The sequence below is a fragment of the Apodemus sylvaticus genome, chromosome 2 (genome assembly GCF_947179515.1).
Source record: "Apodemus sylvaticus chromosome 2, mApoSyl1.1, whole genome shotgun sequence".
Taxonomy (NCBI): Eukaryota; Metazoa; Chordata; class Mammalia; order Rodentia; family Muridae; genus Apodemus; species Apodemus sylvaticus.
The window spans coordinates 6029371-6084681 of NC_067473.1; the positions used below are offsets into that span (position 1 = coordinate 6029371).

At 40.0% G+C, this 55311-nt stretch overlaps 1 non-coding gene and 1 pseudogene across 1 annotated transcript; one reads left to right on the forward strand and one right to left on the reverse strand.

Annotated features, from left to right (window-relative positions):
* Positions 1 to 8292: 8292 nt before the first annotated feature.
* On the reverse strand, positions 8293 to 10225 carry LOC127677238 (pre-mRNA-splicing factor CWC22 homolog; annotated as a pseudogene).
* A 27692-nt stretch (positions 10226 to 37917) lies between these two features.
* Positions 37918 to 38053, forward strand: LOC127679509 (U8 small nucleolar RNA). The gene has a single exon (XR_007976812.1). It is a non-coding gene; the product is annotated as a U8 small nucleolar RNA (small nucleolar RNA).
* Positions 38054 to 55311: the final 17258 nt, after the last annotated feature.

The window sequence follows — 55311 nt, forward strand, 5'->3', positions numbered from 1 at the left end:
AGTGGGTGGAGCTAGAAAACGTCATCCTGAGTGAGGCGACCCAATCACAAAAGAAGACACATGGTATGCACTCACTGATAAGTGGATATTAGCCCAGAAGCTTAGAATACCCAAGAAACAATTCACATATCCAGTGGTGCCCAAGAAGGAGGAAGGAGAGGCCCCTGGTCCTGGAAAGGCTCAGTGCAGCAGTGTATGGGAATACCAGGACAGGGAAATGGGAAGGGGGTGATTGTGGAGCAGGGGGAGGGAAGAGGGCTTATGGGACTTTCAGGGAGGTGGAACCCAGGAAAGGGGAAATCATTTGAAATGTAAATGAAGAATATATGGAGTAAAAAAATAAAGAAAAGATAAAATATTACCAAAAAATGGTTTTTTTATTATTAAACTTTGGTGTCAAGTATTAACTGGAGGGAATCATAACTCAACAGCCTATAGGAAATAATAGGAGATAACATAGAAAACACATGTTCTACAAAGCAGCACTGTCCTCTTGCAGAAAGGATAAGAACTTACTCTTACTCTAACTAATCTGAGAATAAAAGGTTTCAAAATTCAAGTCATACAGAAATTCAAATATTAAAGGAACCTTCTTTGTAAGTAAAGTGACATTAAGGAAAAGTAGTAGTCATTTTATAGTTACCTAGGACGCTTAAAACTTATCATGTGCGAAGTTATCCAATAGTTTTATAATTTGAAAATCTACTAATCTTCAAGAACCTAGACTGCAAAAGGAGAACATTTAAAAATAATAATTTTTACTGAATATTCACAGTTAGAAAAGATACTCTTCTGAGTAGTTACATGTTTTATCAATCCTAACTGTACAAATCAAGCAACTAAGTTAAGCAACTTACCAAAGATCACAGAGTAAATAAATGAAGGAAATGGAATCCATACTCAGATTTTCTAGCTTCAGAACCCTTACTATATTTTATGTTTCTGACTTTCTAGGGAATCTGAGAAGTCTAGGTAATACTTTTTTTTTCTTAAAAAATAACATGTACATGACCAAATTCTTTCTGAATAGTGTGTTCAGAGAAGAACAGGTAGTCTTTTTAACAAGAATACTGGATATCAATATAGGAAAAAAACTTAACTATAATCCACACCACTCATCATTTATAAAAATCAATCAAAAGTTAATCAAAAGTCCAAAAATGCGATATACTGAAATAAGTATGAAAATTTTGTGACATTGGACTGAGGTAACTTTTTTCTTATACAAAAGAAGAAGTTCAGAAACTAGACTTCATAAAAATTAAGACTTCTATGCTTGATTAAGAGAATAAAATAAAAATGCAGGCCACAGAAAGAAAGGCAAATATCATGTTGCAGTATCTGATAAAGGGCCTGCTTCCAGAAATCTCAAAACTCTTAAGAAAACTAAGAATCAATTTAAAAATTTAAAGAAATTAAAAAGACATTCACTAAAAAAATTAGCATGACAAGGATTTCAACAAAATCCTCAACAATGCAAGTAATAAAGCAAATGGAAGCCCAAAAATAATACCACTATGCATCTATTGGAATTAATAAATATTTTAATTTAACAGGCAATATCAAGTACTAAGAAAAATATAAAGAAACTGGAACTTTCACATGTCAACTTCATTCATAAGGATTTGCCTAAAGTAAATGAAGATCTGTTCCAATCAGTATCTCTTAAACTGAATTATGTCTGCAGTCATAATTGCTATAGACTAATGGCTTTAACTGAATAATGGATAAGCAAAACTTATTAAAATAATATATCAGAATGCCACACAATACTGAAAAAAGATCTGACAGATGCACAAAAACAAATGAAATAAAACTAATACTGTTTAAAGATCTGCTCTACTATATAGCTAGTCTTTTCTGAAAAGCCATATATGCCTCATCTAAAAGGCTCTCTGAGAATTTAGTTGTTCTTGCAGAGTCTTGATTTACCACATTCTCACAGCAAAGGACAGAGCTGCTCTAGCGTGTCCTCCCTACCATGGTGGACACAAATCCAGAGTCTGAGTTAAAACAATTGATTGCTCTACTAGTTGAGGGGCTAATTCAAATGAGTATTAGTTAATCAAAAGGCTGCTTTTCCCTTTCTTAACTAACACAGCTGTGTGTGGGATCTGAATATCCCCAAAATTCATGTGCTACAGACTTAGTTGCTGGGTAATAGTGTTCCCTGAAGGGTGGAAGGAGGTGAGACTTAGTAGGGGAAATAGGCAGCTGGCAGGATGTACCGCTAAACATAAGCCTTGTCTGTGTCCATTTCCCATTCTCTTTCCTTCCCTCCTTCCTCTTTCTTTCTATGCTTCCAGACAGGCACAGGAAAGTAGACTTGATCTACCATGGTCTCCTGACTGTGATGTTTGCCTGGACACAGGCCCACAATGATGCCACCAAATGACTATGAACCGAACTCATGGAAACTATGAAGCAAACTATCTTTCCTTTATTTAAGTTACTACCTCACATATCTTAATTAACAGAAGCATGGCTAAGTATATTAAGCCCAGTGCTGAATTTCTTTTAGATAACAGCTTTTGAAAATATCTTTCTTCCCACTTGCAGATGAAGAAGTTGAAATCCAACGAACTAAGATAACATGTACTATCACATATCTATTGGGGGTGATGGGTTACGGATTCATCTGCTTTCAATGCTCTTGGTCTTTGTTCAGAGTGTCATTAAAAATTAACTAGTTTTCTCAATTTATCCTGGTTAAAATTTTCATGACTATAGCTTTAAGTTAAAACTCTTTTCATCAATGAATTAAATTACTCCCTAAACTAAATTCCTTAAACAAAAACATAATAGATAATATAGAAGCACCAGAATTCTAATAAAATATTCATTATATGATATGCAAGTTCAAAACACTAAAATCAATTCTTCTAAAAAGAACCAAATATTTTCCTTCACACACAGAAAAAGAAACCTACTAGGCAAACTGTAATGCTCATGGAACTCATTCATGAAGAATTCATGGTATTCAAACAGGCTGCTTTTTTTTTTAGTTACTTTTTTTTTAATTATATATTTTTATTTTCTATATTCTTTGTTTACATTCCAAATGATTTCTCCTTTCCCAGTTCCCCCCTCCCCATATGTCCCATAAACCTTCTTCTCTCCACCCATTCTCCAATCACCTCTCTCCTTTTTCTCTGTCCTGATACTCCCCTCCAATGCTAGATCAATCCTTTCCAGGATCAGGACCCTCTCCATACTTCTTCATGGGAGTCATTTGTTATGTGATTTGTGCCTTGGGTATTCAGAGCTTCTGGGCTAATTAATATCCACTTATCAGAGATTGCATTCCATATGTATTCTTTTGTGATTGGGTTACCTCACTTAGGATGATATTTTCCAGTTCCAACCATTTGCCTACAAATTTCATGAATTCATTGTTTTTAATTGCTGAGTAGTATTCCATTGTGTAAATATACCACATTTTCTGTATCCATTCCTCCATTGAGGGACATCTGGGTTCTTTCCAGCTTCTGGCTATTATAAATAGGGCTGCTATGAACATAGTGGAGCATGTGTCTTTATTGCATGCCGGGGAAATTCTTTGGGTATATGCGCAGGAGAGGTATAGCAGGGTCCTCCAGAAGTGTCATGTCCAGTTTTCTGAGGAACCACCAGACTGATTTCCAAAGTGGTTGTAGCATCTTACAACCCCACCAGAGGTGGAGGAGTGTTCCTCTTTCTCCACATCCTCACCAACACCTGCTGTCTCCTGAGTTTTTAACCTTAGCCATTCTGACTGGTGTGAGGTGAAATCTCAGGGTAAACAGGCTGTTCTTTATGACCCTTGCCTAAGATCAATCAATACCATCTCAAGTAGCCCCTCTTTCCTCATCTTGACAGAATCCAAGCAAGAGCTTAAACTGCAGCCCCCTGTGGGGTGATGCCCTTTGAAGTTATTATTCTCAGCAGACCTAAGTGAGACAATCCCTGCAAGACTCTCACAACCAGAGCTTCCTGTTTACCTTACAGCCCTATTCCCCATGAGCCAATGGAGCCCATGTTTCCCTTCTGCAGGCCCATTTTCTACGATTCACTGGAACCATACTAGTTTTTGACTGAAACCTTGAGACACTTCCCCATAGGAAAAATTTTCAAACAGTAATTAGGCTCATTATCTCTATGGATTGCTATTTTTCATTGATCAAAAACAGTTGCTGCCTATGGTTTTCTTATGTGAAAACATGTTAAGCTTCTCAAACATACAATTTACATACTCCTCAAAGATAATTCTAAAGTTCTCTACTGTTCATATAAGCAAGAAAGGAAAAAATATACTAAAAAACACTCTAAACTACATGAGTGACTATGATTTAATAATCCATGTTTGGTCTTACCAGTATTGAATACACAGAAAGTATTTGTTTTGACATCAAAATAACAAATATATACCTACATTTTCTTTAAGTATTCCAGAATTTGTATATTCCATCACATATAATAATATGTGATATATTCAGATATATAATCTAATGAAAATACCTCTGTTCTTAAATCCACCACAATTAAGGGGTGTAAAGTTCCAGCTTAAAAGCCAGAATTTCTAAAGTCAATACCAAAGGGTGTGATGAAAATATAGATTCTATAAAGAAAAACTGGATTTTGTGAACAGAATATCATTCTAAGAAGAAAAACAAAATTAGTCTGCCAACGTGTAGTGCTAAAATTTCAACCAGAATATTTTAATAAAGTAACTTGCAGGGTTAAATCTAAGCAGTCATACCAGTTTTAAACAAGGACACAGACATACTATCCTCACCACATTACCTTTACCTTTTGTTTTACTTCATAGATTTTAAAAGTTTCCACTAGAGCATTTCTCCATATTTCTGAGGAAAAGAGACCTATTACTAAATCTCTGCAATATCTAAAAACATTTTAAATTAAAAAGAAATCATGTGTGCTAATTACAATTTTGAAGCTATTGCATTCAAAATTAACTTAAAATAAAAACAAAATAGTAGATATTTGTAAGGTTCCCTACTTCCTATATAAATTAAAAACTTGTGATTTATTAATAAAAGAAACCCCCACCTTGGATAGTATGGTTAGACATTTTATACACACTGTTGAAAATGTCAACATTTTAAGAAGAAATTAACATTTTCATCTGTCTCACTTTTAACCAATTCTTTTGTTTGCTTGTTAGGTTGGTTGGTTGGTTTTTGTTTTGTATTTTTTTGTTTGTTTTTTGTTTTTTGTTTTTTTGGTTTTTGGATTTTTTTTTTTCTGAGACAGAGTTTCTCTCTTTAGCCCTGGCTGTCCTGGAACTCACTTTGTAGACTAGGCTGGCCTCAGACTCAGAAATCTGCCTGCCTCTGCCTCCCAGAGTACTGGGATTACAGGCATGTACCATGACCGCCCAGCTAACCAATTCTTAAGAGATGGAAAATATTAAAATATTTTGTGATCACTCAGTTTAATAATAAAATATTTCTTATCTGTATAAAGGACTCCACAATATTTCTCAATTTATTTCTACAAAATCTCTTCTTTTGAATTATTCTAACAGGTAATTTAATCCTAGTTTAAGTTAAAATAGCATAAAGGATAAAGGACAAGTAATCATACAATTATACAAGGTATATATTTTTAAGATGGAACAATATTTGAAGACAAAAGCTCATCCTTAAGATTTTGAGAATTATGAGTCTTCAAAACATTCTGTTGTGAGTCAAACTGGCATTCAACTAATTTAAAAGGCATATGGTGGCCTCTACTGGAATGCTATGCTTATGAGTAAGTGGCTAGGGAAGGATCCAACTTTCTATCACAATGGGTAAGTTTACGTGTTCCAATAATGCCCACTTTTTGTAACCAAAAAATAAAATAACTGTGCATATCTAGGTTCTCGCGGCCCAACTGCAAAGCACAGTTTCTGTTGCAGATGTAATAATGAACAACTGCAGGAAAAGGGGAGGACAGAAGTATTCTGGTTCAACTTGGCTAAGGTTTACTAAAATCGGGTCTCCTGAGCTCTGGGCATCACTTGGTCTCTGGTACCCACCATTGCGTCAGGTGTGAAGACTGGGAAAAGGAAAAGAGTTGAAGTAAAACTGAAGGAGAGTACAGGGAACTGAGAACAGGCAGCAGCCGTTCACCCGCACATGGATCAGCGGCTGCCAGTTCTCCCCTTCAGGTGGGAAGAAAAAAGAAGAAAGATTGCAGGCTGCAAAAAAATGAGAAACGCTGATACCAAGGACTACTCGTCTTCTGGGGTGAAAGTCCCCAGAGTTAGTCACCTTGGTGTGCTTTTGTCTTCCTGAGTTCATAAAGCAATGGAGTTCAACAGCAGGCATGGGTCCTCTGCTCCTATTCTCAGAGAGCAGAGGCAGGCAAGGCACCCCACATGGAGCCCTGTCCTACTTAGGGCTGGAAGTGAAGAAACTTAGAACAAACCCTGGCGTAGCAGCACCTCCTGAGCTCTGGAGGCCAGGCCCTCATTCTGCCAGAGCTATGTCTGGGCCCCCAGGAAAGGGGCGTGGGGCTAGCAGACACCCTGCTCTACAGCCCACCAGTACAAGCTCTGCCTCGGACACTGGGCTGCAGACTTGCAGCTGATTCCGCCCACCACACTAACCTTGCTACTGCTTGCACTGCCTCTGTCGAACACCTCCATTTCTTGGTTCCAGGGATCCTCCACAAGAGCGAACAGTAGCATCTCTGCTTCAGTAGCACTGGAAAAGAAGCTGCTTGTCTCCCCAGTCCCAGCATGCGTCTCCTATGATGAGCTCGCTCTTCGTGGTCTTCCTTGTAGACACCAGGACGCGCTTTGGGTGACTGCTGACTTCACCAATGGCGGGTACCTCAAAAGAGGTACTGCTGCTGGGTTGCAGAAAGTGATGGCAAACTAAGTGCTGCCTCTCCTTGAGCAGCTGCAGGGCTCTGGCCATCTGCCCAGCCAGGCTCAGGGGTGACTGCCCCCCTGCCACCTGCCCTCCCCCAACCCTGCCCCCACCCCCTTATAACAAATGAGAGGTTGTTTTTTGGTTTTGGTTTGTTTTGGTTTTGGTTTTTCGAGACAGGGTTTCTCTGTATATCCCTGGCTGTCCTGGAACTAATGCAATAGACCAGGTTGGTCTCAAACTCAGAAATCCACCTGCCTCTGCCTCCCAAGTGCTGGGATTAAAGGCGTGTGCCACCACTGCCTGGTGAGAGGTTTTTGAGAATTGGTTATTTCCATCAAAAAGAAATATTCAATATTGAATTCTCAATACTTTGGTTACATCTTATATAGGGGAAAACTGGAGTTGTTAATAAGAGATCAGTAGATCTTGAAAGTGATTCCTAGTCACTGCAGCTGCTTACACAGGGTACAGATTGTCTGTAAGGAATAATAAAAATAGTGGATGTTGTTTTGGTAGAAACTCTCCTTCAGTTGAAATGAAACACTTAGGTGCCCAGCATTAAATGATTAAATGATCAGATTACAGATTCTTTGCAACTGAAAAATCTTGGACTTCCCATAAAAAAGAAATATTTTGTCTAATTATATGGGCATTTCAGTGAAACTAATTTGGATTATATTTTAAAATAATATATTTACCCTCTGGAAATTGCCAATCAATTAAAAGCAAATCATAAGTGTTCAAAATTTTAGGTAGCTATCAATATAAGCAAATGCATTTGTTTTCCTGACACATTCTAGACTACCTGTAAAGAGCTGGAAATCAATGTACATTACTTTAATAACAGAAAATACAATAACCTTACTGCCTTGCAGAACATATGGAAATGAGTTCACACTGGGTATCTCTTGTTTATTGACTGTATATACTTGCAGATAGATGGATGAGTTAATGAACGATTAAGGAAGGTACAGATCAAGCGCTCAATGCTGCAGGAGTATGAGTACAGGGAAGAGGACATTAAAGCAATATGTTTTGCCGTTTTCAGATACTGATTTTCAGTAGTAGTGAAGTAGAGCTACAATTCTATTCTGAAACAGTTTGCAGGCTGCTTATGCCAAAACAAACTGGGGATAGCATGAACAAACAAAAGGATCATTGCTCAAATTTTCCAACTAAGAGCATAGCTCTTGTGTTCATGTATAACCATCCCTGCAAGAATGAAGCATGTCCCTCCTATTGTTCAAATTGGGTAGCCAGGTGACAGTGACCTTGGTGATTGACTCTTAACATCTCCCTTCTGATCACTATTTTTTAGAAGGTATTTGCTCTAAAGATCATTTGCATTTCTATGCCATATTTTTGGTATTGTTTCATTTGTACTGATATATGGAGAGTTAAACAAAATAAAATACAATCAAATACCTTGTCAAAGCTCCATCAAACCTCCCAGGCCTATGGATGTGAAGAAGTTAATGGCAAACCGGCTATTGCGTGGGTCGTCTCGGGGTAACAGTCCTTCAAGGAATGGCTCAAGAGTTTCATCCTTTAACCTTGCATTCAGCTTAGGAAGGCCCATGTATTCACACAGTTCCTGGAAGAAGATCTTGACAAAAATCCTACTAGACAATGTCGTGGTCTCCTCACTCAGCTTTATACATTCCAGAACACTCCAGGGAAGTGAATCTGTGTATAAAAGGTGAGCAAACATCTTAGCAACATTCCTCAATCTGTTCATCTCTAAGCGATGGATGGTGTGGTACTGTTCCTTGAAAAGACTTTCAAATGATTCCATGTATTCTCTTTTCAGTACACAAAATCATCCAGCCAACAAGCCAAAATATTTTTCATACATCCTTTGTTGGGCACAGCAATCAAGTACCATGTTGCAGAGTTCTTTTGTTTGGCTCTCAGCAGACTCCATCTTCAGCAACTTGTGTGCACATTCTTCAAAATCTAAACTTGACTGAATGGCAAGATAGATTGTACAGCAAAATGAGACTAGGTTGATTTCAGTTTTGTCATGTATATTTTTTGCCCTCCTCCCTCTTCTTCTCCTTCCTCCACTTCCTCCTCCTTCTCCTCCTCAGCTTCACTCCTTCCAGCTTCTTGGTCTATGTTTGAATCACTGTCTCCTTCATCAAGGATTTATTTTTTAATAGCCTTGTACTTCTCTTCATTCTCTATAAAATGAGGATCCATCTTGAAAACATTAAGAACATCTTCTGGACTGTAGTCATCCTTTAGGGGAAGCATATGTGTCAACTGATCGTCCTCTGCCACTAAATCAAGTCCTTCCAGAATAACAGGGTGGCCCTTGAATCCATCCTTCCAAACAGCAAGCATCACTTCAATCATGTACTGAACTCTTTTGTCCATCTCAGACTCGTGTAGAATGGTTCGCAGGCATTCAAAGATTGCACTGATCCCCTTGGTGACACTTGGGTTAATTTGAGACCACACTACTTGAAGCAGCTGATAGCCACTTCAACACTGTCATCCATTGGTCTCTCGAGAAGCAAAGTGAGCATCTCCAGGCACAGAACCTCATGGGCCACATTTTGGATAATAAGATGTGCCACAAATTTTGAAGCAGTCAGGAAGAGTTGCTTATCATTCCTTCGATATCCTTTCCGGAAGTTAAGAATTAGTCTCTTGAGCATCAGTTCTCCAATCCATGGGAATTTTGAGTAGATTATTGCCACCAGCGCTGCATAGACGTGAGTGAAGATTGGAGAAGCCCTCTGTGTTTGTAGAACAGATCTGCACAGCAATCCTCTCCCTCTGACTATGTTCTCTTGAAGGAGCGCTTGGACAATGATACTTACATTGGAGATGTTGACCTTGTTGAGGAGACCATTGATTGATTTCTTCAGTGCCTCCCAACTCATCCTCTGATATGCTAAGCTGCTTTTATCTGTAATCCGTTCCTGCATCCTCCTGAGCTTTGTGGGAGGAATACATGCTCCCCCGGGGTGGGTGAGCAGTGGGTCCAGCTCATCCCTCTTTGTTTTCTTCCCTGTAGGTTCTTCCTGAGTAGAACTCTGGGTCACTCCTTGGCCTGGGCTTCTTCTTTCAGGAGATGGGGATTTCAGGGACCATTTCTGATGACATGCATCTCTAACTCTTTCTCTGGGTTTTTCTCGGCCCCTTCTTCATGATTCCGTGCTGTCATCACAAGAGCATTCAGTTTTAGAACGTTCATTGTCCGTCTGGCTGTAATCAGAGTAGTCTCTATCCTGACGAGAACATTCTTGTTCTGCACATCTGTCTTCTGGGGCCGAGATCCAGTGGTAGGAATTGTGGGTCTGCCCTTTGGCGTTACCAGAAAACCGTTTCACGTGTGCCACACTAGTTTGCATCTTCTGCTGTCAGCTGATCCAATAAACCAGATGGCTCAGGTTCATTCAAGTGACAACTACGCAATGGTCTGAATTCCCTGACAGTTTAATTTTCTGTCCCCACATGTCTCCTACAACTCCACTCTGCAGGGCCTTCACACTGGAAGTTCCAAATGGTGGCCTTCTATAAACAGCAGAAAGGAAACAGCTCAGTCAATGCAAAAACAATCATTCTTGGCAGATTGAAAATATAGCAATGACCTTGCAGACAAGATCAAGTATCATAAAACGATTATCAAACTGAGCTCAGCATGTACACAAGGTCCCAGGTTCAATCCCAATCACTTCAATAGGAAAACCTTGAAACTACTATAATGGAAACATTTTTCATATGTTTGTAATGGATTTGGTTTTGAGATTTCTTTTTTTTAAACAAACAAAAAAATGATAGCTACTGGTTGTTTTCATGAAAATGATAGTGAAAATCAATTAGCTACTATTTCCTTGGCAGTATTAAAACATATTACATTATCAGAAGTTTGACTCCAAGAAGCTGAAGTAAATGGAAAATATTTTTCCTACTTTACTTGCATTTAAATGCTTAACTTAGGATATCAAGGATTTTATAATTTATATCCTAGACTACTTATCTTTTAAAATTTGAGGTAAAAGCACAGTGCTGAAACTACAATAACAACAAAAACAAAGTACATTCCTCATTCAGTGAAGGTAAAATTAGTTGCAAGAAATGAAACTTGAGGTTGCTCTGGAGAATGGGAAAATTAATACATGCAAAGGAAATGTTAAGAGAAAACTGACCTGTTTAGGGAAACTGGGGAGGTTTTGTTGTAAGGTCAGTTATCAACAGGACTATAGAACCCAGTTGTCCTTCAACAGAAGAATAGATACAGGAAATATGGTGCATTTACACAATGGAATACTATTCAGATATTAAAAACAATGCCTTCAGGCAATTCTTAGGCAAATGGATGGCACTAGAAAATATCATCCTGAGTGAGGTAACCCAATCACAAAAGCAAACACATGGTATACACTCACAGATAAATGGATATTAGTCCAAATGCTCAGAATACCCAAAATATAATTCACAGACCACATGAAGCTCAAGAAGAAGGATGACCAAAGCATGGATGCTTCAGTCCTTCTTAGAAGGGGGAAAAATACTCATAGAAGGAAATACGGAGAAAAAATTCAGGGAACAGAGACTGAAGGAAACGCTAACCAAGACTGCCCTACCTGGGGATCCATCCCATATACAGTCACCAAACCCAGGCACTATTACAGATGCCAAGAAATATAGCTGTTTCCTGAGAGGCTCTTTGGAAGCCTGACAAATAATACAGAGGCAGATGCTCCCAGCCAACCATTGGACTGAGAACAGGGTCTTCAATAGAGGAGGTAGAGAAAGGACTGAAGGAGCTAAAGGGGTTTGAAACCCCATAGGAAAAACAAGAGTATTCACTAACCAGACCCCCTGCACCCAGAGTTCCCAGGGACTAAACCACCAACTAAAAGTACATGTGGAGCAACCCATGTCTCCAGCCACATATGTAGCAGAGGATGGCCTTGTAAGGCATCAATTAGAGGAAAGGCCCCTGGTGCTGTGAAGGTTTGATGCCCCAGAGTAGGGGAATGCGAGGGCAGGGAAACTGGAGGGAGTGGATGGATGGGTGGGGGAGCACCCTCATAGAAACAGGAGGAGGGGGGTGGGATAGGGGGTTTCTGCAGGGAAACCAAAAAGGGAATAACATTTGAAATGTAAATAAAGAAAATATCCAATTAAAAAACTGGACTTTTACACAGCAACAGTAATCATTGTTAGGAATGTTTGTTACTATTGGTGGAAAAAAATGCCGTCTCCCAGCCCCATCCTGTGTTCAGTATATTGTTAATATCAAGACCTCAAAAGATGTCCAAGAGCTCATTTCTGCAAAGACAGAAACAGCTACTTTTAGGGCTCTTATTTTAGGGAGTCTTACCAGTTTGTAAGAGTTTGTAAGAGAAATGTTAAGTGGCTGATATAAACAGACACTGACTGGTCAAAATGACTTTGTCTCCCCTTTTGTGGAGGAGTATTTAGGCACTTACCCAGATTCTTCATAATCACCTTTGAATGAAACCTTGAAAGTGTTAACTGCTGCCTTTTATCTATAAGGTAGTGATGAAATATCAGGAATGGTGTCCTTTTAAGAAAATTTATTTTTAATCAAATATCCCCAATTAAAAAGAAAGTTTTGTGCTTTAAAGTGTTACCTGTACCACTGTTTGTAAATGGTGGCTAGATTTCTTTTTAAAGTTGTGTTCACCTTGATAGACAGCACTGTGCCATGTCTTTGCCAAGCTATGCTTTGTAATGCTCTAATGAAATAGCCTACTAATTTGTGAACCTACAGTTGACATAAAAAAAGCCTTTATTAAGAACAGATTTTCAATCTGGAGGAAATGGACAATTTCTTAGACTGATACCAAATACAAAAATTAAACCAGGATCAAATAGATCATCTAAACAGACCCATAACCCCTAAAGAAATAGAAGGGGTCATAGATAGCCTTCCGACCAAAAAAAGCATAGGACCAGATGGTTTCAGTGCAGAATTCTATCAGACCTTCAAAGAAGACTTATCACCAATACTCTTCAAACTATTCCACCAAATAGAAACAGAAGGAACACTACGCAACTCCTACGAGGCCACAATTAAACTGATACCAAAACCACACAGAGATCCAACTAAGAAAGAGAATTTCAGGCCAATTTCCCTTATGAATATCTGTTGGATTCCATAGCTGTCTGCAGCTATTACGAAGTGGGTTTCTGGAACAGAAGCTGAGGGATGGATAGGGAAGGTTCGAAAAGAAATAAGGCCCAGGACAATGTTTCACTGATCGAGGCTGGAAACTTTAATGGCGCCAGACCTTTTAACAGTTAGGGCAAACCCTTCCCCCCAGACTCTGGGCTGAGTTCCCATGGAAGTTGTCTAGCTTCTCTTGGAGGTCCTCCTCTTGACTGCTCTGGCAGCTGGGTGGGTCACCTGCTTAATTTAGGAATTCCTAGACCTGGAGGAATAAGGAACTTAACCTTCACTGAGCTTCTCCACCTTAGGATAAAAATTCCTGCTTTAACCTACTTCCCTATTATGTCCTAATGGCAGATTCCTGCCTGAAGCCAGGGATTGTCCTTGACCAAAGTCAAACTCTGACCAAGTGCATGACTGCTCCAATATGACTCTGTACAAATATTGATGCAAAATTACTCAATAAAATTCTTGCCCACCGAATCCAAGAACACATCAAAAAGATCATCCACCAAGATCAAGTAGGCTTCATCCCAGGGATGCAGGGATGGTTCAATATAAGGAAATCCAACAATGCAATCCACTACATAAACAAACTCAAAGGAAAAAACCACAGGATCATTTCATTAGATGCTGAAAAGGCATTTGACAAAATTCAGCATCCTTTCGTGCTAAAAGACTTGGAAAGGACAGGAATTCAAGGCCCATATTTAAACATAGTAAAAGCAAATATACAGCAAACTGGTAGCCAACATCAAACTAAATGGAGAGAAACTTGAAGCAATCCCACTAAAATCAGGGACTAGACAAGGCTGCCCCCTCTCTCCATATCTTTTTAATATAGTTCTTGAAGTCCTAGCTAGAGCAATTAGACAACATAAGGAGGTCAAAGGGATACAAATTGGAAAGGAAGAAGTCAAACTTTCACTATTTGCAGATGATATGATAGTATACTTAAGTGACCCAAAAAACTCTACTAGAGAACTCCTACAACTGATAAACAACTTCAACAAAGTGGCTGACTACAAAATCAACTCAAGCAAATCAGTAGCCTTTATATACTCAAAGGATATGCAGACTGAGAAAGAAGTTAGGGAAATGACACCCTTCACAATAGCCACAAACAGCATAAAGTATCTTAGGGTGACTCTAACCAAACAAGTGAAAGACCTATATGACAAGAACTTGAGATCTCTGAAGAAGGAAATCAAAGAATATCTCAGAAAATGGAAAAATCTTCCATGCTCATGGATTGGCAGGATTAATATAATTAAAATGCCCATATTGCCAAAGGCAATCTACAGATTCAATGCAATCCCCATCAAAATCCCAACCCAGTTCTTCATCGAGCTAGAAAGAGCAATTCTCAAATTCATCTGGAATAACAAAAAACCCAGGATAGCTAAAACTATTCTCAACAGTAAAAGAACTTCAGGGATATTCAGTATCCCAGACCTCAAACTTTACTACAGAGCAATAGTGATAAAAACTGCATGGTATTGGTACAATGTCAGGTAAGCAGATCAATGGAATAGAATTGAAGACCCAGAAATGAACCCACACACCTATGGTCACTTGATCTTTGACAAAGGAGCTGAAAGCATCCAGTGGAAAAAAGATAAGTTTTTTCAACAAATGGTGCTGGTTCAATTGGAGGTCAGCATGCAGAAGAATGCGAATCAATCCATTCTTATCTCCTTGTACTAAGCTCAACTCCAAATGGATCAAGGACCTCCACATAAAACCTGACACACTGAAACTAATAGAAAAGAAACTGGGGAAGACCCTTGAGGACATGGGCACAGGGGGAAAGTTCCTGAACAGAACACCAATAGCTTATGCTCTAAGATCAAGAATTGACGAATGGGACCTCATAAAACTACAAAGTTTCCGTAAGGCAAAGGACACTGTCAAAAGGACAAAACGTCAACCAACAGATTGGGAAAGGATCTTCACCAACCCTAAATCTCACAGAGGGCTAATATCTACTATATACAGAGAACTCAAGAAGGTAGAACCTAGAGAACTAAATAACCCATTAAAAAGTGGGGTACCGAACTAAACAAAGATTTTTCACATGAAGAACTTTGGAGGGATGAGAAACACCTTAAGAAATGTCAACATCATTAATCATTAGGGAAATGCAAATCAAAACAACCCTGAGATTTCACCTCACACCAGTCAGAATGGCTAAGGTCAAAAACTCAGGAGACATCAGGTGCTGGCGAGGATGTGGAGAAAGAGGAACACTCCTCCACTGCTGGTGGGATTGTAAGATGGTGCAAGCACTTTGGAAATCAGTCTGGCAGTTCCTCAAAAAACTGGGCATGGCACTTCCTGAGGACCCTGCTATACCACTCCTGCACATATACCCAGAGGATTCCCCAGCATGTAATAAGGACACATGCTCCACTATGTTCATAGCAGCCCTATTTGTAGTAGCCAGAAGCTGGAAACAACCCAGGTGTCCCTCAATAGAGGAATGGATACAAAAAATGTGGTATATTTACACAATGGATTACTATTCAGCCATTAGAAACAATGAATTCATGAAATTCATAGACAAATAGATGGAGCTGGAGAACATCAAACTAAGTGAGGTAACCCAGTCTCAAAAGATCAGTCATGGTATGTACTCACTGATAAGTGGATAATAACCTAGAAACTTGGAATACCCAAGAAATAATCCACATATTAAATGATGTCCAAAAAGAACAGAGGAGTGGCCCCTGGTTCTGGAAAGACTCAATGCAACAGGATAGGGAAATACCAGAACAGGGAAGTGGGAAGGAGTTGATGGAGGAACAGAGGGAGGGAAGGGGGTTTATGGGACTTGCGGGGGACCCAGAAAATGGGAAATCATTTGAAATGTAAATAAAGAATACATCGAATTGAAAAAAAGAATATAATTGAAAATGGGAAAAAAAAAGAACAGATTTGCAAAGGGATTGGAAAAGAAAGGGACATTTTCATGCTAATATAATTATAATTGTTCCATTAAATTGTATACTGGGTATAGTTTTTTCTTCCTTGACATTTTATTTTGTATTAGCTTACTGAGTAATCCCTTGTAGCATTCCTGCATCCCATTTTACTGGTAGTACCTCTAAAACATATTATCTCCTTAAAATGTTATCAGATTATAATGTGAATTTTTATACAGTTTTTATTTAAACTTTTATAGAGGCAAGAAATGATTTCCAACAAACAGACCTCTCTTTTCAAGTTCATTTTGTGTGTGTGTTGGGATATTTCTTTTCAAGTAATTATTTCTTCCCTCAGATAAGGTTCTCATAAGGAGAGGAATAATAGGGTATTTGTGGTTCAAAGAGGGAGAACACATAATGTTGAAGTGAAAATTTGTTTGATGCCTTAAGTTCGCATGTATATTATTCTACTGAACTTTACATAGGTAAGTACAAAGCCAGAAAGTGCCAGAATCAATGGGATGAAGGGAATATTCTGTAACAGGCAACAGTTTGGCCCCAATAGCATACATCGATGGTAAGACAACCAAATGAACTGCTACTGTATATGCAGCAAACAAAAATGGCAGATTTATAAGATGTTTGTTAAGTACTGAAGAGGCACCTGACTTGACTTGCCTCCCTCTGACACTAATTTGGATTATTTTAATTTGGATAAAATATGCCTATGATTCCTTTGTCAAAGCCTGATACCAACTGCAACTCTTTGTGCTGCCTAACTAGTGGAGAAGGGAAACAGGAGGTCAAAGGGTGAGTGTGAAGTAGCACAGAAGCAGCATTCCTTCCCAGGGGATCGATTTTCAAAACGTTGCAAGAGAAATTCATGGCTAAATATGTTCCTAAGACTATGTGAGAGTTGTCACAGTTCTCAAAGCTAAAGAAGTTTTAAATAAATTATGACAATATTCTTGTTAGAAATAATCTATAATAAGACAGACTTTGTTTTGTTTTTATTTTTTATTTTATGTACATGAGTATTTTGCCTGCATGCTTTTCTGTGTAGAGGATGCATGCCTGGTACCCACAGAGGCCAGGAAACGGTGTCAGGTCCTCTGGACTTGGAGTTAAATACATGGCTGTGAGTTACTGTGTGGGTGCTGAGAATCCAACCCAAGTCCTCTGAAAGAGCAGCAAATGCTCTTAAGTGCTCAGCCATGTCTCCAGCTGCTGTTTTGCTTTTGAGACAGGATCTTGCTTTGCTGTCCTGACCATCTTCAAACTTGCAGCAATCCACATGTTTTGTTCTCTCAAATTCTGGGATCATAGACACTCAAGCATGCGTAGCAGAATGTAATAGATTGTAGGAAATACAATTGCAAAATGGTCTATCTTTAAAATTAATTACTACTTCAAGCTATTAAAAGGCCTTTTGGCCTGGGCCTCCAATGCTTGATGTTGTCTCAATAATCCTTGTTAGCTTAATTTGTATAGCTCAAAGTGCTAGTACCTAGGGCATAGCTTTGAAAGTCATTTAGATACAATTATTTATACAAGAAAAAAATCCCTCTATTGTAGGGTCATAATGTATTTGTATTCAGAAACTTGTCTTTTAGTCTATCACTAATCATATAGGGTCAGTAAACAATACAGTCAATCTTACATGCTACTTCAATCAATAAAACACTGGATATTGAGGAGGCTATCTTACATACTCTCTTGTACTACATACATCTGTGGGAAGTTTGCGAGTTGCTATTCATTGGGAATAGTTTGTGATAATGCAATCATCCCTAACAAAAGGTAAAAGTACCTTTCAGACATTCATACATTCCTATGATGGTATTTGCTTAATTGACTGCATTCTTTACAATATTTGAATGAATAGCCTGGATTCTGACAGTTTGGGGAGTTAGTGTTTAAATGGAAGACATATAAATAAAGAACCTCAAGGAAACTCCACAGCCTTCTGTGCATAGCCTGCCAGGAGTGAGAGATCTCCCAGCAGTGCTTTCACTTTTGAGCTCAGAAGAGTAAGGACACAGGCTAACAGGCCCACAGGAAGAATACAATACTGCCAGAGACAACAATACAGCCAGAGATAACCAGATGGCAAAAGGCAAGCACAAGAACCCTACCAACAGAAACCAAGGCCACATGGCAACATCAGAACCCAGTTCTCCCACCACAGCAAGTCCCGGATACCCCAACACACTGGAAAAGCAAGAGTTGGATTTAAGATCATACCTCATGATGCTGATAGAGGGCTTCAAGAAAGACTTAAATAACTCTCTTAAAGAAATACAGGAGAACATCAGTCAACAGGTAAAAGCCCATAAAGAGGAAACACAAAAATATATCCAATATATATAAAGAACTCAAGAAGTTAGACTCCAGAAAACCGAACAACCCTATTAAAAAATGGGGTACAGAGTTAAACAAAGAATTCTCACCTGAAGAACTTCGGATGGCAGAGAAGCATCTTAAAAAATGCTCAACTTCATTAGTCATTAGGGAAATGCAAATCAAAACAACCCTAAGATTTCATCTTATACCAGTCAGAATGGCTAAGATTAAAAATTCAGGAGACAGCAGGTGTTGGAGAGGGTGTGGAGAAAGAGGAACACTCCTCCACTGCTGGTGGGGTTGCAAATTGGTACAACCACTCTGGAAAGCAGTCTGGCGGTTCCTCCGAAAACTGGGCACCTCACTTCCAGAAGATCCTGCTATACCACTCCTGGGCATATACCCAGAGGATTCCCCATCATGTAATAAGGATACATGCTCTACTATGTTCATAGCAGCCCTATTTATAATTGCCAGATGCTGGAAAGAACCCAGGTATCCCTCAACAGAAGAGTGGATGCAAAAAATGTGGTATATCTACACAATGGAGTACTATTCAGCCATTAGAAACAATGAATTCATGAAATTCTTGGGCAAATGGATGGAGCTAGAGAACATCATACTAAGTGAGGTAACCGAGACTCAAAAGGTGAATCATGGTATGCACTCACTAATAAGTGGTTATTAACCTAGAAAACTGGAATACCCAAAACATAATCCACACATCAAATGAGGTACAAGAAGAAAGGAGGAGTGGCCCCTGGTTCTGGAAAGACTCAGTGAAACAGTATTCGGCAAAACCAGAACGGGGAAGTGGGAAGGGGTGGGTGGGAGGACAGGGGAAGAGAAGGGGGCTTACGGGACTTTCGGGGAGTGGGGGGGCTAGAAAAGGGGAAATCATTTGAAATGTAAATAAATTATATCGAATAAAAATAATTAAAAAAAAAAAGGAATACAGGAGAACATCGGTCAACAGGTAAAAGCCCATAAAGAGGAAACACAAAAATCCCTTAAAGAAATACAGAAGATCATGGGTCAACAGGCAGAAGTCATTAAAGAAGAAACACAAAAATCCCTTAAAGAATTACAGGAAAACACAAGCAATCAAATGAAGGAACTGAACAAAACCATCCAGGATCTAAAAGTAGGAAGTAGAAACAATAAAGAAACCACAAAGTGAGGCATCTCTGAAGGTAAAACACCTTGGAAAGAATTCAGGAGTCATAGATGCAAGCATCAACAACAGAATAAAAGAGATAGAAGAAAGAACCTCAGGTGCTGAAGATACCATAGAAAACATTGACTCAACAGTCAAAGAAAATGCAAAATGCATAAAGCTGGTAACCAAAAACATCCAGGAAATCCTGGACACAATGAGAAGACCAAACCTAAGGATTATAGGGATAAATGAGAGTGAGGATTTACATATTAAAGGCCCAGTAAATATCTTCAACAAAATTGTAGAAGAAAACTTCCCTAACCTAGAGAAAGAGATGCCCATGAACATTCAAGAAGCCTTCAGAACTCCAAACAGACTGGACCAGAACAGAAAGTCCTCCCAGCACATAATAATCAAAACACCAAATTCACTAAACAAAGAAAGAATGTTAAAAGCAGTAAGGGGAAAAGGGCAAGTAACTTATAAAGGCAGACCTATCAGAATCACACGAGACTTCTCACCAGAGACTATGAAAGCTAGAAGTTCCTGGGCAGACCTCATACACACCCTAAGAGAACACAAATTCCAGCCCAGACTACTATACCCAGCAAAACTCTCAATCATCATAGACAGAGAAAGCAAGATATTCCATGATAAAACCAAATTTACACATTATCTGTCCACAAATCCAGCCCTACAAAGGATAATTGATGGAAAATGTCAACACAAGGAGAGAAACTACACCCTAGAAAAAGCAAGAGAGTAATCTTCTTCCAACAAACCCAAAAGAAGATACCCACACATAAAAATAACATCAAAAATAACAGGAAGCAACAATCACTATTCCTTAATATCTCTTAACAATGGACTCAACCCTCAATAAAAAGACATAGACTAACAAAATATTTCTCATATAAATCTTCAATTTTATTAGAAAATATTTGTAATTCCCCTTTAAATTAATGTAGTAATATGTTTTATGTCTACCATTTTATCTGCATTCATTTTAATGTTAATCTTCAATTTTAATATGTCTTTCTATATACTTCCTCTATTTTATCAGAAATGGTTTCAATGTAAATCTTTGGTTTTTATCACAAATTTTTCTAAGTCTGCCTTCAATTAATTTAGAAAGAGTTTTTATATCTACCATTTTATATGTAAAATTTTCCAGGAAATAGTCAATTTTAACGTGTTTGTCTATATATTTCTTGAATTTTACCAGAAATATTTTCCATGTATATCTTCAATGTTACCTGAAAACTTTTATAAGTCCACCTTCAATCAACTTAGAATTATCTTTCTGCCTATCATTTTATCTATATAATTTCCATGATAATCTTTAATTTTAACATGTTTTTCTTTATATTTCTTCAATTTTATCAGAAATATTTTCCATGTAAATCTTCAAGTTTGTCAGAAAATGTTTATGATTCCACTTTCAATCAACTTAGGAATACTTTTATGCCTACCAATATTATATCTATATAAAATTTTCCATGATAATCTTCAATTCTAACATGTTTTTCTACAATTTTCTACAATTTTATCAGAAATATTTTCCACGTAAATCTTCAATTCTGTTATAAACTATTTCTATCTCATATTTCAATTAATTTAGCAATGTTTTACATGTCTACCACTTTACTCTTTAATTTCCATGAAAATTGTCAATTATAACATGCTTATCTGAAATATTTTCCATGTAAATCTTTAATTTTATCATAAAGTCTTTTTACTTCACTTTTCAATAAATAAAGAGAGAGAGAGAGAGAGAGAGAGAGAGAGAGAGAGAGAGAGAGAGAACCTCTAAAAAGTCTTGAGAGACTCAACAGATGGCAGTAAGTAACTAGTGGGAGGGACAAGAGGAAGTCAAGATGCTGGATCAACAAGGTGTACAATGCTTGATAGCCAAGTTGAGAAACTGTTTAGATTCATTATTATAGGAGATAATTAACATTAAGATGTGAGGGGGGAGGGCTTGAGAGAAGGCTTAGCAGTTAAAAGCATGTCTACTGCAAAAGACTGGAATTTGGTCTCAGGACCCATACTGGATTCATTATCATTTTCTGTGGCTCCAGCTGTAGGAAATCTGATAAACTCATTGGAGCTCTGATAAACTCATTGGAACACCTGTACACACATGTACACATTCCTACACATGTACACAGAATTTAAACAATGTAAGAGGCTGGAGAGATGACTCAGTGGTAAAGAGCACTTGCTGTTCCTGCAGAGAGCCTAGATTCAGTTCCTAGCATCCACATGGTGGCTCACAGTCATCTGTAACTCTAGTTCCAGGGTATCTAACACCTTCTGCCTAGCCTCCATGGGCCCCTGTGTGCATGTGGTATGCGTAAATTCACAAAGACTCATATACATAATATACATATACATACACATACACATATACACTTATGAAGTAAATCTTTAAAACTAAATATTTGTTTTATTGCAGGGATGTGATAAGCTGTTTGAGCTGTCTGTGTAGCAGGCAGAATAATGCTAGCATCTATGTGCTAATGAGAATGTGATAGCCTGCCATACAGTGCTTATCACAATGCATCCCAACACAATGTATTTAGGATACCAATACTATTATCATTGCTTTCCAAAAACAATAGATGGGGAGGAGAGATTGAAGAAACTCAAGGAGAACTTTGCCTTAAGAATGTGACTCAGCTGTCTCTCAAGTCTCTGTTCCCTGCCATTGGATCCCTTCCCTGCTACTAGGATGGCCTGCTTCAGCCTTAGTGGGATGAGGATGTGCCTAGACCTGCTGGAACTAGATGTCCCAGGGGAGGATGGCATTCAAGGGACTCCCCTTCTCAGAAGACAAAGGGAGGGGCAATTGGAGAGGAATTTGTAAGGGTGAGACTGGGAAGAGAGAAGAGAGGGTTCTGAGATTGGGGTGTAAAGTGAATAAAAAAAGAAAAATAATTAAAAAAATAAATCAGCCCTGGGTAGAGATGGATCAAATCAACTCAATAGTTTCATCTACATATAGAATATGACTAGCACCACTGTCACACTCAAAGGGTAATGTGCTTTTCTTAGGGGGACTTTGGTGTGCTCCTTACCAAAGAACTGCTCGACTCTAGCAGTTCTTATATCAGCTGGAGGAATGGTCTAATAGACTCCTTGATTTGCATTGAATGAAGTATTAATGCCATGTAACATATTTTATCCACGTTTACTGCCAATTATCTATAGGTATATTTACATATTTGATAAAATTGCATGAATTAGTCTCACAGTAGAAAAACTATTTCTTTAAAATTTCACTTTTTCAAATGCTGCTCTCTAATTTAATGCATGTGCAAATGATAGCAAATTTCTGAAACTTGTTTTTTAACTGACATACAGCAATTTGAGTGCAGTGGTTTTATTCTACTTCATTATGTTTCCTACTGGGTAAACTTTACCCAGTTATTACTGCTTCTAAGGCAGACTAGCATCCTTAGTTCAAGCATGTCTCATTTCTCATGGGGATCTGCATCATTGCGTTCGTAAGTACAGGTTTGGCACTTGCATGCTTTCCTCCAATTTTATTCATGAGCACACACATTGCATAACATTTCAAATACTTAGTTCACCCCACATGAAAAATTATCTAACCTCTATCTCCTCTGATGCAGCCAGAGGAAAAGGTCACTGGATATTTGGTAAAGCTCGTTTAGTGGACACAATGCTATTTTTCTAAACATAAAAGAGGCTCTGGGCCAATTAAATATTTTAAGGAATCCATGCTTATTTAACCTCATAACATTTGTTCGTTCTATTTTCAGATAATTATCAGATATCTTAATTGGAAAAAACAAAAAATTAAGAAACCCCAAGATCGTTTGAAATAATCATGGATCTAGCTGAATTCAAATGATCACTAAAAACCTGAAAAGAAAACAAGAGCTCTGGGTGGTGGTGGCACATGATTGTAATCCAGCATTCTGGGAGCTAGAGGCAGGTGGATTTCTGAGTTAGAGGCCAGCCTGGTCTACAAAGTGAGTTCCAGGACAGCCAGGGCTATACAGAGAAACCCTGTTTCAAAAACAAACAAACAAACAAACAAACAAAACAAAACAAAAACAAGAGTTCAGGAGAATAAATTTAGAATACTTTAGAACAAAGATGTTGTCATTTGAAATGCAATCAAACTAGCACTCACAAATTAATGCTTCAAATCGTCTTGGCCTAATTCTTATTTCTCCCTTTTCTTTTATGATGCAAACATTTTTTCCTAGAACTTGACAAAATTTTTGGCTGTAGAAAAAATTTTAATTGTAAATGCTATCCCACAAAGTATCATTTGCCCAAGAAGAAACCATAAATTCTATGATTACTAAAATCATTAGAACACTAAGCATGATGGTTCATACCTATAATATCAGCACTGTAGGCTGGAGCAGGAGGATTGTTCTAAGTTTGAGGTTGGCCTATTAGGCAAGCCTGGTTAAAGGGTTTATATTTGTCTTGGAAAAAAAGGAAAGAAAGAAAAGAAAGAATGAAGAAAGGAAAATCAAAGAAAACAGGCTGGGGCATGGGGATTGCTGTAATGTCTACTGTTGCATGAACTCTTTCTGGGGAGCTGTAATGAAATAGCTACTGAAAAAAAATAAAAACTTAAAAAAAAGAAATAGCTACTGAATTCAGATGAGGCATTAAAAACAACCCAAACTAATGGTCCCATCCATGCGTACTTTGATGAACCAGTGGATTTATTGGGCTTACTCACAGAAACTTGGATGACCTCATTTGCTTTCTGCTGGTATGATAAACACTATGGCAAAATCAGATTGGTGGGGCAGTACTTCATCTTACACCTTGGAATTTATCATGCAGAATAGGAACTCAAAAAACCTGGAAGTAGATCCCAAGAAGGAAAAGGATTACCAGTTTACTCTCCATTTCTTGCTGAGCCTGCTCTCTTATACAGCCAAGAACTGTATAAGTATAGGGCTGGATTGCCCTTATTGTGTTGGGCCCTTCAACACTATCAAGCAAGAAAATGTCCCACACTCATGTTTGCAGACACATCTGATAGAAGCAATGCCTCAACTGAGGCTCCCTCTTTTCAAATGACTGTAGTTTGTGTTAAGTTGTGTGTGTAAGTTGACAAAAAATAATAACCAGCATATGGGAAAGGGATTACTTACAGGAACATAAGTTATTGCAAAGCAACAGTATTACTGAGAATTTTTATCCCAATATAGGTGACTTCCCCATAGCTTCATAGATGGAGTCAAAATATCAGTTAATTTTGTATACTCTACACACTCTATCACCTCCCAATACTATGGACACCATGTGCATCTGGGACAGAATTGCACATAACTTGGGAACGTGTGTAGGAAGTAGTAAATAAAACCTCATGTGAGAATTCGCACACGCTATAAAATTCTTTAAGCTACAGTTTCTTAATCTATAACATGGTACACACCTTTAATTGGGGCCACACCTTCTGTTAGAAGACTACATAAGGACATTGTAAGAAGGAAGATTCAATCTTCTTCATATGCTAGGATTTACTTGCCAGCACATCTGTTGGAATCTACTCCTACAGAAGACCAGCTGAAACAACTACCCTTGTGGAACTGACCAAATACTAGATAATTTGACTTCCCATTCACAGATGACCATTGTTGTGGAGTTGGACTACAGACTGTAAGTCATCATAACAAATTCCCTACTATATAGAGACTATACATAAATTCTTTGACAGTTGTGCGGCGCCTTTCCTGCACGGAGGCCACTTCAGAACTCGGCCTCCCACCAGTCAGGAGAGGAGGATCCATCTTGGTTCCGTACTCCAGGAATCGGACAGACTGAGGTACACAAACATAATCTGAGGCCAACACCGCGGTGGTCTGAGCCCGACGGGCGTTGGCCTGCACCCAGGCCCTGGGCGGGTCGGGGGGCCATCGGGGTGCCAACCCAACCAGGAGGTTTTTTGCCCAGGCCTGCGAGCGCGCCGCCGCCATTTTGCCTGCAGGACGACAGAGAGCTCAGGCGGGCAGACCTGTAACAGGCATAGCCTAAGGCTAACAAAGCGGGGGTCCAGGCCCCAAAAGGCACAGGACTGACCCCAAGAACTGGGCGGCTTGGTGGGCCATCTGTGAGTCAACCCGCCCAGGTGATTGTTAGCAAAGCAGACTCTCCCGGCGCTTTCAGGGAGCGCGGGCGCACACGCCAGACATCCTAGTCACCTGGCAAACCCAATTAACAGTCAAAGCCGTAGGGGAACTTTGCTCGGACCTTGGCCTCCCAGGCTTTTGCCTGGACTCAGGGACTGGGCGGCCAGGCTAACCTTGTGTGCGATAGCCCGGTTGGCAGATCGGCTGCCCAGCGGAGTGAGCGGAACTCAGGGGAGGTCACAGTAGCATACACCGTCTGCACTCCCTGGGAGTGCACACGGGCTCCATCTGCTCCACAGACACAATCTGGGGCAAGGCCTCAGGCAGAAGCCCTTAGCTCTACTCTCTCTGCTTCCGGATCCAGATCAGTCTGGGCGGCAGCATTACATCTCCAAGTCCTGCAAGTGGCTAGCTGGGCTTCCGGGCGGCCAGCTGGGAGAAGTCAGTGTGCTCCAGTGAATCCAGCGGGCCCCAGCGGGAGCCTTCGGGTGCCTGCTTTGGGATCTGAACAGCCTGGGCAGAAGCACACTGTCTACAAGCAGTGCAGGAGGTAAGCTGTGCACCAGAGGCCAACTGGGAAGGGGCAGCTTGCACTGGTGAGTCCAGCACTGAGAAGATAAACTAACACCAGTGAGAACTAGATGGCAAAAGGCAAAGGCAGGAACGTCACTAACAGAAATCAAGGCAATATGGCAACATCTGAACCCAATTCTCCTCTACCAACATGTCCTGGATACCCCATCACACCAGTAAAACAAGATTTGGATTTAAAATCACTGGTCATGATGCTGGTACAGGAACACATGAAGGTCATACATAAAGAAATTCAGGAGACAATGGATCAAAAGGTAGAAGCCCTTGCAAGGGAAACACAAAAATCATTGAAAGAAATCCAGGAGAATACAAAAGCCAACAAGGAGGAAATGCAAAAAACACTTAAAGAAATACAGGAGAACTTTGCTCAACAGGCTGAGGTCATGAAAGACGAAACACAAAAATCTCTTAAAGAAATACAGGAGAACTTTGGTCAACAGGCTGAGCTCATGAAAGAGAAAACACAAAAATCTCTTAAAGAATTACAGGAAAGCACAAACATGCAAGTGAAGGAGCTAAGCAAAACCATCCAGGATCTAAAATCAGAAGTAGAAACAACTAAGAAAACTCAAAGGGAGACAACTTTGGAGATAGAAAGCCTTGGGAAGAAATCAGGGGACAGAGATACAAATATCAACAACAGAATACAAGAGATAGAAGAAAGAATCTCAGATGCTGAAGATTCCATAGAAACCATGGACTCAACAGTTAAAGAAAATGCAAAATGCAAAAAGCTTGTAACCCAAAATATCCAGGAAATCCAGGACACAATGAGAAGACCAAACCTAAGGATTATAGGCATAGAGGAGAGTGAAGATTTACAACTTAAAGGGCCAGCAAATATCTTCAATAAAATTATGGAAGAAAACTTCCCTAACCTAAAGAGAGAGATGCCCATGAATATACAAGAAGCCTACAGAACTCCAAACAGACTGGACCAGAACAGAAATACTTCCCGTCACATAATAATCAAAACACCAAATGTTCTAAACAAAGAAAGAATACTAAAGGCAGTAAGAGAAAAAGGCCAAGTAACATATAAAGGAAGACCTATCAGAATCACAGCAGACTTTTCACCTGAGACTATGAAGGCTAGAAGGTCCTGGGCAGATCTCATGCAGACTCTAAGAGAACACAAATGCCAACCAAAACTACTATATCCAGCAAAACTCTCAATCACCATAGATGGAGAAACTAAGATATTTCATGACAAAACCAAGTTTACCCAATATCTATCCACAAACCCGGCCCTAAAAAGGATAATAGGAGGACAACACCAATACAAGGAGGGAAACTTCACCCTGGAAAAAGCAAGATAGTAACCTTTCATCAAACCCAAAAGAAGTTAAGCATTCAAATTTAAAAAATAACGTCAAAAATGATAGGAAGTAACAATCACTATTCCTTAATATCTCTTAACATCAATGGACTTAATGCCCCAATAAAAAGACACAGACTAACTGAATGGATACGTAAACAGGACCCTACATTTTGCTGCTTACAGGAAACACACCTCAGGGTCAAAGACAAACACTACCTTAGAGTAAAAGGCTGGAAGACAATTTTACAAGCAAATGGTCTCAGGAAACAAGCTGGAGTAGCCATTTTAATATCAGATAAAATTGACTTTCAACCCAAAGTCATCAAAAGAGACCCTGAGGGACACTTCTTGCTGGTCAAAGGAAAAATACAAAAAGAAGAACTGACAATCCTGAACATCTATGCCCCAAATGTAAGGGCACCCTCTTTTGTAAAAGAAACTTTATTAAAACTAAAAGCACACATTGCACCTAACACAATAATTGTGGGTGACTTCAACACTGCACTTTCCTCAATGGACCGATCAGGAAAACAGAAACTAAACAGGGACACAATGAAACTAATTGAAGCTTTGGACCAATTAGATTTAACAGATATATATAGAACATTCTATCCTAAAACAAAAGAATATACCTTTTTCTCAGCACCTCATGGTACCTTCTCCAAAATCGACCATATAATTGGTCACAAGACAGACCTCAACAAATATAAGAAGATCGAACTAATCCCATGCCTCCTATCTGATCACTATGGAGTAAAAGTGGTCTTCAATAGCAACAGAAACAACAGAAAGCCCACATACACGTGGAAACTGAACAATACTCTACTCAATGATACCTTGGTCAAGGAAGAAATAAAGAAAGAAATTAAAGACTTTTTAGAACACAATGAAAATGAAAACACAACATACCCAAATCTATGGGACACAATGAAAGCAGTGCTAAGAGGAAAACTCATAGCCCTGAGTGCCTCCAAAAAGAAAATGGAGAGAGCATACATTACCAGCTTAATGACACACCTGAAAGCCCTGGAACAAAAAGAAGCTATTTCGCCCAGGAGGAGTAGAAGGCAGGAAATCATCAAACTCAGGGCCGAAATCAATCAAGTAGAAACAAAGAGAACCATACAAAAAATCAACAATACCAGGAGCTGGTTCTTTGAGAAAATCAACAAGATAGATAAACCCTTAGCCAGAATGACCAAAGGGCACAGAGAAAGTATCCAAATTAACAAACTTAGAAATGAAAAGGGAGATATAACAACGGAAACTGAGGAAATCCAAAAAATCATCAGATCCTACTACAAGAGCCTATACTCAACACAACTGGAGAATCTGGAGGAAATGGACAATTTCCTTGACAGATACCAAATACCAAAATTAAATCAGGACCAACTAGACCATCTAAACATTCCCATAATGCCTAAAGAAATAGAAGGAGTCATAGAAAGTCTTCCAACCAAAAAAAGCACAGGACCAGATGGCTTCAGTGCAGAATTCTACCAGACCTTCAAAGAAGAGTTAACACCAATACTCTTCAAACTATTCCACAAAATAGAAACAGAAGGAACACTACCCAATTCCTTCTATGAAGCCACAATTACGCTGATACCAAAGCCACACAAAGATCCAACAAAGAAAGAGAACTTCAGACCAATTTCCCTTATGAACATCGATGCAAAAATACTCAATAAAATTCTTGCCAACCGAATCCAAGAACACATCAAAACGATCATCCACCATGATCAAGTAGGCTTTATCCCAGGAATGCAGGGTTGGTTCAATATACGGAAATCCATCAATACAATCCACTACATAAACAAACTCAAAGAACAAAACCACATGGTCATTTCATTGGATGCTGAAAAAGCATTTGACAAAATTCAGCATCCCTTCATGCTTAAAGTCTTGGAGAGAACAGGAATTCAAGGCCCATACCTAAACATAGTAAAAGCAATATACAGCAAACCGGTAGCCAGCATCAAACTAAATGGAGAGAAACTTGAAGCAATCCCACTGAAATCAGGGACCAGACAAGGCTGCCCCCTTTCTCCTTATCTTTTCAATATTGTACTTGAGGTACTAGCTCGGGCAATTCGACAACATAAGGAGGTCAAAGGGATACAAATTGGAAAGGAAGAAGTCAAACTATCATTATTTGCAGACGACATGATCGTCTACCTAAGTGACCCAAAGAACTCCACTAGAGAGCTCCTACAGCTGATAAACAACTTCAGCAAAGTGGCAGGTTATAAAGTCAACTCAAGCAAATCAGTGGCCTTCCTATACTCAAAGGATAAGCAGGCTGAGAAAGAAATTAGGGAAATGACCCCCTTCACAATAGCCACAAACAGTATAAAGTATCTTGGGGTGACTCTTACCAAACATGTGAAAGATCTGTATGACAAGAACTTCAAGACTCTGAAGAAGGAAATGGAAGAAGACCTCAAAAAATGGGAAAACCTCCCATGCTCATGGATCGGCAGAATCAATATAGTTAAAATGGCCATTTTGCCTAAAGCACTATACAGATTCAATGCAATACCCATCAAAATCCCAACTCAATTCTTCACAGAGCTAGAAAGAGCAATTATCAAATTCATCTGGAACAACAAAAAACCCAGGATAGCTAAAACTATTCTCAGCAACAAAAGGAAATCTGGGGGAATCAGTATCCCTGACCTCAAGCAATACTACAGAGCAATAGTGTTAAAAACTGCATGGTATTGGTACAGTGACAGACAGGAGGATCAATGGAACAGGATTGAAGATCCAGAAATGAACCCACACACCTATGGCCACTTGATCCTCGACAAAGAGGCTGAAAACATCCAATGGAAAAAAGATAGCCTTTTCAACAAATGGTGCTGGTTCAACTGGAGGTCAGCATGCAGAAGAATGCGAATTGATCCATCCTTGTCTCCTTGTACTAAGCTCAAATCCAAATGGATCAAGGACCTCCACATAAAGCCAGACACTCTGAAGCTAATAGAAAAAAAACTGGGGAAGACCCTTGAGGACATCGGTACAGGGAGAAAGTTTCTGAACAGAACACCAATAGCGTATGCTCTAAGAGCAAGAATTGACAAATGGGACCTCATAAAATTACAAAGTTTCTGTAAGGCAAAGGACACCATCAAGAGGACAAATCGGCAACCAACAAATTGGGAAAAGATCTTCACCAATCCTACATCAGATAGAGGGCTAATATCCAATATATATAAAGAACTCAAGAAGTTAGACTCCAGAAAACCAAACAACCCTATTAAAAAATGGGGTACAGAGTTAAACAAAGAATTCTCACCTGAAGAACTTCGGATGGCGGAGAAGCATCTTAAAAAATGCTCAACTTCATTAGTCATTAGGGAAATGCAAATCAAAACAACCCTAAGATTTCATCTTACACCAGTCAGAATGGCTAAGATTAAAAATTCAGGAGACAGCAGGTGTTGGAGAGGGTGTGGAGAAAGAGGAACACTCCTCCACTGCTGGTGGGGTTGCAAATTGGTACAACCACTCTGGAAATCAGTCTGGCGGTTCCTCCGAAAACTGGGCACCTTACTTCCAGAAGATCCTGCTATACCACTCCTGGGCATATACCCAGAAGACTCCCCACCATGTAATAAGGATACATGTTCTACTATGTTCATAGCAGCCCTATTTGTAATTGCCAGATGCTGGAAAGCACCCAGGTATCCCTCAACAGAAGAGTGGATGCAAAAAATGTGGTATATCTACACAATGGAGTACTATTCAGCCATTAGAAACAATGAATTCATGAAATTCTTAGGCAAATGGATGGAGCTAGAGAATATCATACTAAGTGAGGTAACCCAGACTCAAAAGGTGAATCATGGTATGCACTCACTAATAAGTGGATATTAACCTAGAAAACTGGAATACCCAAAACATAATCCACACATCAAATGAGGTACAAGAAGAAAGGAGGAGTGGCCCCTGGTTCTGGAAAGACTCAGTGAAACAGTATTCAGCAAAACCAGAACGGGGAAGTGGGAAGGGGTGGGTGGGAGGACAGGGGAAGAGAAGGGGGCTTGCGGGACTTTCGGGGAGTGGGGGGGCTAGAAAAGGGGAAATCATTTGAAATGTAAATAAATTATATCGAATAATAAAAAAAAAATATGAAAAAAAAAAAAATAAATTCTTTGACTCTGTATAACCCTAAATAATACAGAAGTTGGCACTGTGATTGGTTCTAGAGGATCAGAATTATAAGGATGAATGTTTTAAGAATCTGTCTCCTGAAAGGCTCTGCCAGAAGCTGACAAATACAGAGGCAGATGCTCCCAGCCAACCATTGGACTGAGCAGGGGGTCTCCAATGGAGGAGTTAAGGGACTGAAGGAGCTAAAGGGGTTTGCAATTCCATAGGAAGAACAACAATACCAACCAGCCACCTCCCCACCCTCAGGGCTCCCAGAGACTAAACTACCAAACAAAGAGTTCTCATGGAGTAACCCATGGCTCCAGGCACATATGTAGCAAAGAAGACCTTGTTAATCAATGGGTAGAGAGGCCCTTGGTCCTGTGAAGGCTTGATGCCCCAGTGTAGGGGAATGCCAGGTTGGTGAGGTGGGAGTGGGTAGGTGGGTCAGGGTGCATCCTCACAGAAGCAGGTGGAAGGTATAGGGGGTTTATGGAGGGGAAACTGAGAAGGGGATAACATTTGAAATGTAAATAAATGAAATATCCAAAAAAAGAATCTGGACTCTGGACCCAGCCAGAGACCACTGCCTTTTGATACCAACTGTGCTGGTATCAGTGCCACGGCAGTGGACCCCATCCCACACAGCCCACACCCCAAATACAATTCAACTACCCAGGATCACAGGATCACAGAATCACAGGAAGGACAGGCTACAGTCAGAGACAGGGAGGCCAGATAACACCATGTATTCTCTATCTCACCCAGATAATACCAAAGTATTCCAAGACAAAACCAAATTTAAACAGTATTTTTCTACAAATCCAGCCCCACAGAGGATAACAGAAGGAAAAGTCCAAAACAAGGAGGGAAATTACACCCAAGAAAAAGCAAGAAATTAATCTTTCACAACAAACCCAAAGGAAGAGAAATACACAAATGTAATTCCACCACTAACAACAAAAATATCAGGAACCAACATTCATTGGTCCCTAATATCTCTCAGCATCAATGGACTCAATTCCCCAATAAAAAGGCATAAGCTGACAGAATGGATGGATATGTAACTAGGATCCAGCATTTTGCTGCATATAGGAAATATACCTCAGAGTCAAAGACATACATTACCTCAAATTAAAAGGATGGGGAAAAATTTCCAAGCTAATGGTCCCAAGAAACAAGTTAGAGTAGCTATTCTAATATCCAACATAATAGACTTTCAATCAAAAGGCATAAAAAAAGATGAGGAAGTACATTACATACTCACCAAAGGAAAAATCCACCAGATTGAACGCTCTATTCTAAACATCTATGCCTCAAATGCAAGGGCACCCACATTTGTAAAAGAAACATTACTAAAGCTCAAAGCACACATTGAAGGTCACACAATAATAGTAGAAGATTTCAACACCCTACTCTTACCAATGAACAGATCATGGAAACAGAAACTAAAGAGACACACAGTAGAACTAAAAGAAGTTAGGAACCAAATGGATTTAACAGATATCTACACAATAGTTCACCTAAAACAAAACACTATATCTTCTTCTCAGTATCTTCATGGTATCTTCTCAAACATAGTGTCTACTCAGACACAAACAAACTTCAACAAATACAAGAACATTGAATTAATCCCATGTATTCTATCAGACCACCACGGAGTAAGGTTGGTCTTCAATAGCAAGAAAATCAACAGAAAGCCCACATAGACATGGAAGGTCAACAACTTTCTACTCAATGATAATTTGGTCCAGGAAGAAATAAAGAAAAAATTTCAAGACTTTTTAGAATTCAATGAAAATGAAGGCACAATATATCCAAGTTTATGGGACATGATGAAAGCAGTGCTAAGAGGAAAACTAATAGTTCCGAGTGCCTCCATAAAGAAACTGGAGAGATCATACACTAGCAACTTAACAGCTCATCGGAAAGCTCTAGAACAAAAAGAAGCAAATACACCCAAGAGGAGTGGATACAGGAAATAATCAAACTAAGGGTTCAAATCAACCAAGTGGAAACAAAGATAACTATACAAAGAATCAACAAAACTAGGAGCTGGTTCTTTAAGAAAATCAACAAGATAGATAAACCCTTAGCCAGACTAACCAGAGGGCACAGAGGCACTATCCAAATTAACAAAATCAGGAATGACAAGGGAGATATAACAACAGAAACAGAGGAAATTCAAAAAATGGTCATATATTGGTACTAAAGTTTCTACTCAACAAAATTGGAAAACCTGGATGAAATGGATGATTTTCTAGACAGATATCAGGTACCAAAGATAAATTAGGATCAGATAAACCATATAGACAGTTCCCTAACCCCAAAGGAAATAGAAGCAGGCATTAGAAACCAAGGCCTAGATGGTTTTAGTGCAGAATTCTATCAGACCTTCAAAGACCATCTAATACCAATATTCCTCAAACTGTTCCATAAATAGAAACAGAAAGAATACTACCCAATTTTTCTATGAAGCCACAGTTATACTGATACTCAAACCACAGAAAGACCCAACAAATAAAGAGAACTACAGACCAATTTCCCTTATGACTATCAATGCAAAAATATTCAATAAAAAATCTCACAAACCAAATCCAAGAACACATCAAAACAATTATCCACCAGGATCAAGTAAGATTCATCTCAGAAATGTGAGAATGGTTCAAAATATGGAAATCTATCAAAGTAATCCACTATACAAATAAACTCAAAGAAAAAAAAAACACATGATCATCTATCTCATTAGATGCTGAAAAAGTCTGACAAAATACAACACCCATTCATGTGAAAAGTATTAGAAAGATCAGGAATTCTTGGCGCATGCCTAAGTATAATAGAAGCAAATCAATATAAGGCAATATAAGACAAATCAATAGTCAACATCAAACTAAATGGATAAAAACTCAAAGCAATCCCACTAAAATCAGGTATGAGACAAGGCTGCTGACTTGCTCCCTATCTATTCAACATAGTATTTAAAGTTCTAGCCAGAGCAATTAGACAACAAAAAGAGATCAAAGGAACACAAATTGGAAGAAAGGAAGTCAAGATACATCTCTATTTGCAGATGATATGATAGTATACACAAGCAACCCAAAAATTCTACCAGAGAGCTCCTACAGCTGATAAACAACTTCAGCAAAGTGGCTGGATATAAAATTAATTCAAACAAATCTGTAGCCTTCCTCTACTCAAAGGATAAAGGGACTGAGAAAGAAATTAGGGAAACAACATTTTTCACATTAGTCACAAATAATATAAAATATCTTGGTGTGACTCTAACCAAGCAAGTGAAAAATCTTCACCAGAACTTCAAATCTCTGAAGAAAGAAATCAAAGAAGACCTCGGAAGACAGAGATCTCCAATGCTCAGCTCATGGTTGGGCAGGATTAATACAGTAAAAATGGCCATCTTAACAAAAGTAATCTACAGATTCAATGCAATCCCCACCAAAATTCCAACTCAACTCTTCATAGAGTTAGAAAGAACAATTCTCAAATTCATTTGGAATAACAAAAAACATGGGATAGTTAAAACTATTCTCAACAATAAAAGAACTTCTGGGGGAAACACCATCCCAGATATTAAGCTATTATTACAGAGCAATACTGATTAAAAAAAAACTACTTGGTATTGATACAGAGATGGGCAAGTAGATCAATAAGATAAAATTGAAGACCCAGAAATGAACTCACACTCCTATGGTCACTTGATCTTTGGCTAAGAAGCTAAAATAATCTAGTGGGGAAAAAAGACAGCATTTTCGACAAATGGTACTGGTTTAACTGGTAGTCTGCATGTAGAAGAATGCAAATTGATCCATTCTTTTCTCCTTATACAAAGTTCAAGTCCAAGTGGATCAATGACCTTCACATAAAACCAGATTATGTTGAATCTAGTAGAAGAGAATTTGGAGAAGAGGCTCGAATACTTGGGCACAGGGGAAAACATCAATGGCTTATGCTGTAAGAGTAACCATTGATACATAGGACCTCATAAAATTGGAAAACTTCTGTAAAGCAAAGGACACTGTCAAGAGGACAAAACAGCAACACATAGATTGGGAAAAAATATTTACCAACCATAGATCTCAGAGAGGGTTAATATGCAAAATATACAAAGAACTCAGGAAGGTAGACTCCAGAGAACGAAATAACCCTATTAGAAAGTGAAGTACAGATCTAAATAGAGACTTCTCAACTGAGGAATCTCAAATGGCTGGGAAGCACTTGAAGAAATGTTCAACATCCTTAGTCATCAGGGAAATACAAATAAAAATGACCCTGAGATCCCATCTGACACCAGTCAGAATGGCTAAGATCAAAACGCAGGTGACAGCAGATGTTGGTGAGAATGTGGAGGAAGAGAAACCCTCCTATGTTGCTGGGGGACTGCAAGCTAGTAAAACCATTTTGGAAATCCCGAGTATGACAGTTCCTGAGAAAATTAGAAATCGTTCTACCTGAGGGCCCAGCTATACTGCTCCTGGGCATATATGCAAAAGATGCTCCACCATGTTCATAACAGCCTTATTTATAATAACCAGAATCTAGAAATAATCCAGATGTCCCTTAACAGAGGAATGGATACAGAAAATGTTGTTCATTTACACAATGGAGTACTACAAAGCAATTAAAAACACTGACTACATGAAATTCACATGCAAATGGATGGAACTAGAAAATATCATCCTGAGTGAGGTAACCCAGACACAAAAGAACACACATGGTATACGTGAGTATTATAAGTGAATATTAGCCCAAAAGCTCACAATGCCCATGATACAACCCAGAGACAATATGGAACATAGAAGGAAGACCAGGGTGTGGATGCTTCAGTCCTGCATGGAGGGGGTAACAGGATCATTGTGGGAGGTAGAAGAAGAGGGGGACAAAAAAGAGAGTAAAAAGGGGGAAGAAATAAGATTGGGAGTATCAGGAACTGGAGATCTGAGAGAGGTACAAAAGATCAGGAAATCGAACAAAAAAATGTAGCAGGGGGGATGACATACTAGAGATAGCCACTGGAGGGTCCCACACACCAGAGAAACATGAGACTCCCAGGACCCAAGAGGATATACACCCTGTTGAGACCACGTCCAGTAGATAGGTATGGCCCCTAGGCGAGAAATGGGGACACCCATCCATCTCAAAGATTTTTAACCCAGAAATGTTCCTGTTCAAACGAAGGACAGGGACAAAAAAAAAAAAAAAAAAATGGAACAGAAACTAAAGGAAGGGCCAAGCAGGGATGGCCCCACCTGGGGACCAATCATGTCTGCAGACACCAAACCCAACACTGTTGCTGTGCTCAAAAGGCACTTGGTAACAGGAACCTAGTGCGGCGGTTCCTTGGGAGGTCTAGCCAGCAACTGACCAAAGCAGATGAGGATGCTTGGAGCCAGCCATCAGACTGAGCTCAGGGAAGCTGCTTGGGGAGCTGGAGGAGCAGAGGCGGGCTGCAACCACAGTGGAAGAATATAAACCAGCCTGACCACACAGTTCTCCCAGAGACTAGACCACCAACCACGGAGTGTGCCTAGAGGAATCCATGGCTCCAGGTACATATGAAGGAGAGGTTGGCCTTGCCTGACAGCAACAAAAGGGGAGTCCTCTAGAAGAGGCTTGATGCAGGAGCACAGGGGGATGCTGGAGTGGTAGGACTGGAAAGTGGTAGGTGGGATGGGAAGCACGCTCATACTGGCAAAGGGGAGGGGGGAGGACAGATGTGGCTTGGTGGGGGGTTGGTGGAAGGGGTAACCAGGAAGTGGGAGATCATTTGAGATGTAAATGAATGAAATGATTAACAATAATAAAAATAAAAAGAATCTGGAGTTGGTTTAATAATTCACTGACACTTTCAACTACTGAAACCTCTCCAGATATTCTCTGTCCTGGAAACTCAGAAAATATTGAAGGCCTCTGGTGGAAACTATGTTTCAAACTAAAAAGAAGCTAATGCCTTTGATTATCTTGATCCATCATTTGTAGCTGATGATGAATTAGGTGACCCAGTGTACCAACATTTCTACAATTTTTGTGAGAAAACTCAGAAAATGATTTTGCTGCCTTGTTGCTCTTAGTATTTCTGAAAAATTGATGAAGGAAAAGAATGAGCTTTATGACAAAATCGAATGGCTGCAAATTCAACTAAACAAGTTAGGGTTTCTAAATGTGCCCTTAAAGAGTATCTCCTCTCCAGCAGTCAGAGAGCTCCAGTTGCAGAAAATCAAACTGAAGCCCTCATTATAAGGTAGGCTGAGATCATCAGAAGGATAATCCTTACCTGTTCCTCCTCTCAGAGGGCAGTTAGAAAAGGATGACTGGGGCTTGCATGGTCTGCTGATTAGCATTCCCGAGTAATCAGGACCTGGCAACATCCTGGTTGCTCCTATCTGATTCTCTGATGATCACTTTTATGCAATAATCACTATTCCTTAATATATCTTATCATCAATGGACTCAATTCCCCAATTAAAAAAAAAACCTAACAGACTGGATACATAAACAGGACCCTACATTTTGCTGCATACAGGAAACACACCTCAGTGTAAAAGACAAAAACTACCTTAGAGTAAAAGGCTGGAAGACAATTCTACAAGCAAATGGTCTCAGGAAACAAGTCTGAGTAGCCATTCTAATATCAGATAAAATTGACTTTCAACCTAAAGTCATCAAAAGAGACACGGAAGAACGCTTATTGCTGGTAAAAGCAAAAATCCACCAAAAAGAACTCTCAATTCTGAACATCTATGCTCCAAATGCAAGGGCACCCTCATTCATAAAAGAAACTTTACTAAAGCTCAAGGCACACATTGCACCCAAGATAATAATTGTGGGTGACTTCAACACCCAACTCTCCTCAATGGACAGATCAGGAAAACAGAAACTAAACAGGGTCACAGTGAAACTAATTGAAGCTTTGGACCAATTGCATTTAACAGATATATACATATATATATAACACTTCATCCTAAAGCAAAAGAATATACCTTTTTCTCAGCACCTCATGGTACCTTCTCCAAAATTGATCTTATAATTGGTCATAAGACAGACCTCAACAAATGTGAGAAGATCAAAATAATCCCATGCTCCTATCAGATCACTATGGAGTAAAAGTAGTCTTCAATAGCAACAAAAGCAACAGAAAGCCCACATATACATGGAAACTGAACAATACTCTACTCAATTATACCTTGGTCAAGGAAGAAATAAAGAAATCAAAGACTTTTTAGAATTTACCGAAAATGAAGGCACAACATACCCAAATCTATGGGACACAATGAAAGCAGTGCTAAGAGGAAAACTCACAGCCCTGACTGCCTCCAAAAAGAAACTGGATAGAGCATACACTAGAAGCTTAACCGAACAACTGAAAGCCCTGGAACAAAAAGAAGCTAATTCACCCAGGAGGAGAAGAAGACAGGAAATCATCAAACTCAGGGATGAAATCAATCAAGCAGAAACAAAGAGAACCATACAAAGAATCAACAAAACCAGGAACTAGTTTTTTGAAAAACATCAACAAGATAGATAAACTCTTAGCCAGATTAACCAAAGGGCACAGAGACAGTATCCAAATTAACAAAATCAGAAATGAAAAGGGAGAAATAACAAAAGAAACTGAGGGATTTCAAAAAATTATCAGATCCTAATACAAAAGCCTATGCTCAACACAGCTGGAAAATCTGGATGAAATGGTCATTTTCCTAGACAGTTACCAACTACCAAGTTTAATCAGGCTCAGATAGACCATCTAAACGGTCCAATATTTTCTAAAGAAATAGGAAATAGTCATTGACAGTCTCCCAACCAAAAAAAGCACAGTACCAGATGCTTTTAGTGCAGAATTCTATCAGACCTAACACCAATATTCTTCAAACTATTCCACAAAATCGACACAGAAGGAAGACTACCCAACTCTTTCTATGAAGCCACAATTTTGCAGATATCAAAACTTGACAAAGATCCAACAAAGAAAGAGAACTTTAGACCAATTGCCCTAATGAATACCGATGCAAAAATACTCAATAAAATTCTTGCCAACCAAATCCAAGAACACATCAAAACGATCATTCTCCATGATCAAGTAGGCTTCATCCAAGGCATGTGGGGATGGATCAATATACGGAAATCCATTGATGTAATCTACTACATAAATTCAAAGAGAAAAAACTAAATGGTCATTTGATTAGATGATGAAAAAGCATTTGATAAAATTCAGCATCCTTTCATGTTAAAGGTCTTGGAAATAACATGAATTCAAGGTCCATACCTAAACATAGTAAAAGCAATATACAGCAAACCGGTAGCCAACATCAAACTAAATGGAGAGAACCTTGAAGCAATCCCACTAAAATCAGGGACTATACAAGGCTGCTCCCTCTCTCCATATCTTTTCAATATAGATCTTGAAGTCCTAGCTAGAGCAATTAGACAACAAAAGGAGGTCAAAGGGATACAAATTGGAAAGGAAGAAGTCAAACTATCACTATTTGCAGATGATATGATAGTATACTTAAGTGACCCAAAAAACTCTACCAGAGAACTTCTACAGGTGATAAACAACTTTAACAAAGCAGCTGATTACAAAATCAACTCAAGCAAATCAGTAGCCTTCCTATACTCAAAGGATAAGCAGACTGAAAAAGAAATTAGGGAAATGACACCCTTCAAAATAACCACAAACAACATAAAGTATATTGGTGTGACTCTAACCAAACAAGTGAAAGATCTATATAACAAGAACTTCAGGTCTCTGAAGAAGGACATCGAAGAAGACCTTAAAAAATGGAAAAATCTTCCATGCTCATGGATTGGCAGGATTAATATAGTTCAAATGGCCATCTTGCCAAAAGCAATCTACAGATTCAATCCCAACTCAGTTCTTCATAGAGTTAGAAAGAGCAATTCTCAAATTCATCTGAAATAACAAAAAACCCAGGATAGCTAAAACTATTCTCAACAGTAAAAGAACTTCTGGGAGAATCAGTATCCCAGACCTCAAACATTACTACAGAGCAATAGTGATAAAAACTGCATGGTATTGGTACAGTGGCAGCCAAGTGAATCAATGGAATAGGACTGAAGACACAGAAATGAGCCCACATACCTATGGTCACTTGATGTTTTACAAAGGAGCTGAAAGCATCCAGTGGAAAAAAGATAGCCTTTTCAACAAATGGTGCTGGTTCAATTGGAGGTCAGCATGCAGAAGATTGCGAATTGATCCATTCTTATCTCCTAGTACTAAGCTCAAGTCCAAGTGGATCAAAGACCTCCACATAAAACCTGACACACTGAAACTAATAGAAAAGAAACTGGGGAAGACCCTTGAGGACAGGGGCACAGGGGGGAAGTTCCTGAACAGAACACCAATAGCTTATGCTTTAAGATCAAGATTGACAAATGGGACCTCATAAAATTACAAAGTTTCTGTAAGGCAAAGGACACAGTCAAAAGGACAAAGCGGTAACCAACAGATTGGGAAAGGATCTTCACCAGCCCTAAATCTGACCGAGGTCTAATATCCAATACATACAAAGAACTCAAGTTAGACTCCAGAGAACCAAATAACCCTATTAAAAAATGGGGTACAGAGCTAAACAAAGAGTTTTCACCTGAAGAAATTCAGATGGCTAAGAAGCACTTTAAGAAATGTTCAACATCATTAATCAATAGGGAAATGCAAATCAAAACAACCCTGAGATTTCAGTCAGAATGGCTAAGGTTAAAAACTCAGGAGACAGCAGATGTTGGTGAGGATGTGGAGAAAGAGAAACACTCCTCCACTGCTGGTGGGGTTGCAAGATGTTACACACACTTTGGAAATCAGTCTGGCGGTTCCCTAGGAAACTGGCCATGACACTTCTGGAGGACCCTGCTATTCATCTCCTGGGCATATACCCAGAGGATTCCCCGTCATGCAATAAGGACACATGCTCCACTATGTTCATAGCAGCCTTATTTATAATAGCCAGAAGCTGGAAAGAACCCAGATGTCCCTCAATGGAGGAATGGATACAGAAAATGTGGTATATTTACACAATGGAATACTACTCAGCAATTAAAAACAATGAATTCATGAAATTTGTAGGCAAATGGTTGGAACTGGAAAATATCATCCTAAGTAAGGTAACATAATCACAAAAGAATACACATGGAATGCAATCACTGATAAGTGGATATTAATTAGCCCAGAAGCTCTAAATTTTCAAGACACAATTAGCATATCAAATGATACCCAAGAAGAGGGAAAGAGAGGGCCCTAGTTCTAAAAAGAGTTGATCCAGCATTGTAGGGGAGTACCAGGACAGGGAAATGGGAGGGGTGGTGATTGGGAAATGGTGGAGGGAAGAGGGTTTATGAGACTGATGGGGAGGGGGGAACAAGGAAAGGGGAAAGCATTCGGAATGTAAACAAAGAATATAGAGAAAAAAAGAAACGGTGGGCTGAATTACAGGAAAAAAATCAAGTCTCAGCCTCAGAAGGTGTCAGCAGTTAAAGGGCCTTAATTGACAAAGAATCGGCTCCTATAATATGGGATGGGGTGTGTGTGGGAGGACCCTGTTGAAACTGAGAACTTAGAATCTTCAGATTCTCAAGGGTTTACCTCACCCTCAGCCCCACTCATTCAAATAATGCTGGTTTCATATGAGGATATTAGTCCCCCAGAGTCTGATAAACCAGCAGTGACTTTCTCTGAAGAAAATGACAGACAATACTGATGTTCCTCAAGGCCCACCAATAGTTTCTTCTAGACCTATAACCAGACTCAAGGCAAAACAGGCCTCTAGAGGAGAGGTAGAAAAATGTAGTCAATGAAGAAATGGGCTCCACTACTAAGGAACTTAAGGAGTTTGCTAATTCATTCAAGCAGAAGTCTGGGGAATATGTATGGGAATGAATTTTAAGAGTGTTGGATAACGGTGGAAAGAACATAAAACTAGATCAGGATGAGTTTTTTGATATGTGCCCTCTGAGTGGAGATTCTAGGTATAATATGGAAGCTTACACAGTTAAAAAAAAAAAAAGGTGTCGAAGTTTGTTTGAGTGGTTGACTGAAACATTATCAAAAGATGGCCTACTGAAAAGGAGTTGGGGATGCCTGATATGCCTTGGCTTAGTGTTGACAAAGGGATTTTAAGGCTCTGGGAAATTGCGATGCTAGAGTGGATACATTGTATAAAACCTAATCCTCCTCAATGGGAAGGACCAGAAGATATGCTCTTGATGAATCCTGTAAGAAGCAAATTTGTGAGATGGGGGCACCAACACATGTGAAGAATCTGGTTCTTGCCCTTTAGCTTCTCCTAGACCTTAGGGTTGGAGAAGCTGCTGCTCAGTTAGATGAATTAAATGCAATGGGTTTAGTTGAGCCCTGAGGTAGCAAGGGCCAGGTGGCAGCATTGAATCACCAGAGACAAGGTGATCATAATCATTATAATAGGTAGCTTAGAAAAAACGTCTATAAAGACCTAGCCTGTAATGGTCAGCACAGGAGAGGTAAAATTCATAATGGCATGACTCATAGGGGCCTTTGGTACTGCTAATCAGTCATGGTGTTTCCAGCCATGCAATAGATGAGAAGCCTACTACATATCTGTTTGGTCTTTATAAGCAAAAAAATTCTCAAGCAAATTAAAGAAAGTGTACATTGGATCATTGCAAAAGGCAATCTTGACCAGTGTCTTAGTTAGGGTTTTTTTTGTTTGTTTGGTTGGTTGGTTTTTTTTGTTGTTGTTGTTTAGAACAGAGTTTATTTACGGGCAGAGGAGGGGGTATTGAGAAAGGAGTGGAGAGGGGAAAGAGAGCCTGCAGAGAGGGACACACACAGAAGGGGAGGGGGAGAGTAGGGAGAGGGGCAGGCCAAGGAGACAGGAGCAGGAGGGGGAAGGGGAGAAGGAGAAAGGGCTCAGAAAGAGAAAGTTAGTTAGGGTTTTATGTCTATGAACAGATACTATAACCATAGCAAGTCTTATAAAGGACAACATTTTTTTTTTTTTGAAAGAAACTTAACCTTTCCTTGAATTTCTCACAATTAAATTTCTCAGGAAAGACTAGGAGATGTCTATGCTGGTGTTCAGACCAGATCATATAAGAGGATGTTACTGAGAAATTCTTTCTTTCTTTTTTTTTTTAATGCGATATATTCTTTATTTACATTTCAAGTGATTTTCCCTTTCCTGGATTCCCCCCTCCTCAAGAGTCCCAAAAGCCCTCTTCCCTCCCCCTGTTCCCCAATCCACCCCTTCCCACTTCCCTGCCCTGATATTCCCCTACACTGCTGCACTGAACCTTTCCAGGACCTACAAAGTTTCTGTAAGGCAAAGGACACTGTCAAAAGGAAAAAAACGGCAACCAACAAATTGGGAAAAGATCTTTACCAACGCTACAACCAACAGAGGGTTTATATCCAAGATATACAAAGAACTCAAGAAGGTAGACTCCAGAGAGCCAAATATCCCCCTTAAAAATGGGGTACAGAGCTGAACAAAGAATTTTCACCTGAGGAATATTGAATGGCTGAGAAGCACCTAAAGAAATGTTCAACATCCTTAGTCATCAGGGAAATGCAAATCAAAGGACAACATTTAATTGGGGTTGACTTACAGGTTCAGAGGTTCACTGGACTTGTCAAGGCAAGAGCATGGCAGTATCCAGTCAGGCATAGTGCCTGCAAAGCTGAGGGTTCAGCATCTTCATCTGAAGACAGCTAGTGAAAGACTCACTTCCAGGCAGCTGGGGTGAGGGTCTTAAGCCCACACCCACAGTGACACGCCTACTCCTACAAGGCCACACCTCCTAATAGAGCTACTCCCTGGGCCAAGCATATACAAACCATCACATTCCACTCTCTGGTTGCCATAGGCTTGTTCAAATACATGAGTCTATGGGGACCACACCTAAACATAGCATAATGCAAAATACATTTAGTCCAACTTCCAAAGTCCCTATAGTCTATAGCAGTCTCAATAATGTTAAAAGTCCAAAGTTCAAGGTCTCTTCTCAGATTCATTCAATCACCAATCACTTAACTGTAATCCCCAAAGCAAGACAGGAAACCAGCTGAGCAAACTTCAAACCCTGTATTTCCATGTCTAAATTCAAAGCACTTTTCAGATTTCTAACTCCGTTTTCATCTTTGTTGATTGCAACAAACTTCTTTTCCTGAACTGGTTCCATTCCCTGTTAGCAACATTCCTCAGCAGATATCCTATGGCTCTGGTATCTCAAAAATCTTGGGGGTCTCCAAGTCAGCTTCAATGTTACAGCTTCTTGTTCCAATGTCTGAAATCCATACATGATCTTCTCAGCTCCTCCAGCTCTGCCCTCTGTAGCACTCTAAGCCCAGGTTGATCCACTTCATTGCTGCTGCTGTTCTTGGTGATCATCCATGGTACTGGCATCTCCAAACCCCTGGGGTCTTCCACTGCAACTAGGCTTCACCAATAGCCTCTCATAGGCTCTCTTCATGGTTCCAAGCCTCAGTTCCTTTGCATGACCTCTTCAGTCCTGGGCCATCAACTGCAACTGGTGGTATACTTTCACCAAAGGACTTCCATGGCCTCTCAAATGGCCAGGCTTCAGGTGATCTTCATGACCCTTTCATACCTTCAGAGCCAGTACCACCTGGATGACTCTTACACATTACCAAGTACAGCTGCAGCACAAGGTTCAACCTTGGCTATCTCTGGAACACAGTTTCCCTGATCTCTCAGAAAACACTTCCCAGAAGATTTCACCTCAGCCATGCTAGTCTCTTCTTAGTCACTACTAATTTTCTAGCTCCAACTATGAGCATCAATTGTCTCAGTAATCCCTTCTATTCTAGACTCTAAAGCCAAAGCCACGTGGCCAAGACTGCTGAGTTCTACTGCTTGCTGGGCTGAAACATGGCTCCCTTCTATTACCAGATTTATTCTCTCTCTCTCTCTCTCTCTCTCTCTCTCTCTCTCTCTCTCTCTCTCTCTCTCTCTCTGCCTAAGTTTGGCTGTCCTGCATCTTGCTCTGTAGATTGACCTTGAACTCAGGGATCTGTGTGTGTTTCTCCTGAGCACTGGATTAAAGATGTGGTTTTTTTTCACCTAGAGCTTGCTCTGTCTCAGGCTGGTCTTGAATTTAGCAATCTGCCTGGCTTTATCTACTGGGATTAATGGTGTGCGTCACCATGCCTGGATCTAAATTTAGATGGGTAGGATCTTGCCCCAAAGTCCCACTCCCTTAATCCAATTTCATATTCAATTTCAAAGGATTCAGCTCCATTTTACTTCCTGGTGCTCCCTTTAATATTTGAACCATATATTTTATATTTCTCCTTTCTAAGCTTGCTATGATTGTTCAAAATACTTTTCATGAGACTTAACCAGAGAAGAAAGCTTCTGCTGGGTTTTCGGAGACTTCCTTTATCAATGCAATTAATATAAATCTCTCTACCTTAGCCTCAGGTAGACACTTCAACAAGGGCAAAGAGCAGCCACATTCTTCACCAAAATACCATAAAAACAGTCTCTATGCCACTTACTGAATTCTCCTCAGAAAACCTCTTGAGCCATGTCTGTACAGTTAAAATTACATTCAGCAACAAAGTCTTCCAAACTCCTACTAGTATGGCCCATTAAGCCTCATTTAAAGCATTCCACCATTTTCCAAATTCCAAGTCCCCAAATCCACATCCTCCCCAGCAAAAGCATGGTCAGGCCTATCTCAGCAATACCCAAGTCCCTGGTACCAACTTCTGTCTTAGTTAGGGTTTTACTGCTATGAACAGACACCATAACCATGGCAAGTCTTATAAAGGATATTTAATTGGGGTGAACTTACAGTTTCAGAGGTTCAGTCCATTATTGTCAAGGCAAGAGCATGGCAGTATCCAGGCAGACATGATGCATGCATTGCTAAGAGTTCAACATCTTCATTTGAAGACTGCTAGTGGAAGTCTCAATTCCAGGCAGCTAGGGTGAAGGTCTTAAGCTCAAGACCACAGTGACACACCTACACCTACAAAGGCCACACCTTCTAATAGAGCCACTCCCTGGGCTAAGCAAATAGAAACCATCACAATCAATGAATCAATTTCCAGACCTGAGGCAGTTTGCAGACCCAGAACCCTTTGATTGAGGGGTGGCCAGATTCCCCTGAGGAAGGATCTTGATAAGACACCTCAAAGTTTCACAGTTAGCCTTTTCCCACTTCTTCCTCAGAGGGACCTCCAGCCTTTTACAAGGGTAATTGTACACTGGGGGAAAGGAAATAATCAGACTTTTCGGGGTCTATTGGATGCTGGTTCTGAATTGACACTGATCCCAGGAGATCCCAAGAAACATCATGGCGCTCCAGTTAATGTAGGGGCCTTATGATGTGATTATTGGAGTTTTGACTGCTGTCTGACTCACAGTAGGTCCAGTAGGTCCCCAAACACATCCTGTGGTCATTTTCCCAGTTCCAGAATGTATAATTCGGGTTGGTATACTTAGAAATTTGCAGAATTCTCACATTGGTTCTCTGACCTGTGGAGTGAGGGCTATTATGGTTAGAAAGGCTAAATGGAAGCCTTTAGAGTTGCATCTGCCAAAGAAAATAGTGAATCAATGACAGTATCGTACTCCTGGTGAACTGCAGAAATTACTGCTACATCAAGGACTTGAAAGATGCAGGGGTGGTGGTTCTCTCCACTTCTCCCTTTAACTCTCCTCTCTGGCCAGTGCAGAAGACAGATGGATCATGGAGAACGACAGTTGACTATCAAAATCTAAATTAGGTAGTAACTCCAGTTGCAGCTGTTGTGCCAGATGTACTTTCATTATTTAAACAAATTAACACATCCCCTGGTTCCTAGTATACAGTTATTGATCTAGTTAATGCCTTCTTCTCAGTACCTGTCCATAAGGACCACCAGAAGCAATTTGCTTTCAGTTGGCAAGGCCAGCAGTATACCTTTACAGTTTTGTCTCAAGGTTATATTAACTCTCCTGCACTGTGTCATAACTTAGTTAGAAGGGATCCTGGTCATCTTTTCTTCCACAAAATATCATATTGTTCCACTATATTGGTGACATTAATATAGTGCCCCCCATCAAGAAAGAAGCACAATCTTTTGGTGTCTCTTTGGATTCTTGAGACAGCACATTTCTCACGTGGGTGTGTTACTCAGGGCTATTTACAAGGTGACTCAGAAAGCTGCTAGCTTTGTTTGGTGCCTGAAACAGGAGAAGGCTCTTCAACAGGTCCAGGCTGCTGTGCAGGCTGCCCTACCCCATGAACCATATGACTCAGCAGAACCGATGGTGCTTGAGGTGTCAGTGGCACACAGATGCTGTTTGGAGCCTCTGGCAGGCCCCTGTAGGTGAATCGCACAAAGGACCTTTGGGATTTTGGAGCAAATCTCTACAATCAGCTGTAGACAACTATTCTCCCTCTGTACAACATCTCTTGGCCTGCTATTGGGCCTTAGTGGAAACTGAACATATGACTATAGGACACTAAGTTACCATAAAACCTGAAGTGCCTTTCATGAGCTGGGTGTTATCAGACCATACAAGTCATAAAGTAGGACGTGTACAGCAACATTCTACTATCGAATGGAAGTGGTATATATGTGATCAGGCCCCAAGCAGGTCCTGAAGGCACAAGCAAGTTTTATGAAGAAGTTGCTCAAATGCCTATGGTCTCTATTCCTGTTACAATGCCATCTTCTACCAAACATGCACCTATAGCCTCATGGGGTGTTCCCTATGATTGGCTCACTGAAGAAGAGAAGACTGGTTTACTGACAGCTCTGCACGTTATGCAGAAACCATCCAGAAATAGACAGCTGCAGCATTACAACCCCTTTCTGAGACAACCCTGAAAGATACAGGTGAAGAAAAATCTCCATAGTGGGCAGAACTTTGGGCAATGCACATGGTATTACAGTTTGTTTGAAAGAAGAAATGTCCAGATGCATGATTGTTCACTGACTCATGGTCTGTAGCCAATGGATTGGTTGGATGTTTAGGGACTTAGAAAGATCATGATTGGAAAAAGTGGTGAGAAAGATATCTGGGGAAGAAGTATGTAGATAGATCTCTCCAAATAGGAAAGGATGCAAAGATATTTGTGCCCCGTGTGTACTGACAGGTTTGTGTGTGTGTGTGTGTGTGTGTGTGTGTGTGTGTGTGTGTGTCAATTTGACACAGGCTGGAGTTATCACAGAGAAAGGAGCTTCAGTTGTGGAAGGGCCTCTGTGAGATCCAGCTGTGGGAATTTTCTCAATTAGGGATCAAGGGTAGGAGGGACCCTTGAGGGTGGTACCACCTTTGGGCTGGTGCTCTTGGGTTCTATAAGAGAACAGGCTGAGCAAGCCAGGGGAAGCAAGCCAGTAAGTAACATCCCTCCATGGCCTCTCCCTCAGTTCCTGCTTCCTGGCCTGCTTGAGTTCTAGTCCTGACTTCCTTTAGTGATGAACTGCAATGTGGAAATGTAAGCTGAATAAAACCTTTCCTCCCCAACTTGCTTCTTGGTCATGATGTTTGTGCAGGATTAGAAACCTTAAGATACCACGTAGATGCTCACCAAAAGGTGACTTCAGCTGAGGAAGAGTTCAATAATCAAGTGGATAAGATAACCCGACCTGTGGACAGTCAGCCTCTTTCCCCAGCCATCCCTGTCACTGCCCAGTGGGCACATTAACAAAGTGGCCATGGCAGCGGAGATGCAGTCTATGCTTAAGCCCAGCAACACAGACTTCCACTTACCGAGACTAACCTGGCTACAGCTGCTGCTGAATGCCAGATCTGCCAACAACAAAGACCAACACTGAGCCCCAGATATGGCACCATTCCTTGAGGTGACCAGCCAGCAACCTGGTGGTGGGTTGACTGCATTGGACCACATTCTCCATCCATGGAAAGGAAAACGTTTTGTTCTTACTGGAGTAGATACTTATTCTGGTTATGGATTTGCCTTTCCTGCATGCAATGCTTCGACCAAAACCAACATCCATGGACTTACAGAAAGATTTATCCATTGTCATGGCATTCCATGCAGTATTGCTTCTGACCAAGGAACTCATTTCACAGCCAAAGAAGTAGGACAGTGAGCCCACGATCATGGAATCCACTAGTCTTACCATGTTCCCCATCATCCTGAAGCAGCTAGTCTGATAGAAAGATGGAATGGCCTTTTGAAAACACAGTTACAGTGCCAACTAGGTGGCAGCAGCATGGAGGGCAGGGCAGAGTTCCTCAGAAGGCAGTATATACTTCTAATGAGTGCCCGATATATGGTACAGTTTCTCCCATAGCCAGGATCCATGGGTCCAGGAATCAAGGGGAAGAAAGGGAATAGTTCCACTCACTCTCACTCCTAGTGATCCTCTAGGAAAAAACTTTGCTTCCTGTCCCCACAACCCTAGGTTTTGGTGGCCTAGAAGTTTTGGTTCCACAGTGGGTAGTGCTCCTACCCAGGATCCACAACAAACATTCCATTGTACTGAAAACTCAAGACTTCCCTCTGGTCATTTTGGGCTTTTACTGCCCTTAAACCAACATGTTAAGAAAGGGATAACAGTGTTAGGAGGGGTGATAGATCCAGATTACCATGGGGAAATTAGATTGCCTCTCCACAATGGAGGTAAGCAGAATTATATAAAGTCTGGAGATCCCTTAGAGCATCTCTTAGTGCTACCATGTCCTGTGATTAAAGTCAATGGGAAACTACAACAGCTCAACACACGCAGGATCACAAAGGACACAGACCCATCAGGAATGAAGGTATGGGTCACTCCTCCAGGAAAAGAGCCAAGACCTGTTGAGTTGCTTGCAGAGGTTGAAGGAAATTCAGAATGGGTAGAAGAGGAAGGTAGTTATAAATACCATCTAAGGCCCTGTACCAGTTGCTCAATCTAGTTTTATAAAGTAATATAAAAGCTTCTGTTTTATTTTGTTCAGAACACCTTTGTATACCTATTTGTGCTTTCTTCCAGTTCCTTAACATTGATTGGCATTTATGTTGAGATGCTAAAAAAAACAAAAACAAAAACAAAACAACAAAAAAAACTTCTTTGTCTTCTTGTACATGTAAAATTGCAGGACTGTATCCCCCCAAAATTTTCCCAATAAAATAAATTTCCAATATTTTCCAACATCCTAAAAGAATAGTAAGCTGTACAATATTCAAATAAGCAGAGTTAAACAAAATAAAATGGTAATGTAATTGACTAGTTGTAATCAACAGTCCTCGTTAAAAAACAGAAAATCCAGTGTGGGAGGTGAAATCCATAGTGCACATAACTACACAGAATTAACATTCAGAAAATACAAGTATTTTGTAAGTCAAGAAGAAAGATCTAGATAACTCATAAATTAGCAAAATCATGGTAGCCACAGAAGAGGAAACCAAGTAAGGTACAAAATCTGGCTGAAATCAGAGGAATGCAAAGTAAAACAGTAAGGCAGGTCACTTGTCTCAGGCTGCAAAAACGGCAAAGCCCATCACATTAGGGCTCAGCTACAGAGCTATCCATCTGCAGTAGGATAGAAATTGATGTGACTACTTCACTCTTACTGTGTTGCAGGTCTTCTGTGATTTTTAAATCTAATAGTGGGGAGCAGGAGAGATGTCCCAGTGATAAGAGCATGTCTTAGAGTTTCTACTGCTGTGGTGAAACACAATGATGAAAGCAACTTGAGGAGGAAAGGGTTCATTCAGCTTATATTTCCATAGCACTGTTCATCATTAAAGGAAGTCAGGACAGGAATTCAGAGAAGGATCCTGGAGACAGGAGCTGATGTAGAGGCAGTGGAGAAATGCTGCTTACTGGCTTGCTCCCCATGGCTTCCTCAGCCTGTTTTCTTATAGAACCCAGGACCACTGGCCTAGGGATCCCAGTACCACAATGGGCTGGGCCCTCCTACATCAATCTCTAATTAAGCTCTGTAAGCTTGCCTACAGCCCAATCTTATGGAGGCATTTTCTGTACGTTCTCTCCTCTCAGATGACTTCCATTTGTATCAAGCTGACATAAAACTATCCAGTATAGAGCATTTGTTCTTGCATAGGACCGAGGTTCAGTTCCCAGCACCTACAATCGTGGCATACAACCATCTTCAAGGGCTGTCCCAGAGGATCTAATACCTTTTTCTGTCCTCTTTGGGAGCAACACATGCACCATGCACATGGTACACATATATGCATACAGGCAAAACTTCATACACATAAAATAATAAATATTAAGAATGGTAATATGTGGCAAAATGTAGATGATAAGTTTTTGTAAATTCCTGTATAAACAGGATCGAGAACTACACGATTGGGCCAAGTTGCTGAGTTTGTTGCTGTGTTTAAGAATGTGGCTCTTCAAAATTATCCTGCCTCTCAAAATCAATAGGTCACACAATCAGTCTTCAGAGACTCTCAAAGACTGTATTGTCATAAACAATTGCAAAGACATTTGGCTGGGTATGGTAGCACATGCCTTTAAACCCAGCATCAGGGAGGCAGAGGCAGGCAGAACTTGAGAACAGAGTCAGAAAATAGTTTGAGGCCAGCCTGGTCTACACAGGGAGTTTCAGGCTAGTCAAAGCTACAGAGTAAGACCCTGTCTCAAGAAAAAAGAAGGGCGTTATTTTTTAAGTTTGATTGGTTATCTTCTTTGGGTTTGATGAAAGAAGGTTACTTTCTTGCTTTTTCCAGGGAGAAGTTTCCCTCCTTGTATTGGTGTTTTTCTCCTATTATCCTTTGTAGGGCTGGGTTTGTGGATAGATATTGGGTAAACTTGGTTTTCTCATGGAATATCTGAGTTTCTCCATCTATGGTGATTGAGAGTTTTGCTGGGTATAGTAGTCTTGGCTGACATTCGTGTTCTCTTAGAGTCTGCATGAGATCTGCCCAGGATCTTCTAGCTTTCATAGTCTCAGGTGAGAAGTCTGGTGTGATTCTGATAGGTCTTCCTTTATATGTTACTTGGCCTTTTTCTCTTACTGCCTTTAATATTCTTTCTTTGTTTAGTGCATTTGGGATTTTGATTATTATGTGACCGGAGGTAGTTCTGTTCTGGTCCAGTCTGTTTGGAGTTCTGTAGGCTTCTTGTATATTCATGGGCATCTCTCTCTTTAGGTTATGGAAGAGTTCTTCCATAATTTTATTGAAGATATTTGCTGGCCTTTAAGTTGTAAATCTTCACTCTCATCTATGCCTATAATCCTTAGGTTTGGTCTTCTCATTGTGTCCTGGATTTCCTGGACATTTTGGGTTACAAGCATTTTGCTTTTTGCATTTTCTTTAACTGTTGAGTCCATGGTTTCTATGGTATCTTCAGCACCTGAGATTCAGATTTCAGAACCCTGTCTTGAAAGAAGCAAAAAAAAAAAAAAAAAAAAAAAAAAAAAAAAAAAAAATGAAAGAAAGAAAGAAAGAAAGAAAGAAAGAAAAGAAAAAAGAAAAGGTAAGAAAAGAAAAGAAAAACAGAAAAAGAAAAGAAACTGGGAAAGACCCTTGAATGCAGGGGCACAGGGGAAAAGTTCCTGAACAGAACACCAATAGCTTATGCCACTCTAAGATCAAGAATCGATTGACAAATGGAACCTTACAAAATTACAAAGTTTCTGTATGGCAAAGGACACTGTCAAAAGGACAAAACAGCAACCAACAAATTGGGAAAAGATCTTTACCTACCCTACATCTGACTAATCTGGCTAATATCCAAGATATACAAAGAACTCAAGAAGTTAGACTCCAGAGAGCCCAATAACCCTATTAAGAAATGGAGTATAGAGCTAAACAAAGAATTTTCACCTGAGTAATATCGAATGGCTGAGAAGCACCTAAAGAAATGTTCAACATCCTTAGTCTTCAAGGAAAGGCAAATCAAAACAACCCTGAGATTTCACCTCACACCAGTCAGAATGGCTAAAATCAAAAACTCAGGAGAAAATAGGTGCTGGCGAGGATGTGGAAAAAGAGGAACCCTCCTCCACTGCTGGTGGCCTTGCAAGCTGCTACAACCACTCTGGAAATCAGTGTTGCGGTTCCTCAGAAAATTGGCCATGATACTATCGGAGGACCCGGCTATACCACTCCTGGGCATATACCCAGAGGATTCCCCAGCATGTAATAAGGAAATTCTTAGGCATGTAGGTGGAATTGATGGATGTCTTCCTGAGTGAGGTGACCCAATCACAAAAGAACACACATGGTATGTGTTAGTACCGAGACCTGTGATGTCATATAGGCGACAATTAGCACAGTGAGACTATAGGCCTGTTGCCAAAGCAACAGCCACCATATACCCAGAATTCAACGGACCTACCTTTACCTGTAATCACCTGTATATAATTGGGTAGTGTTTCTCCTCTCTCTCTTTCTTTTCCTTCCTTTTTCCCTCCCGTTGCACCTTTTCCCCATCTTAAATAAAGCCCCACGTTGAACTGATTGGCCTGGTGTGACCCCTCATTGTGGCTTGCATCTCTGCCACATCCCCGTGGCCCACTGGCCCACGCGGCTGGCAAACATGTGACCTGCATGCTGTGCAGGCAGATGAACTGCGTGGAAAAACCAGCAGTATGCACTCACTGGTAAGCGGATATTAGCCCAGAAGCTTGGAATACCCAAGAAACAATTCACTTATCAAATGATGCCCAAGAAGGAAGGAAGGAGAGGCCCTTGGTCCTGGAAAGGCTCAATGCAGCAGTGTAGGGGAATACCAGGACAGGGAAATGGGAAGGGGTTGATTGGGGAACAGGGGGAGGGAAGAGGACTTAGGGGCCATGGATGAACTGGGTTACCTAAAAGAGGGTCTGGAAAGGAAAAAGTACAGGGTGCAAGAGAAGGATAAAGCCAAGACAAAGGTTCTGATTAAGGTTCACAGTTTAATATTCAGCCCTGTGTTTATATAGGGAAAGCCCACAGACCCATCCTTTGTTTCAGCTGGTTTGTGTTGCAAAGCAAGCTCAGCAGGCAGTCTAGTCTTCTAAGTTCCTGTAGGAACTTGCAGATGCAGCAAGGCCAGGCCACTCCTCCTAGGTCTTTAAACCCATGGAGGCAAGCACTCAAGGATTGTTTAGCTTGGGAGAAGGGCACATACCTAGGTAGGAAGATTGTCAGGAAGTCAGGGCCAGTCCTGCCTGCAGAGTGAGATCCTCTCTCAAAACAGCACACACACACCCCGCCCCAAGTGGAAATTGAGCCCTGTGTTGTGGTACATGCCAGTAATCCCATCCTACAGGAAGCTGAGGCAGGAGGATTGCCAGTTTTGAGGCCAACCTGAGTTGCATAGTGAGACCCAATCTCAATGAGCTGAGTGGGTGAGGAGAGACCTCAGTGGTAGAGCACTCAGTTTATGCATGATCCTGTATGCATACAGACAAACAGACAATGAAATTGTTTCCCCATTGCCTTATACCTGTAAACCATATTATTTTACAATTTAGATTCTAATATTTTAATCATCAATTAGTGTACCTATTTATAGAGTACAACATAAAATTTCAAAGTATGTATGTTGGTACCAGGACCTCCGAAACCTGTGATATCACATAGGCGATAGTGGGATCTAAACACCTGTTGCCAAGGCAACAGCCACCACATTCCCAGAATCCATTGGGCTCACCTTTACCTGCAACCACATAACCATCCGTGTATATATAAGAGAAGCACCCTCCACACCCCGTCCCACCCCCA